At 46.8% G+C, this 66,530-nt stretch overlaps 1 protein-coding gene across 1 annotated transcript; it reads right to left on the bottom strand.

Annotated features, from left to right (window-relative positions):
- Nucleotides 1–5,784: 5,784 nt before the first annotated feature.
- LOC116962644 (proline-rich protein 2-like) lies at nt 5,785–53,044 on the bottom strand. Its single transcript, XM_042805838.1, has 7 exons — nt 53,003–53,044; nt 13,908–14,086; nt 13,443–13,715; nt 12,834–13,004; nt 9,082–9,274; nt 7,924–8,037; nt 5,785–6,094 (listed from the first exon to the last, which is right to left on the bottom strand). The coding sequence occupies exons 1-7, from the start codon at nt 53,042–53,044 to the stop codon at nt 5,936–5,938; spliced, it is 1,131 nt and encodes a 376-aa protein (XP_042661772.1). The 3' UTR covers nt 5,785–5,935.
- Nucleotides 53,045–66,530: the final 13,486 nt, after the last annotated feature.

Below are 66,530 nucleotides of genomic sequence, written 5' to 3'. Positions count from 1 at the left end.
TCTGGAGGAGGAGGGGGGGGGTGGGGGGGGCGGATTGGGGGTCGGCTGCACCCCCGGGGCGGGCGGGGCCCGAGCTCGCCCGCTGGCCCTGCGGGGCCGGTGCGGAGGGCCGGGAGGTTGCCAAAAGTTCAGCCTTGTTTTCTGTCTTTTCAAACGGAGGCTTTGGGGAGGGGGCGGGGGAGGCGGGGGGGGGTGTGTGTGTGTGGAGGTGGGGGTGGGGGGGGCTAAGCTATAATTTATTTTGACGCATTTTATGTCTGTATAAATATCTGTATTTAATTTAGCTTTATAATTTAAGGAGAAGGTACTTTCCCCCCCCCACCACCACCACCCCCAAAGGATATCTAGAATAATACTTTCAGCATCCTACGTGCGGTCCGCCTAGTTCACCATTTCTGTTGCTGCTGCTGCTGCTGCTGTTGTTGTTGTTGTTGTTGCTGTTGGTTTAGGGTTTTTTCTATGGGGTGTGAAGTGGTGTAGCCTAGTTTTCTCCCCCCCCCCCCCCCCCCCGCCACAGCGCTGCCATACCTTCTTTGCAAACACACGCGTGTGTTGGTAACGTCGGAGATGCCAGGAGATGCACTAGCTAGCCTGTCATATTTATCCGCTGTAATTTATTGCAATATAGGGACAAGTGAATGACCGTTTCAACTCTCTTCGTTTTGAAGCGGGAAGGTTGTGGGAACTGGAGAGCTGCTTCTAACGCCTCCACCCGCCCCCACTGATAGTCTTGCTGGAGAATAAGCTTTTCTTTTATGATCCGTCTCATCCGTGGCTCCTTCCTCACCTTCCTCTCCCTCCCCTCGTCAGCGTCCCCCCCCACTCCCACCCCCCGCCTTGCTTCTCTACGTGCTATCGAGGCAGGGGTTAAACCCCCAGAAAACTGCTGTAGGAACAACAAACATTTCTTTCTTTCAGATAGGCCTTGTGTCAGTCCATAAATCAAAGCCAACCTGAGAGCCGTGCACCGGGATGCATTATTTTAACACCAGCTCGTAGTAAATATCACCGTCGGTTTGATTTGTGAAATCCGAAAGGCCCTACTGACACGGAGGAAAAGGCGGGCGGGGGGGGGGGGGGGGGAGGGGGAAGGGGGGGGAAAAAAAAAAAAAAAAAAAAGCAACAACAAAACCAAACCCCAGCCCAACAAAGGGAAAGAAAACCCGAAAGGGTAAAGGACGCTCTTTCTTTTGTTCGTTTTAGCAAAAGCTCCTGGCTGGGTTTGCCGCCCGGGAGGGGAAAGGCCGGGCTCCGCTCCGGGCGCCCGGGACCATTTCCCACGTGGGGTGGGATCCCGTTTTTTCACACATGAAGAGGGAGCGGTTTCTTTAGAGCCGGCGAAGGTCTGTTTCAATTTTCGGAGCGGTATTTGGTTACCGGGTTTGGATGGCAACAAAGAGCTCCCGTTAGGCTCCGCACGGGTTTTTCGGTGGCGAGGCAACCTTGGCGGGTCGCTGCGGGGGAAAAGCCGGGCTTTAGGCTGGAGGGGGAACCTTGGGGCGGAGGGCTTGGCAAAATGTGCCCCTTCCGTGGACTTGGTATGCACAAAAAGTGAGGCCGTGGGCGCTCTCTTCCTTCCCTACTCCACACACCCCCCCCCCCACCCCCGCCCCCGAGAAACTGATTCCTTTGAATGTATTTAGGAATTTCAGGGTTGTGAGTCTATGAGATAACAAGAGGTAGATAATAACTGAGAGGGTTTGCGCTAAGGGTTATATTGTTACACGTGTAAATAATGAAAATACTGTTATATATCGCCAGATCTCTTAATGAATTTACTAATTGTATTCATTTATAATATCAGTGTTCTGTGCTTGGTAACTGAGTCGGCATCATTTTCCTTACCCTTTTTTTTTTTTTCCTCCCCTTTTTTTTTTTTTTTTTTTTTTTTTTTTTTCCTGCCTAAAGGAAAGCCAACTGTTTTTACAAAGTTATGTTTGATCAGTCTGGGTAATCCCGAGATGTGATTATTTATAGTTTACGTTTTCATATCCTGCGGTCCTCTACTACGCCCCAGTCTTCTCACTCACATCCCATCCTTCCCCCGTGGAGTCTGTACACAACAAATCATTTTCAGGTGTATTTAAAATAGTCATCTCACTGCTGTTGATCCTCATATTTTCCGTAATTTAGCAAAGAGCTCTACCTTGGTTTAAAAACGCAGCGGTTCCTATCGGGAAGTGATCTTTACAGAATCCTTATGCTTTAATGTAGTGACTCGTGTTTGCACATTGCAATGCTCATAACTTGTTTTGTATGAATGGTTTTAAATGGAACGTTTAGAGCATAATTGGTTCTGATATGAAATGCAGTATATACTATTGATAATTTTCTCAATAAGTGTAATATTTTAAATAACTTTAACAATTACATTTGTTTTTTTAAATTATATATTTGTAAAATATTTATCCTGTTGAAAGCAACAATATATTGTTGTATTTATTCGTTTATTTTTGTAATAAATGATCAACATCTTCAAGCTACAGCAAAATCGATACTTCTATATATTTATACAGGGACACCTTTTTGAGGCGCAGAGTTCCTTGTCCCCCCTTTGCCCGGGAGTGTCAAGATTACCTCTGTAACTGGCAGGCTGCAGGACCAAACTGTAGGCGTGAGCTTCTTCGCCACATGTACTTTAGTTTGCTTAAGTTCCAGGGTAATTAATCAAACTCTAAAAGAGATGCAACAAGTCCCGGCCTCGGAGGCGGGCGTGGAGCGAGCGCTTCAGGACAGGGACGGATTTTGCTAAAGCCGGGGATGGCGGGGAGCTTGGCCGCCTGTGGCGAGACGGGTGGATGGAGCGAGCGGGGGAGATGGATGCAGGGAGGTGGTTACCCCACCGGTAATTTCAGCTGCAGTTTGGAAGAACGGAGCGGGCGCAGCCTTCACCAGGCGGCGGGAGCGAGGGGAGCGGCCGGCAGCGAGCGGCCCCGCGGTATCAGTGACACGGCAGTAGGGAGCTTTTTTTTTTTTTTTTGGCTGAGAGGCTTCGGCGAGACAAAAAGCTCAGGGGTGAAGGCCGAGCGGGGGAAGGCTCGCCGGCCAGCCCGTCCCCCCCCCGACGCCAAAGGAGCAGCCGGGGCCGCGGGGGGAGCCCCACGGGGACGCGCCGTCGGGGACCCGGCTCCCCTCCACCCCCCCCCCCCCCTCCATTCCTGGGGGGGGGCTGCTGAAGCGGAGGGGGGGGGGGGCACACCCGGCCCGCAACGCGGGTGCCGCCTTTCCCCCCACGCGTGGAAAGGCCGGTCCGGGGCAGCGCCGACGGGGCGGCCGACGATGCCCAGCCGCGCTTTCTTCCCCCCCCACCCCTTCCCCCCCCCCCCCCCCCGCCCCAAACTCCCCCCCCCCCCCCGGTGGGGCGGCCCGGGAGGCGGGGCGGCCCGGGAGGGGCGGCCGGGCCGGTGCGGTGCTGCCGGCGGGGCGGGCGGCCCGGGGGAGCGGGCGGGCGGCGCGGTGCCGCCGCGGCAGCTGCCGCCGGTCCCACAAGTTGTTTTTCCTCGTGGCGACCATTCAGCAAAACGCAGGATCCTTTCTCCAAGATTTAAATTTCGCGGATGAATTACCATACAGCGGTTGCTTAGCAACTAAATTCAAGCCGGGCTAAGAATATGCAAGCTTTTTGTATTCTCATTAATAAAAATGCCACTCTGACACAGCAACCTGACTTTGGATCACTGCAACTTCTGTAAAAGCCATAGGAGAATACAAACCGGCTCCCCCATTTAATTACAGATCAGAGTGGCTTGAAATGTGATGTTTTGTTAATCTATCTTCCTAAAAGCGATGTAAAAATAACGGCTTTTCAAGAGCAGTGGAAAACTACTTTTTTAATGGAGCTGTCTCCTGGTGCTACTGATGGCTGTAAAGCGAAACCTTTTTTTGAGTCACACTTTCAAGTAGCATCCCCCCTTCCGTTTTGAGTTTCCTGAAATCAAAAAACATTAAGACATTTGGAGCCACAGGGGAAAAAAAAAAAAAAAAAAAAAAAAAAAAGCTGCAGCAGACCAGCGCGTTAGAGAGAGACGAGCATCGCTCAGGAAAGGGAAGGAGGAGATTGAAAATATCAAGGTGCAGCCCCAGCCCCCACGATCCGGGGTGCAGCCTGTCCTTGCTCTGAAGCAGGAGCCCCTCGCCCCGAAATGGCTCTCTTTGGCATAAAGTGTGTGGGTACTTCGGCAGGGGAGGGCAGGAGAGAAGCCTTCAGGGACACCTTGTTGACTGTTTCTCTCCAAAATTTGTTTCCCCTTCTGCTAACATTTACTTTATATTGCTCTCAGATCGGTGGAGATCAGATCTTGGCGTTCAGTTCTGGCATCGTGCTCCCAATCTCATATATATGGGAGAATGACCTCATCAGAGGAGGACTGTGTGTATAGATAGGATTATTTAAACATAGACTAGACACCTACATATAAATCTATATATAAAGATGTGTGTGTACGATATATATATATATATATATATGTGTGTGTGTGTGTGTGTGTGTATGCCTCTAGCAGTACCAAAAAACTTCCCTGCCAGCCCCGGAGCCTGCAGGCAGGGCCGTGCTCCCACGCAGCGTTTGGCGGGGGGGGGTGTGTGGGGTGTGGTGTGTGCCCCCTTCGGCAGGGCGGCAGGGGGGACCCCCCTGGGCCCGGGACAGCGCAGGGTGCCGGCGGCCGGGGCCGGGGCTGATCACCTGTGGGTGTGGGTCTTTGCCCGCGGGAAGGGCTGCCGGCCTTGGGACTGGGGGGGGGGGTTGCTTTGGCTGATGGCTGATGCCTGGGGAGGGGGGCTTGGTTGCAGTGCTTTTTTTTTTTTTTTAAAAAGCTGTAAGGGATAAAACCCAAACTTTCTTCTCCTCTCTTTTTTTTTTTTTTTTTTTTTAAAGTGCTAACATTGAGCTTTAAATCCCAAGCCACGTTAAAAGTTCAGGTGTGTGTTTGTTTTGGGTTGGGTTGGGGTTTTTTTTCCAACGGGGTTTATCTGCGGGAGGGGAAAGAGAACTTGGAGATCTGTCCGAGCTGTGCAGGTCACTGTGGAATCAGGGGGGTCCCCCCTCCTCTCCCCCCGCTCCCCTCCACCCCCTTCTCTCTTTCTCTTTTAAGGTTTTCTTTTCTCCCCTGAAAGGGGGGAGGATGGCTTGAAGGGGGGTGGTCGGGGGGGGGGGGGGATGTAGGCATTTTCCAAACGTGAGTTTGTGATGGAGGGAGCCCTCTCTCTCTCTCTCTGCAGAATCCTGCAGTCTCTACTCACTTTAAACTCACTTTAAAACATAGAACAGCAGACAAAAAAAAAAAAAAAATCCCATATAACAAATACCAAGGGAAGAAAGGCAGTGAAGTGAGAACCTGTGAAGACTAGAGTCCCCCTGAAACTCAGGCTCACCCAAAGCTTTAGCAGAGTGTTTTGCTTCTCTCCCCAACGGTTATAGGATGAGTATCACAAGGCTACAGCATAAATAATCACATTCCCTTCCATTTTGCATCTCTCTTCTCTCTCTCTCTAACAGAGTTGAGATTAAAAGCCAAAATCCGAGCACAGCCCTTACAGAATGGTTGAATTGTGCCAGTACATATGTTTCCCACTCACATGTTGAAAACTGTACCTTCAAACATAGGCTTGTTTCTGATGATAGCTTGTATTTCTGCAACTACAAAGGGGGGGGGGGGGGGGGAAGCCTAAACAGAACTTTTCTGAATTGTTCCTATTGCGCACATCAGTGGGGTGAAAAGACAGCATTACATCAGCTCCGTACCTTCGACGCAACAGGGAAAGGTTAGCAAGACGGGCTCACTGCCGTGCCACAACGGAGGTCTTTATTTGAGACTTGGGAGGGTTCAAACCGATTCGACACCGGTACTGAGCACCGCTAAGTATTCGGTCTGGGAACAAACTCCCCTCCGCAGCAGCATGAAGGGGATTGCTGCTCCTTGATGCCACAGATGCCTGGTCACCCCAAGTGTCCCCTCGCTGCCTTTCGTGCAAGGTGCACGACACAGAGGAGAGTTTCCACCCACAGGGAGGGTGCTTTCAGATCAGACCGTGGTGCCATGCCCTCCAAAGTCCAGGCGCTGGGTCCCGGCAGAATGATTTCTTCCTCGGAAGGAGCCTAAGACAAGAAGGGGGAAAACGAATTAGAAAGGAGAAACCAGCTGGGGACTCTTACCCTCACTGGTGGAAGGCCTGCTCTTAAATACAACGTCAAGGCGCTGAGATACGCGTGTGAAATGACAAAGACAGATGCTATTTCTTCCTGAAGTCCACTTTGAGTGGAGAGAGCCAAAGGGCTGTTGACTGTCTTGCGTCGGGGCCATCCTTTCAAATTGAAATGAATTGATTTTAAAAAGCAGGGACTGGCTAATGGGGAACCGCATGGCTGCTATATTTATGTGCATCAAACCGAAATTTAAACAACTTGAGGCAGTGTGGGCTGTATAAACGTTTTATATATAGTAACCTTTTTGTTATTAGTTTTGGAAATGCTTGGTGCTACTTCCCTGCCAGCGCTCCATAGAGCTGACTATACAGCATTCAGTCCGCGCTACAGTCGAGCGGGAACTGTTTGCTCAACAACTCCAGGCTCCATTTCCAACTGGAGTAGGAATGTACACCCTGAGCTGGTCGCCTGAACCCAGGTAGCCCGATCTGTGTAGACCACTTCGCCAAGCAGGCAGCTAAAATACAAAAAGCAAGCGTGTGGCTGTAAGGGTGGGGGGGGCGGGGGGGGTGGGCTGGAGGGTCTTCTGAGTGGGTTAGTTTGGTTGTTTGGGTTTTTTTTTTTTTACCCCTCTGTGTGAGCGCTGGTGAAAGCCAGAGGACGGGGACATCCTCTGAAGCTGAGTTTGGGCTCATTTCTCCACCTCCCCTCCAAGTTCAAGACATTGCGAATATTTACCAAGTACAAAAGAAATGAGAAGTGCTGGGCATTGATCATTATTATATCCCTTCCCCGACAGAAAATGGGCCCAGGATAGCAGAGCTGAAACTAATCTTTCTAAAGGGAAAAAAAAAAAAAAAAAAAAAAAAAAAAGAAATGGGTTGGTGAAGAATTGTGCTGGAGTAACATACATTTCTTTCGTCTTCTAGAGCTCTCATTCAAAACAGGGGCCCATCTGCCCGAGTGGGACATTTCTCAGAGAAATCTAATGGATATTTGTTCCAGAGTCCACACTAAAGCCACAGACCAAATGTAAGGTGCAAAGCTCCCCATTTGTTTCTCACGCACAGGCATCCCCACACAGATGCAAACGTACACTCCCTTCTCTTCCTAAAATAATAAAATATCCTTGCCCCAGTTCTGCCGCCTTCTCTGTTTTATGCAGATCCATACTCAAATGTGTACCAAAATTCTTAACTCAGTTTGCTGAAATCACCTAGATCGTCGAGGAAATTAAACTAAACAAGGAGCTGTGTGAAATGTTGAACTTTAAATACCATCCACTACCTCGAGAAGAAGAAAATGAGTCAATAAAACCTCAGGTTTCTGCTACTTTTAGATTATCGTAATTAAAAGAATTATTTTGTTAGATTTTTTTTTTTTTTCTTTTTAAAGCGTGGTGAGAATCCCCTCATGCTTTAATACTGGGTATTTGAAAATAATGCTCTTTCACTTTTGATTCTTGACTGAAGAACAGGGTTACAGTGTCTCCCCTAGGTGTTAATGATGGATATGGACGTGTTTAATCTTAGGAACGGTACGTGTATTTCTGTGAATACCAGGCGAGGGGACAGTATTCTCAGTAGCCCAGAAGAGGCATGTTTTACCTGAAGAACTGGGCTTGGGCTGGGTGCTGCTGTTGTTCTGAGGTTTGGTTTTGGTTTTTAATCGTCCTGCCTATTCTCTCAAGTCGATATTAATGCCATACAGCAGGGCTGAGGCCAGGGCTGAGTGAGCCCCGTCATTAACAATAGCATAAACAAAGGAAGGAGACCAGTTACCTTGACATTAGATGCCCTCTTTGTTCCCGAGCCTCCAACTGCATCCTGAAGCCCATACAGGGAAGTATTGCCTACGGGAATGAATAATCCACTCCAGCTATTGTCCCGAATCCCCTAGAAAACAAGACAACACGGCCAAAACAAAGATGACAGCACACACACCCCCCTTTCCCCCCACCCCCCCACCCCACCCCGCTCCGCACGGAGCCGGTGAATGGTTTCATCCCCTCCTGCCTTTCCCCGCACTTCTCCTGGCCACGATTACTACTGACTCGCTCCCCACTTCGCCCAAGCACCCCCCGGCCCCTATTCCCCTGTTTCCAGGGGGAAGGGGGTTGGAGAACACACACAAACCCCCCCCCCCCCCCCCCCGCCTCGTCCTTTGGGGAGGGCGAGGGGACTGTGCGCTCCCGCAGCCCGGCCGGGTCCCACCCGCGGGACTCCTCGTTAGACGGGGCGGGCCCGGCGGCGTGGGTTGCCCGGCGGCGTGGGCTGCCCTCCTGCCCCCCCGTCCACCCCCCGGCCCGTCAGCAGGCAGAGGGGCATTCAGCCCCCCTCCCAGGGCGGCGTGGCCTGGCCCAAGGGCAGCGCGACATCTCCACGCACCGCCGTGGGGATGCGAGCGAGGAAGAAGAGGGTGGCGGGCGAGCGTGGTTTTGTGAGTGCGGAGGAGCTCCCATTGTCCTTCCAGCTTCGCCCTCGCGGGGAGGTTTTCCCCGTGGAGGGGCCCACCCGGCGCTGCCCGCCCTGCCCGGCAGACCCCGCTCCGGAGCCCCCCTGTATTTGGCATAAACCGCCTGGAGCAACCCCCCCGGCTCACACCCGGCCGAAAGAGCCCGCTTGGAGTGGACATGTCTCTTTCCTCTCCCAAAATAATTAAGCTCCCCTCATCCAGTTTTGTCTTCCCCCTTCTCCGATAGCCCCATGCTGGCCGTCGGGGCCAGAGGGATGGATAGGAGCGTCCCCCCTTACTCCCGAAGTTTGCGGGGGGCTGGTTTGACCCCGTCCCTCCCCACACGGAGGGGGAGGCCAGACTCGCCCCCGAGCCGGCCCCGTTTCGGGGGCAGCTTTTGTTCCCCCCGCGCTCGGAGGGGAGCAAGTTCAAGCCCCGAGAACCCTGAGCCTTCGCCTGGCTCTCCGGGAGAGGATGAAGGAGACCTGGTGGCGTAGCCCGAGGTAGAGGGAGGCCTTGGGAGACAGATGCTCCGGTCCCAGATGCAGCCAAATCCATCCTCGCAACGTGTGTGTGTGTGTGGGGGGGGAGATAGGGGGGCAGCGAAGGGGGCCGTTTGAACCCAAAGCCCTTGCTCCAAAGGTTAAGAGCGCCCTCGTCGAACGTTGCCAAACTGGGCTGAAGAGAGGGGAGAAGAAGGGGGAAAGGAAAAAAAAAAAAAAAAAAAAAAAAAGAAGAGAGGGGGAGAGAGCATCAACTGCAAATTTCAAAGCACTGAAAATAGCGCTAAGAAATCCCGAGGTTCAGCCACCGGTTCTTTTTTTTTTTTTTTTTTCCCGGGACATATGCATCAGAGAAAGCTTTTCTCGGAGATGCTTGTGAGCAAAGGCCAGCGGGGGCCGCGGACGCCTTTGGGGGCGAGCCGGGCGGGGGGGAGGGGGGGGGGGGCTGCCGCTCCCCCAACCCCCCCCCCCCCCCCCCCCCCCCCCCCCCCCCCCCCCACGCACCTGCAGCCTCTGGCTGCGCTGGGGACCCTGCTGCTGCTGGCTCTGTGACACACAAACACCCCCCACCACCACCCCCCGGGCTGTGTCGGGAGTAAAACCCACTCCCAAATCCTCTCTGCCCCCCCTTACCCCCCCCCCCCCCGCTGAGAGCCGCGGCGGCCGGGCAGGGGCCGGCCCCGGCAGCCCTTTATGCGCAGCGGTCAGCAGCCGGGTTGTGGGTTTGCAGCTGCATGCAAATAAATCCCCGGCAATAATCTAATGCGGGTGTGCTGCCCCAACGACAAAGTGCCGCCACAAACGCAAAGGCGCTTTTTTTTTTTTGTTGTTTTTGTTTTGCCCTTTCTTTTTTTTTTTTTTTAAATTTTTTTTTTTTTTTTTTTTTGTGTGTGTGTGTGTGACCACCTAGGTCCCGCAACCAAGGGAAGCAAATAAAAATAGGGAGGGATGGGGGGGGAGGAAGTTGGTTAATACGCACGTTTCATCAAACGCGTCGTGCTTTTGTGCTAGAGGAGAGCCGGGGATTGTTTCCTGCACCTCTGCGAGAACACTATCACCCGCCCCGGCTGGAGAAAACGATTCCACGCGTGATGAGCAGCAACGAGGTGTCCTACCTACCCAGCCGCCCGCTGCCACCTTATTTGTTCCGTTCTCACGTGGAAAATGTATCTCTTCCCTCAATTTTAATTGAATTACAGCTGTATTCGATACGGGACGGGAGGGGGGGATAATTTTGTACACTATCTTCTCTTGCAGGTGAAAGTTTTTTTGTTTGTTTTGGTTTTCTGCTTTCTCAGAAAGATCTGTTTGCACGTACAGGGAGAGGAGGGTTGTTTGTTTTTTTTGCTTGCCCGTCTTAAGCAAAAGCTGAACAGAGTCAAGGGGATGAAGGAAAAAAAATTTAAAAAAAAAAAAAAAAAAAAAAAAAAAGAGGGTGAATCTTTGAGAAAGAGCCGGAGAAGAAAAAAGTCAAACCGCCAAAAAAATCCCAGCAACCCAATGCCAGAGAGGATGGGAGGGAGTGGAGTTTCCCAATTGCCATTCTGCGGACTGCCATAAAAGAAATAAATAATTTAAAAAGTCACATTGAAGGCTGGAGCGGGAGCGGGGGGGAAAAGTTTTACTTTTGCGAAGTGTAAGTCTCCAACGACAAGGAATCCTTCGTGACACCTGGTGCCCCCCCGGGGCCGCCGAAGGCCGAGGAGCAGGCAGGGCGCGGGTGCGACCGCCGGCTCTCTACCCCTCCCGCCCCTAATTTGGGAAGGGGGGTGTGTGTGTGTGTTTATTATTATGGAAAAGCCCGTTTCTCTAGCAGAAGAGGGGCAGCTGGGCGCCACCCAGACTCCCCCCGCCAGCATACATACATACATACACACCCCCCCACACACACACGCACACACACACCTCGGGGGTGCGGGTAGTCGGTGCGCGGCCCCCAGCCCACCTGAGCCACAACCCACTCGGTTTTCACGTTTCACCCCTCGAGGGGCAGGTGGTGGTGGGGGGTGTGTGTGGTGGTGTTGGGGGGGGGGGGGGGATGCTTCCCCTCAGCCTCCGGCCGGGCACAAACGGGCCGCCCTGCGACCGGCTGGCCAAAACGGCAGCGCCCCCCCCCTCCCGCCCCTTCCCCACCCACCCACCCCCCCTCCATCGCTCCCCGGAGGTTTTCCCCAGGTTTTGCCCAACTCCTGCCCCCCGGCCTTGCCCTTCCCCGGCCCTCCCCCAGCACCCGGGTCCCCCCAGCCGGGGAGCGGTGGGGGCAGGGGGTGACCATCCCCTGGGGTCTCGGCTCCCTCCCTCCACGCCCCGGCTTCTCCTGCCCTCCGCCGCCCCTCTGTCCTCCCCGGCCCAGCTACCGCTTGTCCCCTCAGGGTTGTGGTTTTTTGGTTTTTTGTTTTTTTTGTTTTTTGTTTTCTTTTCCTTCTCCCCTCTGCCTCCTCCCCCCTTCTTTCCCTCTCCCCAAACCTACCCCCCCTCGCTGCCCACCGGTGCCTCCTTCTCTCCGTGGCCGACACAAAAGCCCCGGGACCAAAGAGGCCAAGCAAAGGACGGCTCAGCAACCCCCGCACCCGTTGTACCCCTCCCCAATTTCCAGGGGGGGGGGGGGAGGGGGGAACCTCCCTCCGAGGCTTGGCTCCTAAACCCGGGAGTCCCTTAATCTTTGCAGCTTTAGGCAAGGAGAAAGAGGAGTTTGTCACCCAAGTTGCTTCTCGCACCTCTGTGGGACCCGGAGCGGGCACCCGGGACAACCGGCGCGCCGGTTTCCACAACCCAAAATCTCGGTGCTGGGGGCCGGGGAGGGCCCCCTGGAGCACCCCCCCCCCCCCCCGCATACAGAGCCTCCTCGCCTCTGCCTTTGCAACTGTAGCTAAAACAGCAGTTGAAACACAATTAATTGTAACTGATTAACATGGATTAGTTTGGCCTCCAAAGCACTTTGAGTCAATTCAGCAGCCATAATAATAATTAATTCATTAATAAGTACTATTGGAGCTTCATCACTAACGCCAAGAAAAGTTTCCCTGCGAAGTACAGGTGGCAGGGAGTGTTAAAATGAAAACATTTGCATGCAACTTTTTAACCAGAAGGGAAAGCACTTTGGTTATATTTGGAGACATGTGTCTCACACATTTCCCCCTTTTTTTGTAAACTATGTAAGAATAAACATTACAGCTCTGGGCTTTTAATTTCTCCAGATGGAATCATAAAGTACCTAGTAGATTTTTTTCTTTTTTTTTTTTTTTTTTTTATATACTATACAATTGAGGACACATGCCTGCTTTTCCCAATGAGGACCGAGAAGCAACTTAATTTGAAGGCATAACTACCGAACCACATTCTGAATAACACACTCGAACAAGTTCACTTTAAAAGGCAGGAAACCGCTAAGAGCACAGCACTGAAAGTTGCTCCTTCCCACTCGAGCTGCAGTGGAAGATCGCCCCTCTGACCTTCACGTACACGTCTCCGTTTCGCGCGCGGACAGCAGTATAGACGCATATAGGTGGCAGGCTGCCTGGCCGGGGGGGGGGTGTGTGTGTGTGGGTGGGGGGGTGTGCGTGTGTGTTTCAGTGGCTCTCGCATCCCCGGGGGGCTCCCCCAGTTCGGGCTCCCCCCCCTCCACCCCAGCGCGGTGGCGGAGCCGTCTGACGCGCGGCTGACAAGAGGGGTGTCCCCCTGCCCCCCACGCCCCCCCCCCCACCCCCGGCGGCTGAAGGAAGGGGTTCACTTACCCTCCCGGCGCTCCTCTCCGCTCCCTCACACGCACACCTGCGCGCCCAGCAAAGCGCTTTCGTGGAGGGCAAAGGGAGGGGGGGTGGGGAAGGGACCCCCCAAACCGCTCGGCTACCTTCGGGATACACGCGTGATGAGGTGGGGGGGGGGGGGGCTCAGGAACCGCTGGGCTGGGTGGAAAATAAGACGGGAAAAAAAAAAAATTAAAAAGTCCAAGGATCAGATTTCTTTCCCCAAACTGTATTATCTGGTTTCGTTGTTTTTTTTTTTTTGGTTTTTTTTTTTTTTTGGTTGTTGTTGTTTTTTTTTTTTTTTTTTTCCTTTTCTTTTTGCGATGGGAATGAACAAAATAATATCCTACTCATCTCCCTAATTAGACTCAGCCTCCCCTCTCCCTCCCCCGGTTCTGACTTACATGTGTTTAGAGCAACGGCAAGGGGCTCCCAACTGGAGCCCTGGCAGAGGGTGCGTTTAAAGTGTGGATGATTTACTCCCCTTACAATTCAGGTCCCGCGTGTGAGCCTCCAGCCCCGCGTCAGCTGGGCACTGCAGACAAACAGCGTTAAATATGCATAAAGAACAGTTCGCTTTCTTAAAGGAGAACTTACCCCACCGGAAAGTTCACAGCCCCGACGGCAGGCACGGGACAGGGGGGGGAGGGGGTGTCAGCGTTGGGGGGACGCGGCCGCCTTTCTGCTGGGGACCGGGGTGGGGGGGGGACTTGGAGAAGCGATGGCGAGTCGGTGGGTGGCTTTAAGGAGCTGCGTTTCGGTGGAGCAGCGCATTCACCCGGCAGCACCGGCCCCCCGGCCGGGACGCGGTCCCGCTCCGGCGGGTCCCCGCGGCAGCCACCGACCGGCTGCCCGAAAAGTTGCGGGGTCCTAAACCCGGGGGAAAAGGCGGATTGCAGTTAAAAGAAAAGAAAAAAAAAATAAAAAGGAAAAAAGAAGCGAGGAGGAATTGATGAAAATTAATGAAAATCAACCAAGAGAGCCCAGGCAGGCTGCGCAGGTTGCCTGAGCAGCTTTTTGGAAAGGAGCCTGGGGGGGGGGGGGGGGGGAACGGGGACGGACCGACGGGACGGACCGACGGGACGGACCGACGGCGGGGACCCGCGCGCCGGTTTCGCCGAGCTCCCCGGTTGGGAACAGGGCGGCCGCGGGCGCTCCCCGCGTGGGAAGGGGCACCCCTCCGCGGGGTCGGCTCTCCGCGTTCCGGACAAAAAGAGGGTTAGTTGTTTTTTTTTTTTTTTCTTCTTCTTCTTCTTTTTCTACTACTTTCCCCCCCCCCCCCCCTTGTCTCCACACACGTGGTTGGAAAGTCTGTAGCGCCATCTAACGGGGGGCGGGCGGCCGCGACGCAACGCCGGGGGAGGGGCAAAACCGGGAACGGGGGGCAACGGGGCCCGGCCCCCCCCCCCCCCCGAACCCCCCCTCGCCGCTCCGGTCTCGCCCCCGCCGACCTGGCTCTCCGGTCCGACCGCCCCCCCCCCCCCCCCCCCCCCCCCGCTGGGCCCCCCGCAGCCCTTACTCCTCGGAAATGCCGAGGCTCGGGGTGGGGGCGATTTATTTGCTCTCCTTTTTATTTGAACCTTCCCCCCCCCCCCCTTTTTTTTTTTTTTTAATTTTCTCTTCTTTTAAATTTACTTTTTTTTTTTTTTTTTTTACTTTTTTTTTTATTATTTTATTTTATTTTTATTTAAACACCCCTGTCCCAGGCAAAGCAGGCGCTGACTGCAAGGCGCGCTGTGATTTCTTTAATGGCACGTCCCAGGCTGCTGCCCGGACACCCCCGCGAGTTCAGCTGCACCGCCCGCCCGGGGGCGCGGGGGGGCGCGGGGGGGCGCGGGGGACGCCCTTGCCCTCGGGAGTGGGGCGGTGGCGAGAGGGGCTGGGGTGCGATCGCTTTTGGGAGCGTGGAGGTGCCCGTGGCAAGAGGAACTGACAAAAACTGGCCCAAAACTGCTTTGTAACTCAGCTGGGAGGTTACTGCCCAGCCTCTGCGTTTTTATTTATTTTTATTTTTTTATGTGTCTGTAGCTGTGAAGAGCTGGTAGAGCTTTTTTGCGGGGAGTGGGTGGGAGCAGGGAGAAGAACGAATACATCCCAGCAAAGCCACGGTTGAGGGGGGATAGGAGGAGGCCCTCCAAGCCCAGCACGTTTTACTTCTTCCCCTTTTCTGGGGGGTCGGGGAGGGGCCCAGCCAGCTCCTGCATCTTACAAGTGAATAAGACCCCCATTTCTGCTGCTTCTTTGGTAACCCAGGAAGCTCTCTGTTCCCAAAACTTTTGAGCATATGCTAATTTTTAACGTTAAATTATATACTGCCCTTTTCCTAGGGCACTGCAGCCATGCCTGTGTTCACAGTCAGTGACACTTATTTTGGGAGGCGACTGGCCACCCCAGTTCATTTAAGGCACCAAGTGAGTTGCCCAGATTAGGAACCTGCTCACCCCAGGCCTGTGGCGTGGGCAGCAAAAAGAAAGAGACTCTCTAGGACACGTTTGGGCTCAGGTAAGACCACATCCAGTCTGTACAGGTGCCTGCCCCTCTACAGCTCTTGCCACCTCCGAGGACTTGGGTTAGAATTATAAAATACAGGCATTTCTACTGAACCAAAATAGAGGTTTCTCTGAATGTTTGATGATTACCCTCATTCTGCTTTTGTATTTCCATTACAGATACAGAATACAAACCACGTCTTCGATTGCACATAACCAATTTTGCTGTGTTTACCTAGGTCTTCTCTACATGCGTGTTGGGAGGGAGTCCCAAAGAAGCACAGAAACTTTTCTGTCCATGCCTCGATTCATAGAATGGTAGCATACCCTCCGGCTAGCAAGAGCTGTATTTGCATCAGCCACTCCAACTGTGTTTATTTGTCAGCCCAGGCTGTCCAATGCCCTTGGATATCACTTCTGCGTGTGGCAAACTCTGAAGTCCCCTGGCAGCCAGAAGCAGATTTTTTAGGTGCTCTTTCCTGCTTTATCGTATAAAGCACAAACATCCTAGGTACCAGCAGAAATCTGAATTGCAAGGTGACCTGGACTTCATCCTTTCTGATTGTGCTGCACTACAGGCCACTACGTAAACCGGTCAATTAAGTGTCAGTAACGACTGCCTGATCAAACCTCTGCTGCTTGGTCAACTTTTATTGGGTTTTGCATTTCCAGAGGTGAAGGTGTGGTTCATAATCCCCATCCCAGGTAATCTTCTGACACCTTATGAGCACTAATAATTAAAAAGAACACACATTTATTCCAGTACCAAAATACAGCTTGTAAATTCAAACTAAACTTCACATGGCAGAAATGAAATAGAATACTGTCACTGAACTGGTTTTATAGACAAGAAATTTTAATGTGTATATCCACAGAGAGGAATAGATTTTCATTCTGGAGTCTGGGAATGCTCATCTTGGTCAACGATTGGGAGGAAGGGCAATTTCTGTCTACACTGAAATAAGAATGCATTTTCGGATGTATGGACGATAAATGACCTCTGACAGTCAGACTGGGATGACTCAGGGTAGGCACGAAAAATCAGATACACTCCAGTTAGAGTTAAGCTAGAGAGGTTTATGACTAGATACAGTGGAGAATTTACGTGTCTTAAAGGTTAATTGTCTCAGTACTTAACTTTCAAGTGCCTTGCCCCAAGACTGGCATCCCCGATGTTGTGTTTGGCGCCAACGCTCACTATACTGAGGACAGAGAAGGTGCACACAGACAAATCTTTCGTGCCTTGTCCAAAGCTGTACCACCCAGGACAAGAACAGCAGAGAAGCCCAGGCTTGTGGTTACACTGGGAAAGGTGTATTATTGGTTTTAACCGAGAGAATCTTTTAAACTAAGACAGGAAAAGTTCTTCCTCCACCTTTACGTGAAGAGTGATGGAAGGACAGCTGCCTGACATCTTTCAGGCAGAGGATTCCCCATGCCTGTTCTTCAGTCACCTCACGATGACTGCAAGTCCAGAGGGGTGACAGGTGGCACATTCTGCTGCCACATCTGCCAGCTTAGGACAAGTCCTCTTGACATCTGTGAGGGAGACCTACTTTTACCTCTACGGTAGCAGATACTCATTTGTTTCTATCAGGCGGGACATAAACGTTGTAATTTGACCTAAAATATGGCACCTATTTTCTTTTGCTATGTAATCTAGAGTACCTTGGGGTTTTCCTTATCATTCGAAGAAGTTAAGCTTTGGTTTTGAAATGATTGCAGTGTTCTGAGTTTTCTCATACTCGAAAGGTGAGAACAGCTCCTTGAGCTAACTCAAGGCAAGGCATTTCCCAGGTCAGTCCCAGGAGAGCCTTAGGCAGGATCAGCTGTGGCAAGTCAAAGGTACCTTCTGCTGTGCAACTCATGGGGATGATCCCAAACCTGCTGAGTTGTGGTGGGAAGTTTCCGATTCTCCAAAGTCCTTTTGCTGAGCTGTTGGTGAATTATGTGATGGGTTCCTTTGTTTTGTTTTGTTTTGTTTTTTTCTGAGGGGTTAGTTCGCATTCAACTGAAAAAACCTCTCTCAGCCCCAAAGGCTTCTCTCATCTTTCTTCCCTTCCCAGTGTAGAAAGACAAGGGACCAAACCCTTTGGGTTTTTTTTTTCTAGTAAATCAAGGAGAACATGAATTCCTTTGTACAAAATTGAAGCAGCTTCATCCACATGAAGGTATTTAATTAAAACTGGAGTAGTTTTCAGAAGTGCTAGGGAATAAGCAGGCTCAGTGGGTTCTCAGTCCTTCTGTAATTCATGAACCCTTCATGTAAATGCCAGTGTTTTGACTTGGCTGACTATCTTTAATATTTGGGTTTAAAACTTTTGGCCCATGTGTTCTGTTTCCTCAGGGCCCTCTAATCTTTAACTTTTACCATAGAAAAATCTTAATGTCTTCAAGGTTCCACCTTGCTAGCAATATGGTTTGAATCAGATACACTGCACAGAGAGTATTTTGATTTTAAAAAAGAACAACCTTATGGCTTTATTTCTACAGGTATGAATAAAAATCTGAGAGATCCTGTGTTTAGAGCTTGCCTTCTCTTGATAGCAGAGAGCATGAGCACTGTGATATGGATCAGTGCTACAACATGTTTTCCTTCATCAGAAACACAACCTAGACATTAAAACCAGCCTGCTGAAGAATCATATTCATTTAGTAATCATGTAATTTCACAATCAAGGGGTTACTATCCCTCCCCTTGCCCCATCCCCCCCCTTTAGGACTGCCTATTTACGGACAACATCTGATCCCAATAAGTTTACGATACCTATTTCTAAAAGCAGTGCCTGCACTTCAAATGTGGCTTTAGCAGTCGAGTTATCAGATCCAGCACTGACTGCAGACAGGATTTATCTTTGCTAACTTTAGCCGTATACCAGTCAATGTGTAGGCCAAGTCTGGGCTCCCTCTGTATTCAGTGGAGAAAGATGGAGGGTGATTCATGCCAGCTAGCTTAGGCACCTATTGAAGGGAGGGATGAGTCACCTTTTGAAGTTGCCTGCATCGCTCAGTCGGTTACAGCAGGAGGCCAGACAGCTAGCTTAGTTATAGTGTACCTGACCAGATGGCTGAAGTTAGGGTAGATGGATCCTGTCCTATGTCTCTGTAGGCAGTGCAGACAAGGACAAGCTGTGTTCAGCACTGTCTCAGGACTCAGGACTAGTCAAGGGGAGCTGTTATTACTGAGTGTGAATGCGTTTTGCTCATGTCAAACAAAATCTCTTGGATGGGTTCACTTCTGAATAAGGGCCCTGACTTATGCTGTAGCCAGTGGCAAAACGCTCAGGAAACATGACCCCAGCCTACAGCTCATTTGATCAATTTACAGCCATGCCAACTGGAATGCAGTTTGACTTTGGCACCCCTTTATTTGCCATCCAGGCCGTGATGCCTCTCTGAGGCATGAGGCCGTCTAGTTTTCCTTCGTGACAGGGTGAGTCGGACCCTCCCTTTTATTCAAATATTTTCTGCATAACCATATGAGCCTAGGAGCCAAGCATTAACGGAAATGCCGAGCAGCATGAGACGGGTCATAAAAACAAAACAAAGACCTCCAAAACCCCAAATGAAAACCTGGCAGAAATGATGAATATAGGAATATCTTCTCACGTGGTCACACTGGGGTGAAATGCATCTGTTTACCGAGGGCTGGCACACACAGCTTATGCAGAGATTTACACAATAGTAAACTCAAACTTTTCTCACTCTACCCCGTTAGTGAAACTTCATGAACCGGGAGGTATAAAGGTGAGGGAGCTGCTGTGCTGGGCTGTGGTGGAAGACACATGCATACCCCAAAGCCTTTTTTTGTGTGTTTTGCTCCAAGGGTTCCTGTGTCAGCTGGAGCCAGGTGTTAGGGATGGTCAGTCACAGCCAGCCTGGGACAGCCTGCGGCACCGATCTGGAAACCAGTAAGTTGCCAGAGGCACGGTGCAAGACGGGGGGTGGACAGGTGGGTCTCAAGAGTAGAGCACGACACAGGGAACGGCTGATTAGCAGTGGTGGGAGCCAAAGAATAACCAAGCACCAGTCTCTTCAGGCGAACATATCTCAGGGGACCCTGCCACTTTTGTCGAAAATTTCGCTCCAAGGACATCTCTGGAGAAGCAGCAGAAGCAGAGGGACCCTGTGGCCAGAGAAGAAAATATCCACCTGCTCGGCTGTAAGAACTCCACATATATATTATCCCAGTGAAGCCAGTCGGTGATTTCCTATGGCCTCTTGCAAGAAGAGACCCAAGCCCTCAGCTCTGCAAGGAGGTTTAGCTTCAAACTGGCAAACAGCAACACTGCATACGTATGAGATGGTATTAAACAAATGTCTTAGGCCACTTTATTTTCACTTTCAAAGTTTGGCTGGCGGGCTGGTGGTGAATGGGGCTTGTCTTCTACGTAGGACACAGCCAGCCTGAATATTTCAGATGGTAAAGTTCAGCTGAGTAGTTAGACAAGCCTGAGAAAAATGTTTTAAATTTTACATGAAAATCCACATTCTTCCTCTTTCACCATTCAAGCTACTGAATATTGCTCAAACTTGAAAAGATTTTTGCAAGACTTAGATCTTTGTGTTTCAGTTAATGTTTGGCAAACTAACAAAAGTTTCGCATTTGGAAGCAGCTAAAAGATTTATCAAACACTGAAGGAGACCTGCAGTCTTTTCTCATCACACAAATCTCTCCTTCTAACCTCCTCCTTAGATATTCAGCCACAGTTAGGCCCACCAGACTAGAAGATGCTTCTCGGACTCGTAAAACCTTCTCTTATCTCTACCTGTAGATTTGCTTTCAATCAACAACGTATCAGGTTCAGTCTTAAATTCCGTTAGATACTTGGTGCTCACTTTCCCCCCACAGCACGACTGATGACTAACAGCTAGGAAATATTTTCTGATTTTGCTGATTTCTTGTGGCTAGCTTGTATTCTCTTTCCCCCCCCCCCCCCCAGCTTAACAAGCCAAGTTATACCAGCATCTTCTTGTTTCCTCTTGGCCACATTCACCATGTTTTTGCACAGTGCTTCCAGATGGAATCAAGTTTTCCTGCCCATGGGTGCTCAGAGCTGCACACAAGGTCTCATCAGGTTTTTTGCTAAAGCATTAACACTTTCTGATCTCTGTCTCACTGCATTTTAGTTGCCTGTTCTGAAGGCTGGGTCACGTTATATTATGAGAGTCACCTTGGATAGCGTGGCCAGGTATTTCTGCTCACTTACAAACTTGCAGCAACTAGGGGAAATTGTACTGTTAGTCCTAATTTGCATTTTTTTTTTTTTAATCTTTACCTGTTTTCAGAGCATTGATATGCTTTTCATTGCATCAATGACACCTCTCTGTTGTGTCATCAAAAATTTTAAAGTCTGTGCTTATGAACATTTGTGAAAATATTAAACAAGATCGGTCCCAACACTTAGTTTGAAGAGCTCTCCTAATTGCTTCTCTCCAGCCTTGTAACACTTTTTTTTTTCAGTTGTGTCTGTATTCTACGAGGCAGATCCTTATTATACATATTGCTTTTCCGCAGAGCTCCAGCTAACAAATAACATTTTCTGTGCTACTGTGTCAAATGCTGCAGTGAAAGGCAAATAGGCAGTGTTTACCCTGTTCTCTCTGTGTGTGGGATACCATCCTGTCCAAGAAAGCTTAGGAGGACTTCCGTGTGATCTTTCCTGACACATTTTAGTCCATTCCCTGTTTAGCACCTGGCCTTTCTTTTAAAAGACATAAGGTAATGTCCTAGTACCTCTGTTGAAGCTGGTTGTATAACCAGGCTTTCTCTTTTGTCTGTTACACAGATTCCCAAAACTTTTAGTTGCTGAGACCTGTAGAAGCTCCGGGCCTCTCTTCACATTTTAATGCCTGGAGTCTGCAATCCATCTGACTTTAGAAATCAGTTCCATGAATTTACCAAACGTTGTCCTTCTGAAATGAAAACCTTTATTAACAGACTCATTTATCTGTTCCTTTTAATTAAGAAGCGTCAGCCTCTGACCACTTGAGCCAAGGTGATTTTTTTCTGCACTCATCAGTTACCAAAACCAAGTCTCAATCAGCATCATTTTTTACTGGTTCTGTGAGAATTTTGTTAAGAAATTTGCTGACTACTACACCCAGAAGTATCTGGATTCTGTCATCATTAGTGGCATTTGTTCTTTGATCCGTATTTGGGAAGGTAAAAATTTCTCTGCATGATACAAACCCTATAGAACTCATCTCTCTAATGGCATTACTGCCAACTTCACCCATAACCAGAGCCAAATCAGGGGGCTCACACTTTCCAAGTACTCTCTTTCACCAGCTTTCCCCAAAGTGATTTTAACTGGAACAAATTCTGCTTTTTGCATGCTATCCCTTCTGCACATCCTTCTTTGCAGTGTTTCGTATCATTAATGCGCAGTTCTCTGCCCCCATCTTCACCTTTATCTCTGCCTCTCTGAATAATGCATATGCTTCGAGACCAGTGTTCCAGCCGCGATTGCTATTCTGTTGTGTTACCAGTGCATAACTGTCCTACCTAATGCCCTGCCAGCTCAGTTCATGCTCTTCCCCTTTTTGGTACATATATTGTTGTTAAATATTTCCGTACCCCACACCACAGCTTTGTTAAGACCTGCTCCTGACACCCACTGTATTGCTGACTGGGAAGCAGTTCTCATCAGTTTGCACTTTCCTTCTTCTTATTCCCCACCATTCTGATCACTGAAATTTCTTTATCCTTTGGCATACCCTCGTGTACCTAGCCTTTCTTCTCTGGTGTTCTACGGGCATGTGGAGATTATTCAAGTCTTTGACTCTGTACCCTTCAATTCTCAGTTCAAAGCTCTGCTTATCAGTTCTGCCAGACTTGCTTCCAGAAGGCTATTTCGACAGTTGCTCAGACGGAGTCTGTCCTTCAAAAAGGGTCTTCTTTCAGTAAATATGTCCCAGTGGTCAAACGTTGCCAGTCCTTTGGCTGTCTGTTGATCTTCCTCAAAGCACCTGTTTTTTTGGCTTAGTATTTCCTATAGCATCAGGAAATGCTAGATCCTAGTGTTCTTTTTAAATAAGCAAAATTAAAAAAAAAAAAAAAAAAAAAAAAGGCATTTGCCCCAAATCTCCAGTTCTAAAAGCAAACTTCCTCATACAAGCAGCCAGCCCAAAGTCACAACTGAGATGCAACCAGAACCAGCAGTGAATATTCTGTTCCCGCCCCTCAGGATTTCTTGTCTACACAGAGAGTTTTTCTGTCCTTGCTGTGTCAGTCAGAAGCATGAAAACAATTGCCTGAGGTAGACAGAACAATATCAGGGAAAAAAAAAAAAAAAAAAAAAAAAAAGTATTTTTGCTGGTTTATTATTTTGTTCATCAAAACAGTTCCACTGAGGTGGCTCTGTTGGTATTATATTAGTGTAGCTTTGCTGGCAAGCCCTTTCACATGTAGTGAACAAGGTCTAATGGAATAGTGGAGAGCAGGGAGTACACCATGTCCGTTCTGCCTTGGAGGGTGATTCAGTGGGGGTGGCTTCAGGACCAGTTTTGGGTATAAATGAATGTGATGTGACAAAGGGCAGGAACAGCCCCCATAGAATTAGAAAAGGCTACAGTGGATGCCCTCATTAATGCCCTCTGCTCAGAGAACTTCCTCAGGAGTCAGCGTTTCTGAGCCATGGGCACAACACAAGCTTAGCAGCCACTTCTCACAAACTAACAGTTTGATCATGTTAAGCTATAAAAAGGTACCTAGAGTATGAATGACTTCATAACAATGGCAAATACATAAGAAAAAATCAGACTTAATTATAAGTGAGCATGAAGAAGTAAGGTAGTCACTTGACTCGGGCAGATAAAATGCATCCAAGGTTTGCTTCCCCTCTTCCTTCCTCCCACCCTTCCTCTCTCCTTCTCATCCACACTTTCCTTTTCTCCCTTTCTTCTTTTCTCCCTTTCTTCTTTTCTCCCTTTCTCCCTTTCTCCCTTTTCCCCTTTCCCTCTTCCCTCTTCCCTCTTCCCTCTTCCCTTTTCCCTCTTCCCTCTTCCCTTTTCCCTCTTCCCTTTTCCTTTTTCCCTTCCCTTCCCTTCCCTTCCCTTCCCTTCCCTTCCCTTCCCTTCCCTTCCCTTCCCTTCCCTTCCCTTCCCTTCCCTTCCCTTCCCTTCCCTTCCCTTCCCTTCCCTTCCCTTCCCTTCCCTTCCCTTCCCTTCCTCAAAAAGTTCATATTTCTGTGGCATGTGAAATTACATGGCTGATCTAAATTCACAATAAAATTTGACTGAATGAAGCACAAAAATGTATTGGCACTACAAATAGCTTTATATTGTAAGGAATTCAGATCTGATGTGTGAATTAGGAAAAAAAAAAATGGTATTTCTGGAAATGCCAGTCCATTTTTTTTAATGCAATAATTCTTGTTAGTTAAAATATCACTTATAGAGTAAAAGCAATGTAATTTTGTAGATGTTCACTATCATAAGCACATGCTATAAATATTGCATAAAGTTTTGTGAGGAAACAGTCTTCTTGGTACATATATATATATATATATATATATATATATATATATGTGTGGATTACATCTCTAGATTTAACAGGAAATTAGGTGAAAGGAAGTGCTGGCTAGCCACTGAAAAGAGAGAATTAGGAGTGTGTAGTTTCCACACCTGGTTTAGTTCCTGATTCACTCTGCGGACTTCAGGCAAGTGATTTCACCTCTTTGTCTCATTTTCAGTACCTGTAAAACTGGAAATACACTAACATTTATCTGTCCTTCCAGGCCCGCAGAGGATTCCTTAACAAACCTGCAACACACTGACGTAGGTGTAAAGCACAGTTGTTGAGTAACTGTGATCAGCGTAGGAATGAACCTGGAAAGACTTGAAGAAAGTTGGCCATTAACCACATTTCTGTCAACTATCTGTATGCACTCAGAGACCACCCTGCTGAAAGGTGTCTGAGGAGCACGTTCCAACCAGGGTGTTGGCCCCGATGGGCTGTATGACCAGCCAGGCGATGTGCTGGTCTCTCCTCCTACTCGCCTGAAGGGAGTCTCCGGGCAGCTGCAGTCTCCTTCCACCCCGTTCCCCCCATGCTTTCTGCTGCCCAACAACAGGATGCATGGCTAGCTGAACAGTGACCACCAAAAGTTCAAATCGGAGGCCGAGTGTCTCTAATTTAGGGTTAGACGTGCCCCTGCAGCTTGATGGAGCCCGTTCCCTGGGGGTGACTCTGAAAGTTTTGAGCTGTAGGATTTCCCCCTTTGGCATTTTTCCCTAGAGAAAACATAAGCTCTTCATTATTTCTACCTTTAAAGGCTGAGGGGGAGAATCCCAGAAGAAAAAAAATCCATCTAGCCATATTAAATACAAAGGTATCACCTCTGGCTCAGCTTGTTCTCTAGCTGCTAATCACTAGAAGCTAGGAGGGTGTATTGGCGAGCAACGGCTGCATTTTTTGGATTTGTATTTTTCCCTAAACATCTGCTATTAGTCACCGTCAGAGGCAAGAGTCTAGAGGGACGTTGGTAGGATCCAGTATGACCATTCTTACATTTTGATACTGTGTTCTGATAATTTGGCTTTACACAGCCTCAGGAAGCCAAGGCATGGTAATGTCTGGGCGAAAGGGCATGGATCAAACATTGCTGTCAAAGCCCATTCACTAATATTTTGGAATAAGCACATAATAAAAATGATGAAGAATCCACCCTTCAGCTTGGCTGTTTGCAGCAAATATTATAAGGGTATTAAACTAAACAATGGCTTGTACTCATCTGGCTCTCCAGATGTTTTCTGTGACTCTTGTTTTCTATCAATAAGTTAACCACGGCTTTTGCTTTCCTTAGCAACGTATTTCCAAATCACAATCAAAGAAACTAACGGCAAATAATGAGGGCTAGATTGTATTTGATTGCTGCTAGTTGCTCATGGGAAAGGAAACTGCAAGGAGCACTGCCAATCCTTCACACTGGCAGACGGGCCAGGAACGCTTCCAGCTCCCCTGACTGCCCACCCCCCCCCCCCCCGCCGCGCTCCCCGCCAAAGGGGCTCTGCACCGGGGAGACCCGATGGCTAGGGATGGAGGGAGACATGCGATTGATTGCTATATGGGACAGGAGATTCGGAATAATTGATTCCTCTTTCCATTCTAGTCCTTTATTACAGCCTGCCCAGCTCGCTCGTAGACGCAGCAGGCTGCAGCCGTTTAGAGTTTAGCAGTGGGTGTTTTCAGCCTGGCTCCATGAGGAGGCACAGCTCACGTAATTGCTGTGCGCGTGAGCTTGTGCACGCGGTCGTCCGGTAACTTTCGAACCCGCCGGCCAACTGTAGCTAAACCTCTCAGAAAGGTAGAGGTTTCCGAGATAAACAAGTTCATAAGTTTTCGTGAAAATAGAAAGCTGAAGAGTTTTCCTACTGACGGAAGGGCTGCAGCCCACGCTCGGTTCGTGTTTGACACAGAGCGAATCCACCTGGGAGAGAGACTGGATGTATGTGAAGGAAAGCTTCAGTCAGAGCTTATACCTTATTAGATATAAGGGAATCCACTCCGCAGCTAAGGCTTCTCTCCCCTATGGATTCTCCAGTGTCTGATAAGGGCAGAATTCATATCGCAGCAATAGTATAATTCATTTAAAATGTCAGTCAGCCATGAAACACTAACTCCATTGGAAACTAGGCTTCCGGAATAATTCCGGTATTCATGGAAATGCTTGTTCCCTCATACACTGCACAGCTCCAGGAGGAATTATGGGTGTTTCTCCATTTCTTCCAGTCTCCAGGCTAGCTCTCTCGGAGCTATCTCTGCCCAGCAGTACACTGCGTCTTTCTAGCACCCGCTGCCTCTAGAGGTTTCAGAGAGGAAAGTTACATTTCACTTCTTTCCTCATAGCCAGGCTCATCAGGCATAACTTGTCTGAAGAACCTGATTTACAAAAGAGCTCCCCGTTCCCTTTTAGGCACTGGGGAAAAAAGAAAAAAAAAAAAAAAAAAAAAGAGGCCAGCTCTCTCAATGGCTTCCTGGCCAGAAAGAATTGCTGGCTGCTGAGCACTTGTGGAAAAATGCTCTATTGAGAAGTGTAAATGAGAATGGAATCTTTCTGAAAATCTGGATCCAACTGGGGACTATCAGCTCTTGAAAATTTGGCCCTCATTGCTTTTGAAATACTTAGCTCTCAAATGAGAAAAATCAGAAGTGACTTTTCAAAAGCCTCCTGCCTTCGTTCCCCCTTATTCCCAGGTAGCACTGAAAATACTTGTGGTATTGATGTCAAGCATTATGCTCAAACCAGGAAAAAAAATAAAAGGACACATTTCAGTTGGCTGAATGCTCAGGTTTCCTCTAGATACTGTTTTAATAACAGACTCATTAGGAAATTCCCCAATTATTTGTATTGTCTTCCCATGTTAAAAGACAGAATGTTATTTCTTAATTTCAATATTATTATTGAATAGAGATAGCTATTCCCTGCGGAATGAACAGATTATTCCGGTCCACTCGGGGCTCAGCATTATTTCTGGCTGCTACATTTCCCTGGGAATGAATGTTAATATCATGACAGGTATTTGACAGCGGTATTAAAAAAAAAAAAAAGAGAAGAGAGACATATCAAGTCATTTGATTAGTGATAAAGAGGGAGCAGGAGATCAGCACATGGAGACACATGCGAGTTCTCCTGTCAGAGAGAATCCTGTGTAAAACGGAACAATTTTGATGCCTGATCTTGGCGGAATTTAAGTCGGTGCCAGATTTGCCACAGATCTGAATGGGAGCAGGGCCCCAGTGACAAAGAAAGCAAAATTTATTTCCCATATAGCTACGCAGTGTTGTTTGACTTCAATAGGTGTTGCAAATACATCCTGGGAGTTGGACTCCGGCACTGTTAAAAGTCAGGGTTGCAGGAGATTGCACTGAGATTGTAGGCAGGACAGATCAGATATTACACAAGCAAGAAGGAAATACAAACCTCACAGAATTAACATATATTGTCACATTCTATTAAGGTTTTCTGTAGGGCTAGATCAGATTAAATGCATTGAATCCCAGTCATCTTACAGCATATGAAAATATTGTCATGGATAGAATTTTTCATTAGTGAATAAAATGCAGAATAATGAACAGTAGACAAAAAAGAGAGAAGATGTAAAGCCAATCAAAGGAAGGGCAGATGTTTAAAAAGTCTTTTGCTATTCAGGATTGTGATCCAACAAAAGCAATTATGTTTCTGCTTTCTCAATTTCAAAACAGCAGAAAAGAGCTTTGAGGTTTTTCCAGTGCTTATGGCCTATCTCCACACCGTTAACTGAACAGAAGGTAACATAATACCAAACATAGCCAAAGGCAACTGATTCCATGCAAAGCTTATAATTTGGGACATCCAGTGAGTTAAAGGGGATTGTAATCAAGAAGGAGAAATATATATATATATATATATATATTCAAAAATTGCCAAAGAAATCTATAAGAAGCCTAATTAAATTCTCTTATAAATCTGGAAGAGGAATCATAAAAACAAAACTAAATCAGTGCCTACAGGTGGAAATTACACTTGGTTACTGCCCTCTGAACCCATGAAAAAAGATAATGTGTGGGATTTTGTCGAGGAACGGCTGGCACGTGCCTGCAGAAAAACAATGGTCTCTTTTGGCAAAGTGCTGAATATTACTTTTGCTCAAAAATTTATCGTGTTATTTTTGAATGGGTAAATATAAGAGGTATAGTTATAAATACAGTCCACCCCTCTCGTCCCCCAGTATCCCTAACCATGTACCTAAACAAAAGTCAGTGAGGCTGAATATGGGAATAGTCAGTGAATGCAGCATATGTGTTGCCCAAAATGCAATGGAATAGAGAGGAACGTGACAGAATTGAGAGGGAAGAGACTCAATGCCAGTCATTCTACTTTGTGAGAGAAACACTTTCTTAATAGTACAATAGTTTTCCTGTATTACCTGATGCAGAAGGCTTGATGGAAAGAGATGCTGCTTGCTACTCAGAGTGCGTGTACTGCGCCATAACGAAAATGGAGAAGGTCGCGCCCTGCCCCTTGTAGCAGCCATACAACTTGTTAAGACTGTGCCACTGAAAGGGGGCTGCACTCAGACACAAGGACACACAGACATAGAATAGAAAGCTGTTGAAGTCAGTGGAATTTTTGCCAGGGACGTCAGTGGGTGACCACGTAATTTGCCTTCTCTTTCTGTGGCTCTTGTTCTGCTGTCATATTCAGAATACACAGGATGCTTACTGCTTCCTCAGCTCCTCCACCAAAGGAGCAGGAAACAAAGTCTCGTTTTTGCAGGTAAGCAGGCAGAATCTCTTCAAGACACTATGAGATGAACCTGGGCATGATCCCAAACTATCTTTTATGTACCTAAAATGCAACTTAAGCGGAAGGTAGGTATGCACTGAGGGTCACACAGAAAACACTGCCAGTCTTGATCAGGCATTTCCAAGGCACGTATGTTGCTGGGTGGGACGTCCTTAGGTGCCCAGTACAGTCCTACTGTATGTGTCCAACCACTCCTACCCACCGCCAGCTCAGGTAAAAAGCGATGTAGCCTTCCTGCTTGGGGAGGAGCTGGCGCCTGTTTTCCCCTGCAGCAGAAAGTGAAGGCTAGCACAGAGCCTGGGGCAGGACAGGATGGTTCAGGAGAACAAGGGTCTTGGTCCTGCCAGGGAAATAAAGAAGCAGAGGCACCAATTACTGCCCCAAGGTGCAGACTCCTGCCTTATTTCCAGGGGCTCTGTCTGGAGCAAAGTAATGCTATTGCTTTGTTGTTTGGCTGGTTTGGTTTGGGTTTTTTTTTGCAACAGGAGGCAGAAAAAGCAACAGTCTGCTTGTCCTACATCTTGAACTGGCCCTGCTACAGGGCTACATAGCTGAACCATTCCTATTTCCTTTCACTGGGCCTTCCCTACCTCATACCCTGTTGGTTCAGAACCAACGAGGTTTGCCCCGAAGGTGCACAGGATCAGAACGTAGGACTGTTGTGGCTTTTGACAGCAACTGAGAGCCCCTCTGCTTCTTTTCTGGGGTACGTGGTGCTAACTAGAAGCTTTTGAACATGAAGCTGTGTAGTTGCATTAGCTCAGGATCAGCTTACAGTAAAGCAGTTCCCCAGCTGGCTTGGAAAACGGACAAAACAGGCTCACCTCCATCTGCAAAAGACCATGTCAGCATAGTCTCATATGCTCTTGGTTTCAGAGTTCTCAGCCACTTCCTTTCAAACACGACAACTGCTGTCTACCTTTAGTGAAATTGCCTGGCAGCTGAACGTTTTGGGAAATAAAAGTTTTCAGTTCTCTTTAACCTAAGGTATGGGTTTGAAGGTCTCTTAAGGAGACTCTCACTGAGAGAGAAGAGGTAGCAGGGGAGAGGACTACATCATACTTCACACTGAAGTGAGCCACAGTGCAGCTGAGAAGTCAGGAGTTGCGGAGCTAAATAGAGCAAAGGCGAGGCACTGCGTTTGCATCGCGTGTAGACAGGCACGGACCAAAAACCAGGGTTCAGAGCTTCCCTTTCTCAGTGAGAATGCTCATTACCTGCGCCACTCACAGCACTCCTTTCTACTCCCTCTGCATCTGTGAGCTGTGCTTTCTGGGCTGCATAGTGACCCGGCTAACACAGAGAAAACAGAAGCACTCACTCATTACTATTCCCACTCTCGCCTAAATCCTTCTGATGAGCCCTCCTTCTCTACATTACTGTAGGGTCTGCTGAGACAGGGCTGGAGTCCCACTTCTGGGGCACATACTCGACAGACTGCTAGCTAAAAGCAGTATCACCACAAGCCCCATCCCATAGGAGAACAGAGACAAGCCACCTGTCTCTGAATGTGTGACTCGGGTAGCTAACCACAGGAGAGCACGGTTCAGAAGCTGGCGTTCAAAGGCAAACTTAGATGCAGCTCTGACGGGGAGCAAAACTCCCCTCACTGGGATTTCCTCTTAGCTTCAGTGGCACACTTAGCTTGCTGCGCCCATTCTTAGGTTATGATTACATTGGTGAGTACAGACGGACACGTCTGCTCCATCCATGATCCAGGCCAAAATGGATTATATGGCATTCTGATCCAGGAGATAAGGTTTGTGAGCTTAGGTCCAGTGCTGTAGCTGTATGGGTACACACAGCTGTGGGACCGGAGCTGGGTCACCACACAGGACAGGAACAGTATCTCACGGTACACATCTTCACATGGTTGCTTTCAAAGTGCTAGCTTTCCTCAGTTGATGTCAAGGGAATTCAAGCCTTTTCTGCCTGCCTGTTTCCTATACCTCAACCCAAGCTTGTGACCTAACCCAGGAATTTATTCTGTTGAGCTCTAAAGACAGAATGCACACACCCTCTAGCCTGGATCTGCAAACTGCGGGGTCAGTGGAGAGACAGTCTGTGTGGACACGTTCAAGCTCTGTTGAGGGTCAACTGTTAGCACAAGCAAAGTGAGAGCGGTGGCTTAGACTGACCTTTGCCCGGGTTATAATGGGCTATTATAATAGCCATTTAACTGGTGTCCTGCGTCCTTGAAAGCCAGGCTGTCTGATGACATGAAGTGAGAGGTCAGAATATGCGTCAGGGAACCTGCTGCTCCTCCCAGGATCAGCAGCCGTTCCCCCAGTTACCCAGTGACAGCAGTGTCCAAGTATGGCTCTCCGACAGGTTTCGCTGCTTCCCCTCCCCTCTCATAGCTGGAGTATCCCTGGGGACATGCTCCGCTTTCCCTCCCTGGGGCAACAAAGCTGGATTCTGGGACGCTGCAAGGCACCTCTCGGTCTGCCCCGTGCACAGGGTGGCATGCTGTCACACTCCAAAAGTGTCAGTTGCACAGAAGCTCGGGCTGAGAGACAGAAGCAAGTATCTGAACTGTGGTGGCAAAAAAACAATACAAAGAAATCGCATGTCAAGGCTCCCCCTCAGCATCTAGTCACCACCTCGTTGCTGAGATAGGTTGACCGTGTGGACTCTGTCCCTACTTGGCTCCAGGGGAGCGTGCACCCCACTTCCCCATCAGCCTGCCTGGCCGTGCGCTGAGGAGGAGGGAGGGGACGTGCTCCCAGTGTCGGGTGGCAGTGTAACAAGCGGCACCAGTTGAGAAGTGGTTTAAAAAGCCATCCCTTACGAGCTCTCAGCTAACGGTGCTTTCGAGTGGAGATACCTGCCAGAAGACATGCCATTTTGATCACAGTGCCAGGGGCGGGGTGTCACAAAGCTCATCAGGACAAATCCATAGGCAAACATCCAGTGTACACAGAGCTTTAGGTGTCTTGCTCAGCACTGTGAATTCTGATGCAAGAACTACACACCCCCTTCCAGGTATCACATAGCTGGCGCGACAGCACGGAGGGCTGCTATTAAACGAACTCTTCTGACTTCTGCTGATCAGGGTTAAGATGTGGATGCACTCAGCCGTGTCCAGAAATTTGTCCCCTTTTCCCCAGAGGTTGCTGCCCAGTCAGTTTTGCAATTTAACTCTTTGTTTGATTGCTCCTTGACAACAACTTTCATAAAGTGATTCAGGCTAAAAGAGCCTTTGGAGCTGGCCTCGTCTGCACAGCTTCTTGGAGCATCCCAGCCAATTTATAAAAGGAGAACTGGGTGCAGCTCAGAGGGACACGGGGAGCTGCGAGGGAGCCTGTTGTAGCTTTCTGTTTCAGGGACTCATGCTGCACTTTAACAGCTTAGCTATTGCTCCCGTGAGGGCCTTGGAAAGGAAGAGGGAAATATGCAGAAATACCTCAATTGCACCCCTACTCTGCCCCCACTAGGCTCCTCTAAACGGGTTCTGCGGGAACAGATGGCGTAGGAATTGGCTCTGTCAGCTTTGTACGAGCTGGGAACTCCCTCGTGCCAAGGGAATCCTCGAATGGGGAGATTCGGCAGCTCTCCAGCTCTTCCGAAGTGGGTCAAAATGATTTAAGAATCTGGCCCGTTGCGGCCTCATTTCCTCTGTAAATCGGCTCAAATACAGGGGGATGATGGAGCGGTGAGAAGGCAGAGGAAAACATTTCAAAGAGGATCAAAATATGCCATTTTAGCTTTTGTATGTATAAGCATGCATAATATGACACTTTGTTTAGACAGTTATTTAAAAAGAAACTTACAATCTTTTTAATTAAAATGAATGCAAAGGAATAGGCTATAAATATGAACACAGGAAGGTAGGAGTTGACAGCACACAGCCTTCCAGACAATCTTTTTTCAGTTGTTATGGAGTATAATAAAATTTTGTTTTCCTTTGCAATTTTTCCATAATGTTTATGTTTGTTTTAGGTAACAGATTAACTGTAGGTGACATTTTTTTTTTTTTTCATATATCATGTCATGTGTCGGAAGCCCTCATTTTACAGCTAGCGTGGGAACAGTGAATGAGATTACAGGAGGAAAGAGAAGGAGAGCACGAGATGGCCATGTGGGAAGACCATGCCTGAACTGTGGATGTGATACTGTCTGCGTTTATACTGACGATATTATTAAAACATCACTGGCTCCAAGTCTCATTACCTTACCTTACCTTAGCTCTGCCATTCCACTGCAGCTTCCTTTACCTCTACTGTCTGTCGACCTAACTCGTGAAATGCTAAACAAGTTTTGATATTTACCTGTTTATGATTAAATTGCAAAATGATCTGCTTAGCTCTGTTCTAAATTAAGGTCTGCATTAAATGTCATAGCATTTATCTTTCATAAAACGAGACAGCAAGGACACTAATTTTCCAGGTGCTCAATCACTGCCCCGTGCCACTGGAGAGCGGCCTGGGGAGGAGCGTGCCCGCCGTTCACAGCTCACTGACAGCGCCGAGGCGGAATCGTAAAAGTCAATTAATCATTAAAAGCTGTTACCAGCCTGTATTGAACCGCTCTGGTGCAAAATGTTAATCAGCCCCACATCGATACCATAAATTCCTGCAAATTGGAGTGGTCGATCGTGCTGAGGCCCGGCAGATCGATGGGAGGGCGCGAGGCCTCTCCGCCGGGCCCCGCCAACATGGCCGCCGGGCGGCCGCCACGCCCCTCCCAGCAGGCCCCGCGCCCTGCCGTTGCCACGGCGACCGCATGTCGCCCCCGGCCTGGCCTGCTGGGGCTGAGGCAGGCACCGATGCATCACTGCCTTTGATGGGTCTGTCAATAACACTTAGCAGGGGAGGGGGGCCCTCCCCGGCACGTTGGGGCGATTTAATCGCTCGAGGCGCCATGTGCTGCCGCATACGTGTGGGGCTAAGCAGGGCCAGGGGCAGCTGCTGCCTGGGAATGGGCTGGGGTGGCCGGCGCCATGTGCCATTAACCCAGGCGCTGCTGTGGGAGGAGTAACCTGGAGCTCCGTGGGTTGGGAAAATGTTCTCTGCCGAGCTGTAATATGTTACTCATGAACAGCTGTGGAGTTGTTCATTAAACCTCCTGGGCCCCAGGCCGGTGTTTTCCTGCGGCCTCCGGTGCGCTGCTGCCAGGCACCCATAAAATGGCGCCAGTGTGCCCAGGGCGCATGGAGGTGTGGGGAGAGGGGAAGATCGCTTCTGCTTTTGCACTTCCTAACACTTTTTCCCACATAACTGTTGCTGCCGTGAGAAGCACAAGCGAGCTGTCTCTGCAAAAGAGACGCTTTCAGCCTTTCTTAAAACGTCCATGCACATTTGGGTGTCAGCTGCGGCGAGGCCTCAGGTTACATCCTTGCCACCCTCATCCCCAGGGCCCGGGTGGGCTCCTGGCCTTCCCAGCCAGACGTGTAGGTCAGACTGGGACCAGTGGAAGAGCCTCTGGCAGAAAAGTGAGTGCAGTGGGAAGGACTGCGTCCCGAGCAGGAGGAAGGACTCAGTCCCCCAAGGCCATCCCTGAAGTGCCCCCGCTGACGACTTCTACGGCTTCTCTCAGGAGGGCAGAGATGCCTGCCTCCCATCCACAGGGCTGCCGAAGGCTCAGCTGAGCCCAATCCATTTATCTCCTGTTACTGTTATTAAATTTGACCTGCAGTGGGGGAAAAATAGCATTTTTAGGATTGCAGGATATTAAGAAACCTCTTTAGAGATGAAAGAAATGCCGGATACTGTTACTCTAGGGAAGGATTGTGTTCCACTAGTTTCATTGTCATTTAACGTAGAACATAAAGGTTAATGCTGAATAAAATAATACCCATGTTGATTATTTTAATAGTCTCAAAGTATAACTTTTTCCCTGGACTGCAGTTATCTAATCCATGTGCTGTACATGCACCAGCAGTATTTTGTACTTTTCCACGGCGCTGATACGATGGTTCCATTAAGTTCAGTGCTGAGAAGCTATTGTGTGTATCTCTCATACAATCGTTCCATACTCTATGGAAAATGGAAAATATATGGATCCACAGACATGCTAATACCCAAGATTTGTACATTTTTAAAGATTAATAAAAAAGTCCATCTTATTATTATCTGAGTTATAGGAAACATCAAAATAAATTAGGAATCCTACTGCAAAGAAACCCCCTATTCAACATATTGAGACAGGATGATGTTATGAGTGTTCAGACAAAGGTAATACAGTGCCTCTATTTAATTGCCCTGACACCTTGCTCAGTTCCTCCAGCTATACTCTGAGAGCTAAAAAAAACCCCTCTCATTGTTATTAATTGTATTCCTTTTTAAATGTAATGTCATATCGCTGCGGGCTGAGCTAATGAAACATACCCATATTACCAAAATAGGCATATTTCTTTTTGTACAACACATTCTATCAAAACTGTCTGCTAAAGACATTGTGTTAAAGACCTTTCATAGAGCAATATAAAGAATATCTCAGCTACTCCAACATTTCTATTACATGATTATTAAAATGCCCAGGAGGACTAAACAATATAGTGTGGATCCAGTTATCATATAAGACTTTAGAAATATTGTTAATTCCTGCCACTGATTTATGTTAATACTAATGCCAGATTACATGCTATGGCTACTAAACAGCCACTGCATACCAATTCACACAAAGACAGTCTCCCTCCTCTCTATGGGAGTTGCACTCTTCTGTTATAATGAGAATCTGAATTATTTATCTCTCTTTATCCTACAGTAGTTCACTTGACCACAATCATTTTTTTTTTTCCCTGTTTCTACTGCACATCAATGCATGTAAACATGACACAATAACAACTACTATCTTTACCTATTTCAGTCACTTTAAATCACATGAGATCAGTCAGAGGATGGAAGCAGAAGTATTGTGCAGTGCTGAGGAGAATTGTGCAGGAGAGGGGTATGAGGTTGCCTAAATGCTGAAATGACTCCCTCGTCCCACGTTATCTTCAGTATATTTAAATACAGGTCCAGTATAAATCATAAACTAAGCAAGACAGAAGACTTCTTTGCTGATGTTTTCCACTGATGGCAGCTTGTCTCAGGTGCCTGCTGCTTTTGGCAGCTCTAGCTGGGTGCGAGCAGCAACTCCATAGCGTGTGTACAGATTCCACAATCTCCCAATGGGAACCCCAGGCAAAACCAGCAGCGTGGGTGGGATCAACCACTGGTCCTTTTTGGATGTTCCTGTAAGAAATCAGTGTTCAGTTGCATCTTCTTCCTAATCAAGAGCAGGGATGTGGCCACAGCTCTTCTACGTGGGAGGTGAGTACTGCATCCATGGTGTTACAGAGCAGTCTGTGGCACGTCTGCAGAAGCATTTTTGACCTGTCTATAACACCTGTTCTGCAGTCATTTGTCCTGGGTTTATGCATTTTTTGTCAGAATGCGTTTTGCCCCCTTCATACATGGCACATGTCTGTTTTAGTTGAATTCCCCGTGTGATATTTGTATGCTGCAGCCCCACTGCCTGCTGTCTCACTCTGCACTTTGTCTGGCCTTGGTTGATCAGGAAGGTAGGACTCCAGCCCTGATGAATTAGTTCAGAGGATCCTTCTGGATTGATCCTTGGGGAGGGATGGTTCTCCTGTTTTCAAAATAGATAAGCTCACACTACATCTTGGAGGCTATTTCAGCAGTAGGATAGCAGCATATCTCACTGCTGCTTCCATGCCTTTTGCAAGCAGTGGTGAAGAGGAGGATGTTCTTGGTTGTGGCAGCTGATCTACAGGTGTCGATGTGGAGACATGCAGGTTCCCACTGCGTACTGCTCTGTGGTCTAGGCTCTCAGCAGAGTCAGATTTCGCAACAGCACGTGTTGTTTGCCATAATGAGTCGCAGACTGGCTTTTTATTTGGTGGCGGGATTAGTATGGACCTGGTCTGGGCTGCTAAGGACCCATGATGGCAACGGAGGACCGTGCTGTAAATGAAGGATGATCAGCTATGGAAAGAAGAAGAAAGATAGCATCTGTGGAAATCTGAGCCACATCTCAGCTGGTGAGGAAGATGACGATCATAATTCTCAGGAAATGCTGAGGAAGGGGTTGTAAAGTTTATTCCCAAACTGACAACCTAAATTACATTTTCTAGACAATTTGAAGTGAGAATGATGAAAAACAGAAAGACTGTTCAAAAGGTGGCATGTGCCATTTGGAAGACTCCTATGATGTGCTACCTCTAGGTATTGGATGCACAAAGCTGGGACTGTCAGGGCCATTAGAGGACCTGTATCACCATTTTCTGTATTCTTGACCTCTGTTACATATCAGTTGACAGGCATTTTTTTCCGCTGTGCTTTCAGCTACTGTTCATGCTGTTCACCACATTGTTTCACTGCCATTGCCACCAGCTAATAGGACATACCATTCCAGGTTTTTCCACAGCCCTTGCTTGTCCAAGGCTCTGTTTGTCTTGGCAGCTAAACCTATCAAGGTCAACAGAACCATCACACTATCCATTATCCATCTTACCTTAGTGATCCTTCATGGCCAATTTCAGTCACCATCCAGAGCACTGAAGTTTTCACCAGAAAAAACCTGTGAAGTGGAAATAGAAGACTGGGTTTTTTTTCATCTCCCATCCTACTCTCTGCCCCTCTCCCTCCCCTCTATATTTTTAAGAGCAAGATGGTGGACTTTCTCTATCAGGCTTGAAACCACATTCTGTACAATGCCAGAAAGACCAAGAGATGGGAGAAGTTTGGAGGAGGAGACCAAGGTGGAGCCACACACTATGAAATTACATTCATTTATCCGTCAGAGCCAAATGAGTCAGATTGTGATGGCTGTTCTGCCCACCCGTTCTGTGCAGAGGCCCTGACCACAGCTGGAGATGCTGCGGTGCTGTATGCTTGTTGTTTTGAAAGTCATAAACCCTCATCATATGCAAATCTTGATCCCAGTGTCTACTTTCTTCAGTTTATCCTTGCCCTTGCTGGCTCCCCTTCACCTGCAGCTGCACCAAGCAGCCATCACTAAGGTATTATCCTGAAAAGACAATGGAAGAAGAAATGATGAAAAGTGTGGGGCTTTGTAGTGAGAATTGACCAGTGAAAAATAAGAAAGGGTAAGGAAAGAAAGGGAAAGCAAGGCAAGGCAAGAATCTGTTTAAAGGGATTGATTAGGAAGAACGGTTTGTGGGTAAGTATGACTCTGTGGAGGTTTGAAACAGCAGAGGTGGGTATTAAGTGTGCCATTAAAAGCCAGGGTCATTGTAAGGACCTGAATCTCAACAGGAACTCTTGTGGTGAGCTCTAAAATGCTTCCTTCACTGGAAGGAGGAGATGTGCACAGGGCCTTTGCTGCTGGGTGATAGGAGGGAGGACCTCAGAGTCCAGCTGTGGAATCTGAAGCTGGAGACACTGTTGGGCTCTGCTGCTCACCTGCACTAGCTCTATCTTCAATTATTCCTGTGTCTGGTTTACTTTGCACACATTTGCTTGGCAAGCTAGGAATGTCTGCTGGATGATGACGTGCAGAAACCTGAGGCTGGAAGGGAGGGGAGCAGGACATCTCTGACAGGAGTGGAGAAACAAGCAAGGAGTGGGTAACAGAAGCGGCCCAGAAACAGTGCGGGTGTCCCAGAGCCTGTGTGCATGGGTGAACATCGGAAATGAGGCCGACCATCTGACCACCTCCGGTCTGAAGAGGTAATCACACTGAATGATGTGACACTCACCCATCACACCCGGCCAACAAAAAAATCTCTTTCAGTCAACCAAGAAAGCCTAGCCCTGCGCTATTCAGCGATGTTATTGATATGGTGTTTCAGAGGTGGACATTCTGAATTCCAGTAAATTGTAATAATTTGTGAAATTCAGTAAAGTACCCCAGAGATGGTATTTTAATTCAGGAAATCAGAAGATCAGATTTTATGTGGTATAAATTAGCCTAACTCCAAACCTGTCAGTATTGCTATATTAATTTCTATTATCTGACATACTGGTTTTGGTTACACTGGTTACCATGCCAAACCATTTTTCTTTAGGGAAGTAGAAATCTAGAGAGAGACTTTAACCTTCATTATGCCAGTCTAAACATTGAGTAATTCTACTGAGTTTGAAGGAGTTACGCCAGATTTACAGTGTAAGAAATGAGGTCAGAATCAAGTTGTAAAGCAAAATGCCACTTAGCATCTATCAGAGTTGATGAGGGCTTACCTTGTAATATTTAAAACCACTGGTATTTAGTCAGATAGGGAAATGCACTCTCAGAGTCCAATTTAACAAAGTCTAATTTCAAAAACTGAAGCCCAGTTCTCCTAATCTGAGTGACTTTAGATACATATGGGAATATCAAAACATGATTGCCCTGAAACTCAATCTTCTTCTTTTTAATTAAAGAAAGAATCCTATCTTAGTCACCTGAGAATCTGAAAGATACTCTAAGTATTTGACACTCTGAAGAACTTTTAACAGATAATTTATGAGGACAAGAGACAAAAGCTACCATCGATAGTAAAAGCAAATTTAAAATAAAACTAAAGATGCTCTAATAGTTCAGGAAAAAAAAAAAAAAGCTAATCAATCCTGATCTCTAAATCCTTCCTTCAAGCCAAAAAGTAAACCTATTGCAGGAATTAATTTAAGTTATAAAAAGTCGTGACTGATCTTCAACTGACATAAATCATCAAAGCTCCACTGATTTCAATGGAGCTCTACCAAGATAGGTTAGATGAGAATCTGACCCTCAGTTGCTTTGTAATTTTTTTCCCTAATCAACAAATGAAATATAATTTTTAAGCTAACACAGATTCATAGAATAGAATCAGAATGGTTTGGGTTGGAAGGGACCTTAAATCTAGTTCCAACCCCCCTGCCCCGGGCAGGGCCCCCTTCCCCCAGCCCAGGGGGCTCCCAGCCCCGTCCAACCTGGCCTTGAACCCTTCCAGGGAGGGGGCACCCACAGATGCTCTGGGCACCCTGGGCCAGCGCCTCACCACCCTCCTTATATCTAGTCTGAATATACTCTCCTTGGGCTTAAAACCGTTACCCCTTGTCCTATCACTACAGCCCCTATTAAAAAGTCTGTCCTCATCTTTCTTATAAGATCCCTTTCCGTATTGAAAGGCCACAATAAGGTCTCCCTGGAGCCTTCTCTTCTCCAGGCTGAACAACCCCAAATCGCTCAGCCTGTCCTCTTAGGGGAGGTGCTCCAGCCCCCTGAGCATCTTCATGGCCCTCTTCTGGACCGGATCCAACAGGTCCATCTCTTTCCTGTGCTGAGGACTCCAGAGCTGGATGCAGTGCTCCAGGTGGGGTTTCACCAGGGTGCAGGAGAGGGGCAGAATCTCCTCCCTCAGCTTGCTGGCCATACTTCTTTCCATGCAGCCCAGGATGTGGTTGGCTTTCTGGGCTCTGAGTGCACATTGCAGGCTCACGTCCAGCTTTTTGACTACCAAACATCTGTCTTAAGCCCTCACTGCTCTTCAGTCATAACCTGATGTTTCTTTTGTAACAGATCTCCCATTTTCTCTATTTTAACAATTTTAGGAGCAAGACAAATCTTTAAGACATCACTTTTTAAAATCAAGTTGTGCAACTCTGATAAAGTACATGTCTTATACTATAGACAGGACCACCTCCTCCTGACTTTGAAGGAAGACCTGGAGAATGCTAAAGGATTAATCTCCTTCTCGCATAATTTCTCTTCTGTCATTAAGGCTAACGCACAAAGGAGTGCACATGCAGTCCCTACATGCCCTATATTGCTTGACAGGCTTTTGTTGGAAAAGTTTTACAGGGCACATCCCCCTTTTCCATTTTTAAGGTGTGCTCATCCCCAAGAATGTTGTACTGAAAAAGCAGAAGTGGAATACAACTGAGCTAAATAGATCATACTGCTATTGAAACTCCTCCAGTCCCCATAGACAAAACCTGAAAAATCAGCACAAACTTTGGGCTGATGCTGTGAGTTCTCTGCAGAGACTCGTGCTTCCACGGGGCAACAGCTAGTGCAGACCATGGTTCCTCAAGTGGTCCTTCAGTGCCAGGGCTGGTGTCCTGGGCAGTGCTGGCACAGCTCCCTGCATGGCCAGACAGTGAACAAGGTGGGGGAAACAAGATCTGCTTTTCCCACCAGATCAATTCCCTAAGCTGCTTGTACTTCATGGCCACATAAGCACCTGGCTAAAGCAAAGCACTGCGGTGACGTGGAGCTGGAAATGAGTAGCTGAGGGGCTGGAGGGTCCAGAGCTACCTAGGGCCATCTAAATAACACCAAATTTGTCACCAAATATGAAGCCACACAATCTGCTACACAATCTGCCACGCCATACCACACTAAACTTTCAAGAGCAGTTCTACAGCCTGAATTACAGACCAGAAGCAAACAGGAAGCGTAGACAAATGTTGGAGCTCTGGTATCCTATGCCAAACCAATTAAGCAGTCAGGCCTATCGGTAAAATTGTCTGGAAAGAAAACAGCTTTGTGCCCTTCCTGAGTACAGCACAAAGAGAACTAGGAATACTGCGGGGCTGGAAGGAGACCCAAGCCAACCAGCAAATTGTAGTGTGCTGGCTACACTGCTTTCTGTCCCCTTGGTCCCCTTGGGTTTACAGCTGTAGAAGTCCCTGAATCACTTCCTAATAACTTTCTGCTGAATGTGATGAAAATGAAACCCATGTAGTTTTTCTCTTGTCATTGGTGAAGCTTTTAAAACAGGCATCCAGAAATACAATTCTATTTTGAGCTGTATTCTTCTCTGCTTGCAAGTGTGGCTTATGGTCACAGCCATGGTAGAAGAAGGACTGAACGTTTCTTATCTATTAACCATCAGGCTGCCATTATGGACATTAAATGTCTTCCTGACTGCTTCAAAATAAAAAGTACCAACAAATATTTAATGCTATACAATAATTAGAAAAGTCTGGAATTGTCTCTCATTCATTAACCTTAATCATATCAACCTGTTCACATACATTAGCGTATCAAATGCCAAAATCCTGCTGGGAACCCATCCCTTTTCCAGCTGGTATGTACTATATTCAACCAGGACTCCTTTCTGTATGGGAAGCAATGGAAGAGCATCCACAGCGGTTTGACATAAAACACTGAAACCAGCAAACACATCTGGAAGTTTCTGAGAACAAGCACACACACTGTGTGTTCATTTATTTTCCCACAAACAGGGAGATAGACAAGAGGATGTAGCCTGTGAAAGGACAATATCATGTCATGGGGCATCATATTGTATTACTTCAGAGAAAACACACGTACTGCCAGTTTTCACCAGGGAGAGCAGCTAACACTTAGTCTGAATACACGGAGTGAGCCACTTAGACTGACAAGGAATTTTGTTACCAAATGTTCACCACCCCTTGAAAAAGTTACGTGCTTTGCTGCACAGTGGTAGCATTCTTTTTTCCACAGAAAGTGGAAAGAAATTCCGTATAGTGGAGGAGCAGATCAGCAAGCAAGGGGCCCAGAGTTACGCCCGTGGATGGCCTCTGCAGCCCCCGAGAGGGGAGAGGGAAAGGGGGGATGTTATTGCTGCCTGGCTCTGTACACGTGCTCCGAGCCACACGGGTGCAGTCAGTCACCCTGTTGCATGCCTTCCCTTCCCGCAGCTGAATCATTTTGTGACTGAAAATGGAGTAAATTCTACATTAGAAACTTTCTCATAAGACACAACGTTGGTGAAAGACAAGTGGGAGGCCAAATAATATGATTAGTGCATATTAGTCTAAGGTTAAACTTAAATATGTTTGAATTCTTTTATTCTTACCCTTCTGGTCTTGCCTCTTTTAGCCTTGCTCACTGGTTTTGCTCTTGACCAATATGCCGGCAGCTATTTCCCTTCTATTGCTGCTTTTTCCCCAGGTGGGTGAAGTGAGGTCTCTCTTAGCGCTGAATTCTGCACTAAATAAAACTCTATCTTTTTAATAATGAATCCTTCGCATTGTCTCAGGGGCCATGCACACAATTAAGAACAATATGAAATTTAATTAACACAGGATAATAATAAGGGTATGAATGTCACAGTGAACTCTGAGTGAATACAGACCCCCACAGTAAATGGTTTGGGAACGGGAGTGAAAGACAGCTGCTAGCACTCAGGTCCCAGGCACCCAAACGGCATTTCAACACCTGACCTCAAGTATCAAGGTACTGGAGGGGAAGAAAAGATAACTGCCAAGCAATTAGGACCCAAATGCTACAGATCTTGATAGGGTAACGCTAAACCAGAGAGTTATACCCATAGGTGGTGACGGAGGGAGTGGATTCTGGGCACTGTGTGCTCTGAAAGCCTGCAGCCTGCCCGAGGCATCACCCGTGGGGGCACCACAGGTCACATCCGAGGGTCATTGCTCAAAGGGCACTCCCGTGCTAGTCACGATGACGGTCACAGGCATGTCCTTTAAACTGCAAAACTCACTTCTGGTCACATAAGGTGCTGTCTTTTGCCAGTTTGTCCTATGTAGGTCTATGTCCAGAGTGTACCCTGCAGTCCTGAAGAACCCCCAGACAGTGTTCGGGAACCCCCAAAGAGTACACATTAAGTAGCATCACAAGTACGATTTGTATGATCAAGACAAAAAGGCTACTACTAAATAAAAAAAAGTAGCAGAGCACAGAAAGGAAAGAAATGACTGACTGCAGCCTGTGTTTCCATTAGGGGAAAACACTCACTTGCTAAGATTTAGATAAATCTTCGTTACAAAATCCAAGTACAAAGGTAGACATCTGAAGTGTGGTTAAAGTATTTCCATCCCCTTGCTTCTCCTGCCTTTTCCCTTCTCCCAAAGGAGCCAACACAGCTCTGGCAGTTCACACTGGCTGAGAAATGGGCTTCTATTCCTTAGACTGCAGTCATGTGCGTGTGTCTTCTCATTTAAGCTTTTCCATTCTGTTTCTCTCAGAGGCTGAGAAATCTGCTTTTGGGGAGAAAAAAAAAAAAAAAAAAAAAAAGAAGTGGGGAAGCTCATTAGCAATTTGTTTAGAATTTGAATGTCAGAGTAGTCGCTTATGTCTAAGTGACTGAAAAATATATGCGAGTCCTCTGACTTTCAGCAAGAGATCCAGTGTTCTAACATCAGAATGAACAATATAATTACTGTGTGTATGAAGACATATTGGTCTCTGTATAATGAGATATTCAAATCTGCTCTACTTGAATCAGATCACAGAGATATATTAAACACACATGGCGAAAGAATTCAGTGTAAGGGTAACCATGTGTTCTGCCAAGTCTTTCTATGCATGAATGGGCTGCCAGGGCACCATAGGCTACAGACAAAGTACAGGAGAGCTGTGTTCTGAGGTAGGGAAATGAGGTTGGGAAGGTATTTCCTCTTCATTCCCTCGAACATGCGAGTGTCTCCCATTTCTCTTCCTCTTTCACAGGCTGGTGCACCTCAGCAGCAATTCCACCAGAATATACTGTAACATTACTGTATCATGGTTTCTTGGTGCAGTTTATTACTGTGTATTTATAGCACCCAAGAGTGAGCTGGTTGCCTGAGAGGGGTAGCGATTGCGAAGGCTATTCTCAGTTTCAGTTGCAGAATTGTTTTCACAAGTTCGCAACATTCTGGAAAACATGCCTCCTCCTTTTCCAGCGTCGCTGCAGCTATTTTCAAGCGGAGGTGCTTGAACTTGCTGGCTAGCGGGAGCATGTGTGTGTGTGTGCCTGATAGGTGCTGAGGATTGATTGACACGTCAGAACGCCGAGGCTTGGGCCCCTTGCTGTGCCCGAGATCATGTATTACCGTGTACGAGCAGGAGCAACCATTGTCAAAGCATAAGATGTCAATTTTTTGGCAGTGTTATTTCAACATCCAGATACTATGAAAAACATGGTAAGATGAAAACAGTAGCTGTTTTGCTTACTCGTAGAATTGTCTAAGCGTGGATACCATAGCAGATTGAGTTACGCCCAGCTGCCAAAACAGACACGGAGAATGTTTCTGTGGGTCACGGAAAAGTCTGAGCGCCAAAGCATGCCGTTCCTTGGGTGGCTGAGCTGCTGCAGAGACCTCAGTGTGACAGATCAGAAAAACACAAACGAGTCAAGGCCACGAGTTCAGCCTTTACCACTCACAAGTGAGTGTGTGGTTATATGGACAAGTTTCTCTGCTGAGAGTGCTGACTGATTTTCGGGGAAATTTTGTCTTGCTTTTCGTTCCCAGGGCATGTGTGACACGTATGATGTATTAAACATGCTTTTCTTTGGGTACAGCTGCTCATATGCCTGCTGGGTACACGGGCATTTTCAGAGGATGCTTCTCGTTTCCACGTGTCGATGGAGCCAGAATTTCAGGGTGGCAGGAGCAAGCTGGGAAGGCAGGAGGAGTCCAGTCCGTGCTCCTCTCTTGGCAGCAACCGCAGCTGCGTTCTGCGGAGCACTTACCAAGATGAGGATGGCAATTCACACGGAAGATAGGTTCTGGGGAGAAAACACCACTTCATGTGGCTGCCAGCGACACAAACCTGGGAAGAGATTTATCAGGAGAAGCCTGGCCATTTTTAGGAAGTGAGAACTCAGTATTTCGAAGCAGAGAAGAGAGTGAGACCTATCTATCTCTCCAGGGAACCACAGCTGCCAGAAGGAAAGGTGTCAGAGAGATGTGGTTACCAAACCCAACTTTTTAGAGGCTTCAGTGGTAACTAGGGAATGGGAGAAGGGGTGGAAAGGATTTAATGGGAATTGCATACGCACAGCATCTCTTAGAATAAAACTCAGACTTTGTATTTTATTTCACTTGGAGATGGACTGTAGAGTTTATTTTTGCAGAATCAGTGAGGTAAAGCTGCAGTTTTAGAAAAAACAAAGCATGGATGGTTCCTATCCTCTTTTGTTTCATACACACCTCTTTCAAGTCTATGTGAGGTTTCAAATACTAAGCCAGGATCCAGACGCCAAGCTCAGTTTTTTTAATTCATGTTTCAATTAATAACTCAAACATGTAGAGCTAGACTACTGCAAGAACCTTTTTTCACAGCAATATTCTAATACTGAGATCAGCTGTAACACTAATCTGCAACTTCAGTGGAAGGAAAACCTACACTATGTTTTAGTCTGAAAAAAAAGAGATGCTCTGGCTTTTTAAAGCAGATGTATTAATATTTAGTTAGCATAGTGGTAGATTTCTTCTTTCCAGGCCATGAGGTTGCCTTTTAGTTTCACCATATCTATATTTGAAGGGTGTGGAAAATTAAAGAGACGAATAAGCAGATAGTTAAGATGGATAGATACATTGACTTCATCAGACAGTGTTTGTCTGGGCAAAAACTCCCTTTCATCGTTACGAGAGTCAGTTCATATCCTCACCCTGTGAAAGTGGTTAGCTTTTAATTCATTCAAGAGATGCTATCAAAAAAGAGGGAGGTATTTTTTACAATCCCAAACCCAAAATAATACTGCTAAACAATACATAATTCATATCTCTTCAGAATTCTGAATGTGGTCAGAAATAAATAGCAGCACAGGCATTTAAGAGCTATTCTCATTGAAAAATGTAATTAATTGGTGTTATCCACAAAATATTTATTTGAGAGGGGGAGCAGCATTGCTTTAATTACAACTAATTGTTCTCAAACTCACGCAGCTCATAAGTTTTGCAGGCTAGACAGTGATTATGCATCAATACCCTAATCTATCACCTTCATTATTTTAGTCATCTGGGTGTGATCATCAAACTTTGGAGTGCAACCCAGACAAGAAACCAGACATATCTCATGCTTCTATTCTTTCCAAATCGGTTTGTTTTAAAAGAAAAGATTTGCACTGGTGATGCAAATTTCAGTGCTTTTATTTCAAACGAAGACTGTAAATTAAATTAAATTCCCCTTTGTACATTATTAGATGATGACAACGGAAAGGTTGTTCTCGTGACTGCACGATGGCCTGGGGGATCTTGGGACACCCCAATATTCCTGCATTCTGCCACAGACTGCCTTTGCAGACAGATTTCACTTTTTGCAGTTTGTTCAGACTGCCTAGGCAGCGTACCGGGAATCAGCTGCTGGAGACCAAGCAGGCTGACCAGCTCATTGCTCTCTTCATCTTAGACACCACAGTGGTGTGATGTTCACACCGGCCGTCCTTAGGTGCTCTGCCACCACAGAAGAATGACCAAACCTCCTCCTGACTCGGGAATGCAGGGAGCCTTAAACCATTAGTGTTTGTACAGCTTAATACTCCATCTATTGAAATTAAAGTAGCTGCCTACCCACAATTTATTGACATTACTATTATTGTTATTATTATTATTACTAGATGAATGCAGAGCTGAGTTTGTTATTAATTGAGGCACTGCTCATCCCAGTCTTTAGTCATCCCTACCCAAGATACCACATAAGCACCCATGTAAATCAAAGTTAAGCAGAGGATTAAGTGCTGTCCTGCATAAAGATGGCTTAAGTACATGTTTCTTGAATCAGGGCATAAGCTGATATTTTACTACTGTCTTTGCAGTACTGCTTTTCCTACCTCATTAGAATGAGAGGATGTTTGCATAAATTCCTCATATTGACACACAAGACTATGCCTGTCTCCCTGAGAATTTGGAGATTTCTTTCCTTTTCCCCCAAATTAATAAGTGCTGTCACCTGCATCGCTAAACACCAATTTGCTGCTTACCGCTAACAAGACCTCCACGTAATGCAGCTAACGGTAGTATTTCAAAAATAGAGCTCTCCTGTTCCCAGCATGTCTGACAAGAATACATTAGAGGCACCTGTCCCTGGCACCAATATTTTGTTTTCTCTTCTTTTACCTGTGAAGGAAGAAATCTAAAGGACTGAAAGTTTCCTTGAAAGCAAAGCAAATGCAAACGCAGGCATCTTTTCCCATCCTGCATCCCCTCTTTCAATCCTCTCCAGCCATAGGGAAATTTTCAAAAGTAAGTAAACATTAGAAACATATCCATTTGGGTAAAAAACTAAAATGATCTCTTTCTTAATAATTTTCATTTGAAAAACATCAGGCAACAGGAACATTTTTAATTATGTTTGAAACTATGAGACTGGCTCTGTTCTCACCAAGTCAAAGACGTGCTGCAATATACCGCAAATACACTGCAAGTATCATCAGTCTTAAAACAAATTCATCATACCCATTATCTGTCTGGATCAAGACCAGTAACAATGGTAGAAAAGGAACTCAGGGCTGGTAAAATCTAGATGTTCCCCACCTCAAAGGATGTGAAGCACCACTCAGTATGCTTCTGTATCCTTTGTTTGAATTGCAAGAGTACTTCTGTAGACTGTGGGATCGGCTCCTTCAGTCCTTAGCTACAGACATTTGTCCTGTACACCTTGACACCCGAGGTAGATTCCTTGGATCCCATCAGCATCAGCAGAGGGAAATAGGTGTTTTGATGACTGAATTCATCTGGGTAGATGTAGATGCCAGCCCTGGGAGATGATGAATAGGTACCTCCTAGAAATGCCTATGTCTCTGTATTGGCTTCAAAAGGAGCTTTAAGCGATGTAAACATCTTGGCTGGACACATCTGTGCTTAGTTAGATGAATCCCAGGATGCTGGGTGCTCAGTTGCATCTTCAGACTTCACAGGTCCTCTCAGCTTCTTCTACTAGGCTCTACCTTTGTCCATGGGCATTAGTTTTATCTGGACGTCTTCTGTGAGAAAACTACTGATTTGTACATTTATCCCAGTGACTATGATAGTGTAAGCTAACAAAGTACTCCCATGCCACGAATGTGTCTCCTGTTTAAGGTGGTTTGTGAATTCTTTTCAGTCTTCCCTAGCACCTGAGCAGCGGATTTGAATAATTGTAGATGTGGATTTAGTGCTAGATCAGACTCAGTACAGTTCCCGTTAAAAATATCATAAAATGTCCATTGACCAACAAGGAAACCGGGTTGGGTCTCTTAAGTGTGCTATCATGAAGCCAGCTAGGGCAGCACTGTAAATCAGTAATAATAATTCCAATTAAATCCACTGACAGTGGTTGAGAATATAGATGTAAAATTGTTTCCTTTCTTATTCACCTGAGAAATTAAACATGCTATAGGAAAGAAGGGAATACCAAACAGCACATTTGTGGGGTATTTTCCCTGTAATTTTTTGGTGTTGCTGTCATGTGAAGAAACAAATAATATTGCCTCATTCTCCTTATGATTTATATGGGATTTCAGATAGGGATGGGATTAATTCTCTTGTCTTGTTCAATTTTCAATCTCACCCCAACCCTATGTTCAAATAATGATGGACGATTTATAAAAAGAACCAACAAAATATACTGAATAATCAAACCTTCCAAAAAGCTTGTTTAATACTTGCTGCAATTGCTTGCCCAGATTTGATTCTATTTTTTTTTTTATATACATGTCTCTGCTCAGCTTTTTAGTAGGATTTCCATATACCTGGCTTTCAAGCACCTGGCAGTCCTAAGACACTGCACAAAGCTCGCAGAAGTAGCACAGATAAATCTTTATAAGGTAAATGTGTAACAGAGTGACCTCAGCCTGAAGTTTCCTTCTTGCCTGTTTTCTTCAGTAAGAATCTAAATGCTGTTTGAAAAAGCTGCCCCTTTTTAATGAGTTCGCTTTATAAATAATAAGGTTGCATCCATTTTCTTTTACCAAGTTAGTCATATTTTGACTATTTCATCTGCTTCTAGATCATGTAGTAATAAGGAATAAAGGCACTTTATGGACCTGATTTTCCAAACACTTACCTCACTGTACACCAGAAGTAACTCCCCTGTAGTCGTTAGGTCTGATTTCTCTCATACTTCATTCTTGCCTGGCTTCCAGAAAACGTGGGTGTGGGGAGGGGGGGACCCGGGCCAGGCAGCTCTTCTGTCCCTCTCCTTCTCAGGCTGCTTTAAGCTGTGGCTTACAACATGTTGCCATCCTCTGGGATCACACTGGTGGAAAACAGCACCAAGCATAAGGAGCCCCAAACCTTGGGGAGTCCCTTTTTTAACTTACGTACATGGTTTACGGTTACGTTAAGTCTCATTGTGAAGAAAAAACTCTGCACATTGAAACTGGCACCATTTTGGCCCATAATCTTTTGTGTTCACAGTTGTTAAAGGAAGCAGGTTGAATCTTCACAAAAATGTTAGTTTGCTGGGAAAAAAAAAAAAAACAGCTGCAGTGAAGCGACACTTTGATTTTATAATTAAAAACTCTTCAGCTGATTTAACAGTTCACTTTAGACATTTTCTGAGCTGTGGAAATATCAGTGCTTTTAAGATAATGAACATTGTATGATTGCTAATGAAATCCACACATGTATACATATATATATGCGGTCTTTATGCTATGCGTTTATCCATCTACATACATATATGCTCCTTTTAGGTTTACTCAAAAAGAAATCAAATGGGAGGGAAATCACATTTTTCAAATGTGGCTCTAATTGTCTTTTGTGCATGTTCTATAGATCATTACTGAGTGTTTACAAACCTTGCTTGGAATGGCTTTACAGCAATAGAGGGGGTAACATATCTTCATTGTTTATAAAATGACAGCTCCTAATGGACCATATTAGCTTTAACACAAACTATTAAATCCTTTTCATTAAATTATTCTGCGCTCTATTTTGGAATCTTGTTAGCTCTGGGAAGTAGGTGCAAACTCCTAAGGAAACATGAGCACACATTGAGACTATTATAGATAATGTTTATTAAATAAGCCTCTGAGGATGTTTTTCTTGGGTTGCTCTCAAGCATTTTGAAGGAGTCATGTTCCATGTTTGAGGTCCCATGTTTCTTCCTCTTAAACTATGAGCAGCTGTAGCACATGACCTACTTCTGTAGAACCCTGTAATGATTTCCTTCCTTCAGTGGCTTCAGGAGTCCCTCTTCTGCCCTGTGAAAAAAGGGACAAATATTTTAATCCAAGCAAAATGCTAAAGCAGGTTTTGTTGGTTTCAGGGAAGAAACTCAATACAGCTACATCACCGAGCGTAGGCCTCAAATTGGAACCATCTGGCCTGCAGAAGCACCATGAGATCTTTGGGGAAGGCATGGATATTTTTGCCTTGGGCTGTAACTCATACACCTGCAGAACGGGTAGACATGTTGGCAGACAAGCTGGACTCATACAGCAGTACAAGCCTTCTCTCACAGCGCCGTGGCAGTGCCGGAGTTTGGAAATTACCCTGACATGTTTCATAAATGCAATCACCGTACTGTACGCTCTCCGGATAGCAAATATTCAGCTGCACTCACTGTTGAGTTAATTCAGACAGGTCTGCAGTCCAAGGCCCGTGTCTTTTCACCCTTCTCACACAGACAGCCCCTTTGAAGGCAAAATAAGGACAAGGGAAGGAAGATGGTAAGCACAAAAACATGCATCACATTTTAGGGCTGCCTCTTGCAGGAGGTAGCCTCATGTGATATTCATGTGAACTGGATTAGATTGAGAAGACATTCTTGTTGGTAAATATTACAGCTCTTTGGGAACTTAGAAAGGTAAAAGAATACAGGTGTCAGTGCGATCTAAAATAATCCAACCCCCTAGGTGGGAGGTTTGTAAAATCTCTAGGCTGGATGCAGAAAGAAAGACGCCACACGCAGACTCTGAAGGTCATGACTCGAGAAACTGTCAGAAAGAGGTGGTGTCTGAGTCCAGCCAGAAAATGAAAATGCACATCACAGAAGCAGGAGGACACACATCCTTTGACTGGAATGTTATTAAACAATTAGGATCACAGGTTTTCCCGGAGCTCTGCACCGTGCCCCACTTTCTGCCTGCAGCCTGGCGGATGGCAGAGCAAAAGACCAGAACGTGACATTTGCACCTTTGTGATCTGTAGTTGCAAATGCTATTTTGCACCTGCAAATTTGTGCCCTGACCCTCCAGGCGCTCTTCAGACAAAACTCCCAGCAGTCCCTCGGGGCTAAAAGGTTAAGGCCTGCATAGTTGGACATCAATACCGTGTTATTCTCCTTTCAGCGATACCATGTACACAGCATCCTAGGCAGAATTTCTGATGCCAGGTTAGAAAGCATCACTGCTCACATCATGCAGCAGATACGCTGGAGGGGAAGAGGTTTTTCCCAGCCTTCTCCCTCCACCTAGAAATCGCACTGACTGTATCAGTCTTTCCATCAGGAAAGTTTACACCCTGGTTCTCAATCTGTACTTTCCCATACTCCTGAAGAAGTCCAAAGAGAACATTTTGGCCCAGCTCTGCTTTCAACGTACTCTATATTGCTAGCATCTGGAGTCACGGATGTGGGCTATCCCGACCCTGAGCCAGGGAATAAAATAGACAGAATGTGTGCAAGATTGCAGTCTAGTCCTGTGAGACGCAGTATCCTGAGCACTGCTGGCTCCTGTTGTCTTCTCCTTAGGAGGTGTTGAAGTGTTTTCAGAGCCAGATCCTCAAGGTGACTTTTTAATTGTTACATTGAGAGCTAGACTGGGGTAGTGATAAAGGAAGACTATGTATAGTGTGTAAAAAAATCAAACACAAAGTCTCTAGCTCTCCTCTCCTGCACCTCTCTGTAAGTGAGAAGCAGCTCTACAGAAGCCGACAGAACAGTGCCAGGGTAAAACAAATGACGCAGAGAGCAAAAGCAAAATATTTTCTTTTGAGATCTACAGAGACATCACGGAGATTTTATGGACAGTCAATTAAATATAACAGGAATAAAGGTGGAGCTACCTCAAAGGATAGCGCTCTGAAATGGCCTCATCAGTTCCCAACTCAGTCCTGTCTGACTTTGGAAAGGAAATCTGATGTTAGGTACTTACACATAAGAATGATGGGATACAGTATGTGTTGCTGGAGACAAACTTCCTTCTGCAATCATATTTGATTTACTTTTGCTTTTCAACATACCTTGGTTCACCTCGCCTCGCAGCAACTCCTCACTGCTGTCCATGCAGCCAAGGTAGCTTTGCCTAATACACAGCTCCCTCCAACAGTTCCCAGCACTGTTTCTGCAACAAGATGAGAGTTAATGAGGCTCAACACACTTCCTACCAAACTTTATGGGGAAAACCCCTTGAGTGAGAGCAGGAAATCCATCTTGTTAGAATTACAATGTGGTCTCAGTTCCTCAAGTAGAAACTGAAGAGAATATTGGTATTTTTCAAAATATCAAATACTAAATGTGGGGGGTTCCCCAGCCAAATTTCCCTTTGGTTCAACAGGGCAATTTTTCATTTCAGTGTCATTTAGATTTCTGAAATAATTCATTATATACTTCAAGAATATTGAAAATTTCCTGAAGCCAGATTCTGCTACCTTCTATTTATGCAGGCTGTACAGAGGCAATCCCACTGCTGCTAGGAAAAAAAGTGCTACTTGCTATGAAGGAGGTGGGCAGAATCAGACCCTTCCTAAAAGCCTCCTGAAAGCTGGGGAAATGCAAAAGGGTCCAGGTTTCAAAAAGTGCATTTTGACATATAACTAAACTGCCTTGTGATCCCAACCAGCAAACCAGGGAGGCTTACCACAGCCTTGCCGAATGCTTTAACAAACAGAAATTCCTCCATCGCATTCTGGGAATAACAACAACAACAAAAAAGGAAACCTTTATGAGGAGAAAGCAAATGCAGCTGTGAACCTGGGAGGCCAGGTGAAAGGATGTGCAAACACCTAAAAAGTACTTTCCGTTAGCAAGTTTTTTTTTCAGTCATCTGGCTCTTCCCGCTCCCCCTGCCCCAGTCCCGGGGGTGATGGTCCTTGCAGCACACTTTTCCAGACCCACACCAAACCTGACACATGGGCTGCAGCCGCAAGCCGAACGTCTGCTTCCAGATGTGCCTGCCGGCCCCAGCGGAGCTGCTCCCCCGTCCCGCAGCCTGCCACCCCAGGTCGGCTGCTAAACTCTCCCGGGGTACCCAGCAAATAAGTGACTGCCCAAATCCGGATCCTTCCTTAGCTCTGCCCTTGCTCTGGTTTCTAACCAAACGCCGGTGAGGTGCTCCCTGCCTCCACCACGTTTTGCAGCGCTGACTGTCCCCTCCCTGTCCCGACCCGGGCGTTTTCCTCCTGTGGAAACCGTGGTATGGGACAGGAGAAGGACGATCCATTTTAGACACAGGTCCCATCCCCGCACATGGCCAGGATGTGGCCGGGACCTGCATCCGAATCCAGAAGTCGGCGAGCAATCTGGGGCCCCATGATTTAGACGTCGTTCAAGTGCTGCTAGAGGAGTCGTGCGTATGCAGTTTACAGAAACGGAGCTTTTTTATGAGATACTTTTCCTTTCCATCCATAAAGGCAATAGAGAGCTCTTTCTCTTCCGGAGCTTCAGGCCATGGAGTTCATTTTGAAATGTGCACAGTCTTTCGAGATTGATGGAGTTCCAACTATTGATTTTCTTGAGTTGTTCATAAGTTAACATTTACCATAAAGGTCTTGATGAGAAAATTTAAAAAAAAAAAAAAAAAAAGGCAAACTGAAAACCAAAAACCAAAAACCAAACCAAACCAAACCAAACCAAAAGAAAAAAAAAAAAAACAAAAAAACCCAAACAAAACAAAACCCCAAACATTTTCAAAACAGCAGAAGTTGGGGAGATAATGAACCAGACACAACTTTAAACAAGGTATTTTAAAAAGCATTAAACCTTCCTTCCCTTTTTTAAATTAGTGGTAAAAGAAAATATGAAAAAAAAAAAAATCCAACCAAAACCCAGAAGGGTGATAAGCAGCTTTTATTGTTGAGTTCATTACTGTGATTATTTTGGGAGAGAAGACATTTTTCTCTTAATTCATGAAGCAGAAACAAGCTCTTTGGAGGCTGTAGTAAAAAGATCTCCTTAAAAATGACTGCAGAAAGATGACTTTGCTAGAAAATTCCAGCTGGCTCAGCCATACCCGTATGCCTGAGACGCTTGATTATGGCTCGACTAATTCTCAGCTACCCTCATCACAGCACGGCCAAGACGGGGATCTCCCAGGAGCCAGCGTCCCGCCAGCAGCGGCACAGCAAGCGGGAGGATGCGATGGGCTGGGATGCCGTGAGCAAAAGAAGGGATTCGGCCGTGACAGTGGGCTGTGCTGCGGCAGCCCGACCTGTTCTTAATGTGGGGGGACCGGCTTGCTCCCCTCCAGCCTGCGGAAACCGGGGTGCAGCTTGAAGGCCGGGGCCGGCCAGGGCTCCCACACCCGTTAGTCACCGTGCTGCCCTGGAAATGGCAGGGAACGTAACTCTCCCCCCTCCTCCTTCCTCTCTCCCCAGCCCAGTGCTGGGGTGAGCTGCCGACAAGCTCACCGACAGCGAGGGCAACGCATGAAAGAAAACACACAGCCGACAGAAAAATGAAACGCACATGGCGGGGAATAATATTTCATTTGTGCAGTAGCGGCCCTGCGCGAGCAGTGTAAATAAAGCAGGTTACTGAGACGTGAATATACCACTGTTTATAAATACTAGCCCTTCTGCCTGGAGACGTGCGTGAGGAGAGCTGGACACTCGTGAGGTCACCCCGCCACATTTTATGATTTACATAAATCATGTCAACACCACTAGCAGGAGCAGCGGGCGAACAAGGCCGCATGAAGTGAGCCATTCAGGCTCCTGTCACAGGTCTTAAAACAGGTAGAAGCTGTTAACGGGCCCACCAAATCTCTTAAAATGCAGAGGGGATGAGGGATAATCCAGCTGGGGAAGCAAGGCATGCACCCACCCTGCGTGCCTCAGCCGACAGAGGCCTTCCCGGGATCTGAGGAGCAGAAAGCCAGCCAAAACGCAAGCTCTGGTGAAGCCCAAGAGCTAAACTTCTTATTAATGTTCACCTTCACAGAGGGTAGTGTGTCCCACTAAGCAACTGCTCTGATGAAGAAAATGCCTGAGCCGCCTGGGGAAGGTGAAGAAAACACCCCATGGTTGCTGCGTGCAGGAGCCTTCCTCCCCTTATTTACCAAGCGCATGGAAAATGTGACTTTTTTTTTTTTTTTTTTTTTTTGCCAGAGGAATCAATATTCCGGGACTAAACGGAAGCCCCTCGGTAGGTTTGCCTTGCATCCGAGTGCCTGTGGTCTGGGGGTCGAAGAGGAAGGCAGAGCCAGGACAGACGCAGGAGAGCGGTCCCACAAATTTCCTTTTGACTCCCTGGGTCCCACAAATTTCCTTTTGACTCCCCGGGAGCCCCACGTCTACCCGGGATCATGCAATACAAGGCCAAAGAGGCAGCTAAGGATAAAAGTGGCAGAGACAAAGAGTTTTCCTTTCCCTTGCCACTTTTCAGCCATGTATCACTATGGGGTTGTCCTCACTTCAAAGGGCAGTAGTCCCTTTTGGTCCGATCTGCCCAGCTCCAGAGACAGATGATGCCATCAGGGTGGGTGCCTGAAACATTGAGGATCTGGCTCGCAGTCTTTAATTCCGCCCAAATTTCAGCTCTAATAACATGTAATTATGTAAGATAATTGTAAAAATTACAATTACACATGAACGTGTATAATTATGCAAAAGAAATGTAAAAAAATATAAAAGCAGTACAAAATCCTCATGATACATTGCTGGTATGTGGACATGTACTATTCACTAGTCTTAAATGCAACTTGATTTAGAAATATTACTTTGACCATAAGTGAACCGTGTTCTGTGTGATTCCTGTTGATCTACAGCTGTGACACGTTCTCCGAGAAGAACAGATGTAAATATTAGAGAAAATTGGAAAGTGTTCTGGGAAATGTTTTTCACTGGAAAATGTGGATTTGTCAAAATCAAAGCCTTAGGGAAGAGAGGGGACTTTTTTATGAATATGCCATATTCAAATACAACTGGAAAACGTTTTTTAGAATTATCAAAATATCCTCTTTCTATACTTTCAAAAGAAAATATATGATTTTTAGACTGAAAGTAAGCTTCTGTTTTGAAATCTAAGTAAATTTACACTAAAAATGTCAAAAAAAACCCCATACTTAAGTCAAAACACTGCAAAGCTTAACAAAGACCAACATTTCAGAGCTAATTTCTTTTTGATCCCACCTAAATTTTTATATTTTATTCTTTATATTCAATTTTTTATTCAAGATTTGCACTTTTAGGACCAATCTGAAGCAGGAAAAGTTCTTGCGGGTATGCAAAATACGATAAGAGCAGAAAACCATTTTCTTTCACCTCTGCTGATCTGTAAAAATGTGTTTTCAGCAGACCACAGACAGATCACGCAAGCTCTAGTATCATCTCCAGAGAAGCTTCACCAAGCTGGAAGGGAGGGATCTCAGTCCTTCAGCCCCCCACCTCTCCACCCCTGGGGGCCAGCAGATAATCCTTGCTCTGCTTCCCCAGCCTCATTTTGGATCCCAGGGGAATTTTTTTTTTTCCCAAAGGAGAAATGCCGAGGTGCCCTGCAGCCGGTGCCTTCCCCCTCTGCGTAGAGGTGGCACCGCGGTGGGGTCCCTCCCTTGCACAGGGGTGACCTCTGCGTCCTCGGCCAGTCAAGGTCACAGCTTGAAGAAGCAGGTACCTGCTGCTTGAAACGAAGCCCTGAGTAAAAACCAAAAGATTTGGTTGTTTTTGATACTGTGCCTTCCTGACGGTGACTTCTTTTCAGGGGCAATTAAATGCTAAGCATCGGTCTGTTAAATTTAGTGGCAATTTCAGTTGTAGGCGGCATCAAGTCAAGGACAATTTCAATTTCAGGGCAGCTTTTATTTCATGTTTTGAAACTGAGAGCGCTTTCTATTCAAGAGCAGCTTTTGTTTGAAATAATATAGCTTAGCCTGTTTCTCCGTGGCCCTGATCCCACACCTCAGAAAGGACCTCACTCACAGCCAGAATCCGACCGAAAATCAGGTGTTTTCATCAGGGAGACTGAAGCGCCCTAAGCACAGGCTGGGACTTTCCCTGCATGCCTGTCTCGGTGTAGGGAGGGTTATTAGGATCCAGGGGTTTTCTACCTGAAAGCCCCCCAGCCCAGACCCACTGGCGAGACCCTTCGGGAGAAGAGTCATCTGCGGGATTTGACTTTGGACGCAGACCCGGATCGGAGCTCCAGCAGTTTGCAGAGGTATTTTGTTTAGGCATGTCATTCGGTTCTCTGTGGGAGAGGGTGTGCACAGCCACTCGTACGTGCCTGCACAGCCATGCTGCTTCTCTCTACATGCAAGAGCTTCCCTGAGCTACCTTCCTTAAGACTCGGGTTTTATATTACCAGGTAAATTTCCTTTCGGCTTTATTTGCATGGAGCAAGAGTGACATTCTGTGGCCAGTTAGATTTATGGCAGCATTCTCTCGCTCTCTTTTTTCCCCTCCCATAAATACCTCAGGGTATAAACCACCCTCTGATAGTCTTTTGTTTTGTTTGTGGCTTCTATCACGCTTTGTGAGAAATAAAAATAGAGGAATTCTCAAACACGTTTCTGTGGCATAAAATCCTTAGGGACTGCTTTACCGCAAATTCCTGACAAATTCAGATGTCTATGTACTGATTATTATTTTATGAGAGCAATGCCTGATCGTAATGTAAGTAACCAGAAGCATGAAGAGACTATGACACGTTCCTCAGGCTCCGCTCTAGCTGGCTCAGCCCGTTGTACTTGGAAGGGATGAGGAAGCCATGTTCCAAAACCCCATAAAGAAATAAAGCAGAGTGCTGTTTAAAACAAAGCAGTGGGCTTTTTAGGCACTTATGTGCTCCAGATAATACACCAATGACACTAAATTGAACTCATTTAGCTGTAAACATGATATTACATTTGACAGTTTCCAGTGCTAAAACACCAGACAGTCCACGCTGAGGAGAAAAGAAACAATATGCAAGGAGCAAAGCTCATCACAAGAGTGGCCACAAAAGGGCCAACGGGGGAAAAAAAATACCCAACAAAACCCCAGCATTTTTCAGTGGTTTGAAGTCATAACTCAGCTCAGACACACATGGTACCAAAAGCAACCTGCCAGGTTTAAGCAGCGGAGAGCAGGCGCTGGAGTTTATGTTGTTCCCCTGTTTATTAAAAACGGATGGGAGCACTTGACAGAAAAATCAAACTTCTGGTCATGGCTCATTAATCTCTGTTGTATCTGTCAGATATGTGTGTCTAGAGTTTCAACAAGGCTCTAGAATCGAGATTACTGCTGAGCTCTGTTGTTTTCTCTAATTTTGAATGAGGGGAAACACTGCCAATCATCCTAGGCGAGAGGGGAGCACAGGTCCATTGCTGCAGTCCTTTGCAGTGGGCACGTGCCTGCCCTATAGTTTGGATCTGATTTCAGAGGCAGGGAACCCCTCTCCCCTCCTCACCACAACCTGGGTTTTGGCTGGCTGCCTCTCCTCCCTCTCCCCTGAAAACCAGGCCCATCACTCGCCACCAAAGTGCATCCCCATCAGCGTTAAGGTGATGATGAGGATGAACTGTGGCAGCGGTGGGTGCTCCTTCATCCCTGCATTCTGCTCTTGCACACAAAAGTGTTAATCGCATTAATCTGCTGAAGACAGTGGAGCTCCTCCAGTGTAAAACCAGGGTAAGTGATGGGCTCAGCAGGCTTAGAGTGGGCTCAGCAGGACTGAGACGAATATGGTATGAAACAATTAGCTGCAGATGGTATAGGAATCTCGTTTTCTGGAAATACAGATTTTGCCTGGAGATCTTTCTATATATATTGGATTTGTCAAACTGATAATGACTTGAACATTTGGAGAGAGAGGCTAAGCCACCGCAGGGCCAGATGCAGCTGTGATGGGGAGGATGGAGGATGTATGTTAGCCCCGAAATGTGGCTGTCTCCCCATCACGTCGCCACGCCAATCCATGGCTGTGGGAGGATGGACGAGGCCCGGAGTAGAGCAGGGCAGGGGAGCTCCCCCGCTGCCTCCCCTTATGCCGTTACTTTCCTTATTTGCTTTGGACATTGCTCATTTCATTCGCTCATTCTTTTCTTTCCCCCCTTTCTTCCTTTTTCAATTATAAGTGATGCTGTTTCCAGAGCTAGGAAAACTGCCGCTTTGAGGATGAGGCACAAGATTTAGCTTCTGCTTCACTTGAGTGCAAAACAAAGGCAGTCGCGAGCGGAGGTTTCCAGCTCCATCAGCCGGAGGACAGGCTGGGGACTCCTTTCAACCCTGATACTGCTAGCAAGGGTTCTTCTTCAGGCACAAACAGCGGATTCACGCAGCACAAATATAGACACAGACAGAAAAATAACAAAGAAGATCTGATGTTTTACAACTGCAGGTACACCACAGGCAGGCTGCCTGACCCTCGCTGCTCACAAACTGTAAATGGCACTAGCGGGACCGTGTAAAAGGCGTGTTTGCCAGCTCCCTTCTCAATGAAACACACGGAGTTTCCCTTGAGGGGATGTCTCTCCTGCCTGCCAAAGTCTGTCCTCAAGATCAGCCTTGCCTGCTGCGCCAACTGCAGGCTCGCAGGCATGGCTGCTGCGTGGCGCTTCAGATCATATGGAAAGCCATATTCCCGGGGATGCCCGGGCGTGCCGGAGAGCCTGCCTGCGCAGCTGGCAGCTGGACCGTGAGCGGGCAGTGGGCAAATGGGAAAAAGCAGAGCTTCCCCTTCTCCATGCTGCAGCTCGCCGTTTCCGAGAAGCGTAGGCTTAGCCCGGCGTTTCAGCTGTAGCAGAGCTTGCCTGTGCAGAACGCTTCCAAGACCATTTTGAAGATGATCAGATTTATGAAGTTTGACCTATTAAGCAGAGCTTGCCCGTGCAAAACACTTCCAAGACCATTCTGAAGATCAGATTTATAAAGTTTGACCTATTAAGAAACAGAACGTCCTATTAGATCTTAATGGGCAGGGCGAATCCAGCCACCCACTAATCTACCTGCAACACAGAGGACTCTTCTAATCCCAGGAGCAAATTCCCATTGTCATAATGCTAGGTCCTATCGCTTAGAATATTTTTCCAGTGGGGTTTTAGAAATCTGGGTTATTGGGCCTTTTGATCTGTTTGTTCTTGCAAACATGTGAGCAGCTATGCTAGCTGGTATAACTTGTTGTTGCTCAGAGAAGCCTGTGCAGCTATCTATATACCTGCAGCATTTCTGAAGCTCCTCTGTATTTAACACTTAATTTTTTTCAATAAAGCATTAAGTGACGTAGGAGCCGTTTCAACAGTCACATCAGTACTTAAGCCCAGATCCTTTAAGCTATTCAAGTACTTATATATTATACCCTGGTGGAAGTGTTTCAGGTAGCTCAGCAGGTTAGATGAGTAGCTTCCAGTGAAATCTGCCCCCAGTTCCAGCTTTCCCTCAGTTGCTTAAGTTGTTCCTTTGGGATTTAGATCCTGAGGTGACAGGTGCCTAAAATACACAATAGCTGGATGACATGAATAAGGTAAAGATGGGTGTTTTAACACTGTGGGATGCAGGATCATCCTGAGCTGAGTGACAGCTCAGGAAAAGGCCACGTAGCCCTCTTGGGCATCTCCTGGCCACCAATAGCCCTGGAGTGAAATTGTCAGGTGGTTAAGTGCTGACAGGGGCCCTTGGGGGTGGGAAATTTCTGGTGCTGATACAGAAGGCATGGCACAGGGAAAATATCCATGCTAGTTAGCTTTGTGGAAGCCAAGCCATAGCAGCGAGCCTCTCAACAGAGAGCACTGCCGTCGAGTTATGCCCAGCCTGGGCATAACTGGGAGCAGAGAAGGGACTCACACACCAACCTGACAGAAATGCAGGTTTGTTTCATCGAAACAGAGGGTGGGATCATTTTTAATGGCAACCTGTGAGGGAGCTGGACTCTATCCCCCAAAAAGATGCAACTGTTGCCAGGCAAGCAATAGCTGAGCATCCTTGTTGGGCTTTATCACTTTCTAACTCTGTGCACTGGTCAAACAAAACCACAAACTACAGACCCGGAATTTGTTATCTTCTTCCATCCTTTTGGGTGTTAGCCTTTTTCCAGGAGACATAGAGAAACCTGACGTTACAGACCTGCTCCAACTCTACTTCTATCTCCAGTACCCAGAAGATACAGGACACCTTGGTGTCCTTGTCCCTTACTGCATGGTGTGGCAGCAGCACTTCTTTTCTTCTCTAAAAGACTTTGTGTCTCCCCATAGAGAATCACAGAATCGTAGAATGGGCTGGGCTGGAAGGGACCTTTAAAGGTCATCTAGTCCAATCCCCCTGCAATGAGAAGCCAGGAAGTTCCCTTGGGTGCTGTCACTTGGTGCTGCCATGTACCATGAATACCATTTTTAAGCAGCCACCATGTCCTTCGCCTTCACAGTGTCCTTTCTGCTCTCTGTTGCTGGTAATTTTTTTGCACACATCTGTTCCTTGAACAAAGTAAAATGTTGTTTTCAAGTGCGTAAATACACAAAAATAAGTTACTGGTAGTTTGCTGGGCAGGTTAGTGGAAAGCAATGACAAATATTTTTATGCTTAGCAAAATATGGATGAAGACGTTATCTGTTTTGAAATGCAAAACCAGGAAATACTACTAACCCTTTTGTTATCTGAGACTGCGTCACTGAATAAAGAATCTTTTTATGAAGGGAAAGCTAAAAAAACCCAGTGATGTTCTGTTCAGTTACACTGCAACGGCAACCTTTCCCTCTGCATCCCTGCTTCTACCATCAGCTATACAAAGTCCTTCTTCTTACCACAGAATAGATCAGCTGCAGGTCTCCAGTTAACTCATGTGTGAAATGTGTTTGATACCAAATGAATGGGTGAACATAAAAACAGCGTTCCTTTTTCCTGGAAACAAAAAACAGTGGTGATACGTATTGCTTCTGTTTTCAGCCAAAGACTGTAGTACCAGATGGCTAATACAACCGTAACAGCTAGCTGCATCTGGATTAAAAAGTTTGGATGGTGTGAGCTAATCTTTAAAACATTCCAGCTAACTTTTATCTCTTTAAATCATGTTCCTGCTCAGTGTATTTCCTGCTCACGCCATCCTAGGACTGCTCAAACATGTCTTAGTCATGTTCATTAAACATCATTAAACGGAACGAAAGGCTAGTAACTATCTTTGTCAAGTCAGAGGCCAGCTTTTGGGATACGATCCAAGATCTACTGAAGGCAAGAGAAGATGTCTCACTGATTTGGCCTTTGAACTAGGAGCCTAGTGGTTATTTCCCCTTGTCCGCATCTATTACGGCTGCAGATGAAACTTATACTGGTTAAGGAAAAGAACAGAGAAGACAACTCGTCTCTTTAGATAAAATCACTTGGCTTAAATGTACTTTTTCCCATGAAAGCAAAGAAGTTTGGGTAACAATGTTTGGCTAGCTATGTAACCTGAATACCAAACAGATGGAGAAGAAATACATCTTTTCACTCTATATGATTATGAGATACCCAAAACAATAATTTGTAGGGAGGCCCTGGGCTTAGCTACAGATGCTTGCATTGCAACAATCAGATATAATTTCAAATTATTTTTAATTAAATATCTTTCAGAATCAGCTACAAATGAAATTCATACACTGTTGGATGGGGAAGTTCTTGGCAAGGGCTTTGAGGGAGAAAGTGTTTTGGTTTCATGAACAGAAAGACCAAAATCTGTGGGCGATGATGGACTAGGTACAGAGGACACTTATTTCTCTCCAGAGACCGTTCCAGGCTACCAAACAAGATTCTGAGTGCTCTCGCTTGGTTTGGCTTTGCTTTTCTTTCCTCTCCCATTTTCTTTCCTGAAATGGTAGCATCATATCTTAAAAATTCCACAATTTCCCCCCCTAATCTTTGCCACAGTGTCTCAGACACTCAATGGGAAGGGTCTCACAATTACTCAGTGTTCCGTGATGCTAAAATGTCACAAGCACACAAGTATTTTGGAAGCGGGAACATCTACAAAACTGCACGGCTCACTCAACCAGAACAGAAAAGAGAACAGCCTTGCAATGCCTCTTGCTGTTTCTTGAACGTTGGCTATCTTAATGGGGTCAGCAGTGGCATTTGTCTTGAAAGCCATCCAGTAAGGAGAGAAGTTCTCACACAGTCTTCCTCACAGATGGTGAGACCTGCCAGCAGTTTTACAGCTCGGCGGTGAATGGCTCTGCAGCTGTACGGGCATACCTGCTGGAAGGCTGCCCGAGTGATACAGCCAACACGTGCGTCAAAAAGCCCCGGCGCCACTGGTGGCTTCCTTTGTTTAATTTTCCTCCGGCAAACAAAAAGTGACTTGGCTTCAAAACAATGGGAGGGAAGGAGAAAAATAAGGGGAGAGGGCGCTACTGAAAGATTTAGTTAAAGTCTATTCTTCTCTGGTATTTCTCAGAATAGGGGTCAATGGTTTAAGTACAACAGGCTTGATTGACTGCCTGGATGAAGCAGATGGGGCAGATCGCCAGGCAGCAGCTTCCACATAAAAGCTGTGGAGGGCAGCTTTAACTTTTCTCGCGAACCAAAGGGCCATTATAACAGTGAGAAAGTGGAACCTGACCCTGCTCAGCCTTCACTTCGCTTCCATCTGCTCCAGAGAATGCTTCGCACAGCAGTTTGGGGCAGAAGGGCCACCTGAACCAGCCCTCTCCTCCACCAGCGGCCTGGAGATCCAGTGCAGGAACAGGCAGACAGTCCTCCCGCAGAAAGCAGTGCAGCAATTGCCTACAACCTTCCAGCCCCGGTGAGCTGCCTTATCCTCTTCTCACCTGGAGCCCTCATTACGCTGCAAGATGAGGTGCAGCACCAGCAAATCACAAAAGATGCTCTTGCCTAAAAGAGACGGCAGTCTAAGCATGAAACTAGAGGCGTCAGTGGGAACGCGGACGTTGGTAGGGAAACAGAAAGAAAGAGCGAGCCGAGGATGTTCGGCACTGTGGTCAGGAGCCAGTTGCCTGATTGCTGATAGGTGTGTTGCGGGCATCGCGATGCTTTCAAAGCAGGGAGTGAGGTAAGTTAACAGACATCTGCCAGGGGTTCCTGCCAAGAGAAACCTCGAGTGAAAGGGTGAGAGTGCTTATTTGGAAGTGCGATAGGCGGGCAGTAACCGTGGTTTCACGGGACAGTTAGATGCAAGAGTCAAAATACTGGCAGTGCTGATAGGTCAAGCAGGAATAGACAGTGCAGATCCAGGAAAATGGAAACAAGCAGTTTTTATTGGTTGCAATATGGGAACCAGGACGGGAACCAGAAGAGAGAAGCAAAAAGATACAGTCAAGCTGCAGTCTAAAAGAACCGTTTTTCCAGTAGAAGTCAAAATATATTTAAACGACACTCAGCTTTCCATGATTTGACTGTGATGCTTGCACAACTATTATCCAAGACTCCTTTCCCTTCTCAAACCTGGAATAGACACTAAGAAATCCCCTAGTGACCTGGTAGAGGAGTACCTGGAATTAACACACAAAGACAGCTACTTCTTATTGAAGTTTTTAGTATCAGTGGTCTCTGATTATCACCCTTAGTCTACAGAGGAGTCTATGTTATGTACCCGTGCGGGGTTTCTGTGGCAGGGTTTTTGGTGGCAGGGGAGGGGGCTACAGCCGTGGCCCCTGTGAGAAGCTTCTGGAAGCTCCCCCGGCTCCAAGCCGGCCCCACCTCCGGCCAAGGCCGAGCCAGGTCGCGATGGTGGTTGTGCCTCTGCAAGAACGTATTTCAGAAGGGGAATGTGGGAGGGCGTTGGGAGTTGTGAGGAGGAGCTGGGAGAAGGACGCCTGTGTGAACACCCAGTTCAGTGGCAGGAAGGAGGAGGAAGGGGGGGGTGCAGCGGAGCAGACGCCCCTGTATCCCACAGTGAGACCACAGAGCCTGTCACCCGTGGAGGTCCATGGTGGAGCTGAGGCCGACCTGAATCCTGTGGAGGAGCCCACACAGGAAGGCAGCTACGCTTAAAAGAGGCCGGGAGTCTGAGGGGAGAAGCCCCCGTTGTTGTAGTTCGGCGCTGGGGGGACTGAAACACAGGGGGGGGACCCACGGCCAGGGCAGCTCAGGAGTGGCTGCCTGCCGGGGGGAGGACTCGCTCTGGAGAAGGTTCATGAAGGTCTGTCTGCAGTGGGAGGGGAGCCCCGTGGGGCAGGGGAGGGATGTGCGGTGTTCACCTCCCCTCCCGAGAAGGAAGGAGCAGCGAGCTGGCTGTGACCCCCATCCCCTGCCCCTGCGCTGCTGGGGGAGGAGGGAGAGAGATGGGGAGCAGAGCTGAGCCTGGGGAGAAGGGAGGGCTGGGGTTTAGTGTTTGAATTAAAGCAGTGTTCTTTTTTTCCTTCCCCAAATGAGTCTGTCTTTTGCCTGGACTGTAGTGGGTGAGACACCTCTCCCTGTCCTTATCTCGATTCCTGAACCATTTAGTTTATTTTCTCCTTCCCATTCCTGAGGGGGAAGGGGTGAGCGAATGGCTGCGTGGTGCTCAGTGGCCCTCTGGGCTCAAACCACGACAATACCTTTTCTAGCTTTTTAGAGATCCTGACTTTGAGCTACTAGTACCCGTGTTGTTTCTCAAGTTTTTCCACAGCTTTGAGTTATGAGTATGCATAGCCATAACAACATGCAGATCTGATGAAAGGGTATTGTACACATTTCTATCCCATGTATGGAAAAGTGTGAATACAGTCTTCCATGTCTCTTTGGGCACATATATTATTAGACAGATAGACTGACTGACAGATAGATAAAAATAAATCATCCCACATATTGTATGTCCAGGATATTCCACTGTCAGTCAAGTTATCTGTATTCCCATAATAACATTAACTTTTTAATTTGCCCATTCATAACTTTCTCAGTTCTTTCACACCAACATCTGCTTGTTTCTCAAGTCTCTGAACAAGCACAGCATAACTGCCTTTCATATGTCCAACATCTACCATTGCCTCTGCTTTCAGCCGTGAAGTTTCCTAGACACCAAAACAAAGCATTCTTCTGCACATGCTCGAGAGCTTTGCTCTCATATGTCACAAGCTAGGCAGTTAGTTCCCACATAGTTCAGTGCTCTATTTATCCAGAAGAAAACTACACTTGCCCAAGTCCAAAGGAATTCTAATCTGGGGACTCCTTTTTTCCATGGGAGTAAGGTATGGACCAGACTATAGATGTTCAGCCACAACATGGAAAAAAGTGCAACCGACATATGCCAGGCCAGAAAAGGGGAACAATGATGGAGGAGTCTGATTCTGT

Source organism: Tyto alba, unplaced genomic scaffold, assembly GCF_018691265.1.
Source record: "Tyto alba isolate M040663 unplaced genomic scaffold, T.alba_DEE_v4.0 Super-Scaffold_45, whole genome shotgun sequence".
Taxonomy (NCBI): domain Eukaryota; kingdom Metazoa; phylum Chordata; class Aves; order Strigiformes; family Tytonidae; genus Tyto; species Tyto alba.
Note: the sequence above shows the minus strand (reverse complement) of the source record. Positions and strands in the feature narration are given on the sequence as shown.

Bases quoted from the DNA above. Each gene is read 5' to 3' on its own strand.
- LOC116962644 (XM_042805838.1), bottom strand. From the start codon at position 53,044: ATGGAGGAATTTCTGTTTGTTAAAGCATTCGGCAAGGCTGTG. The intron at 14,087-53,002 runs GTAAGCCTCCCT...AAGAAGAAGAAG, and splicing joins AAGCATTCGGCAAGGCTGTG to AAAAAAAAAAAAAAACAACT. The intron at 9,275-12,833 runs GTAAGTGAACCC...CCCTCTCTTCAG, and splicing joins CGGAGAGGAGCGCCGGGAGG to CCCAGTTTGGCAACGTTCGA.